The 68,029-nt window shown below is 37.9% G+C and overlaps 6 protein-coding genes across 6 annotated transcripts; 4 read left to right on the top strand and 2 right to left on the bottom strand.

Annotated features, from left to right (window-relative positions):
- Window positions 1-14,538: 14,538 nt before the first annotated feature.
- Window positions 14,539-14,958, bottom strand: LOC119560258 (keratin-associated protein 19-2). The gene has a single exon (XM_037873623.1). The coding sequence runs from the start codon at window positions 14,956-14,958 to the stop codon at window positions 14,539-14,541; it is 420 nt and encodes a 139-aa protein (XP_037729551.1).
- A 4,015-nt stretch (window positions 14,959-18,973) lies between these two features.
- Window positions 18,974-19,490, top strand: LOC119560686 (glycine-rich protein 5). Its single transcript, XM_037874259.1, has one exon. The coding sequence runs from the start codon at window positions 19,011-19,013 to the stop codon at window positions 19,383-19,385; it is 375 nt and encodes a 124-aa protein (XP_037730187.1). The 5' UTR covers window positions 18,974-19,010; the 3' UTR covers window positions 19,386-19,490.
- A 3,541-nt stretch (window positions 19,491-23,031) lies between these two features.
- Window positions 23,032-23,892, top strand: LOC119560452 (glycine-rich RNA-binding protein 2). The gene has a single exon (XM_037873901.1). The coding sequence runs from the start codon at window positions 23,059-23,061 to the stop codon at window positions 23,425-23,427; it is 369 nt and encodes a 122-aa protein (XP_037729829.1). The 5' UTR covers window positions 23,032-23,058; the 3' UTR covers window positions 23,428-23,892.
- Window positions 23,893-24,229: 337 nt separating this feature from the next.
- LOC119561027 (ATP-dependent RNA helicase DED1-like) lies at window positions 24,230-24,577 on the top strand. The gene has a single exon (XM_037874852.1). It carries the CDS (start codon window positions 24,230-24,232, stop codon window positions 24,575-24,577), a length of 348 nt encoding a protein of 115 aa, XP_037730780.1.
- Window positions 24,578-41,861: 17,284 nt separating this feature from the next.
- On the top strand, window positions 41,862-42,834 carry LOC119560630. Its single transcript, XM_037874173.1, has one exon. The coding sequence runs from the start codon at window positions 41,934-41,936 to the stop codon at window positions 42,330-42,332; it is 399 nt and encodes a 132-aa protein (XP_037730101.1). The 5' UTR covers window positions 41,862-41,933; the 3' UTR covers window positions 42,333-42,834.
- A 3,879-nt stretch (window positions 42,835-46,713) lies between these two features.
- Window positions 46,714-47,484, bottom strand: LOC119560657. The gene has a single exon (XM_037874225.1). It carries the CDS (start codon window positions 47,329-47,331, stop codon window positions 46,951-46,953), a length of 381 nt encoding a protein of 126 aa, XP_037730153.1. The 5' UTR covers window positions 47,332-47,484; the 3' UTR covers window positions 46,714-46,950.
- Window positions 47,485-68,029: the final 20,545 nt, after the last annotated feature.

Raw genomic sequence — 68,029 nt, 5'->3', positions numbered from 1 at the left:
TATGCAACAATTATCTTAAGTCCGAAGTCCCATTAATTGCTTTTGGGGCGTTTTTCAAAAATATTTTAAATCTCTACTGGTTTTTATTGCTGAAATATCCCCTGCAAGATTTAGAAATATACTTGTATATATAATTTAAATTTAATTTGGGTAGACCTTTGAGAGGTTTACTTAAGGTCTCAATTTATTTTTACCCAAAGAAAGGCCTATTTCTGTGGTACATTTTAATTGTGTAGGCTTTAATTGTTATGGAAATTCCTACGGTCTTGATTATTTTATTATATAACTTTTTTCGAAAGTTAATATCCATTTTGGTAAAAAGTTTATCAGTGAAAAGTGTTTTTGCAGCACGCTATTAATTAACCAAATTATCACATTTAAAGGAATTTAGCCATGAAACAAGGCACTGAATTTGTGCCCCAAAGCAATCTTTCTAATGAAATCGGAATGCAAAAATAAACTCGAAATGCATCTGGCAAAATGCATTTGATTTCATTTCGATAAAAGTTCGGGCCGTTCCGACATTGCGACTCGTTGCAAATACTAATCAAGGAATTACCAGAATATTTCTGAGTGGATCAAGCTGGCAGTCATTTCATGCTTTGGAATTTCCGCAAAGACTTCGGTTCTCATTTTCGTTCTCGTTGCCGTCCTTGTCCATGACAAGCCAAAGTTATCAATTTTTTCAGCTGCTCTCGTTGGCCACGGTTCATCAAACATCTCTGCAGACACTTCTTGGCATTTGGAAATTGATTTAAAAAACTTTTTTAATTAATTATGATAATGTCGTAGTGAGAGAGTTTGGCAAGGCGTGGGGGAGGGGGGCGTTGACTGCCACGCCCCCGTCATCCCGAACACGCCCCAAATACATTTGACGCATTGCTGTTGCCCCGCTGCGTCTGTCGAGTATTTCTGACTTCTTTTATTGCTGCAAATGATGTTCGAGTTGAGTATTTCTTTTGCCCGTACCGCCTTTCATTACATTTTTTTTGTATCATCGGAATGTTTGAGTTTTCACATTTCAATTTCTGGAATTTTCCCCAGCAACTTTAGATGAATCTCTGCACGTGTGTGTGTGTGTGTTGGGCGAGTGCTCAAGTTAAAATTAACAGAAAATTGTGGGGAGAGAACTGGGCCTGCAAATAAGTTTTGTATTAATGAAATTGCAAATATGTAAAACTTTTATACATGTTTCTTTATAAACTGACAAACTAATAGACTGAGTTTTGGCATGTTGTGTCACTGGGTCGGAGTAGTTGTCCTGCCACCATGAGTCTCCCTTTGGTCCTTTTTCGAAGACCTGGTCTTCTATGGCAAGGTCTGCATGTGTGTGTGTGCAAATATCCTGGCAACTTTCTGTTGCAAAGTTTGAAAATGTATTTCAATGCATAGAAATGAATCTAATTTGTAAAATTTCATACAACAGTTGAAAAGTTATAAACGCGCAGGCACTTGCACTCGGCACACGGCTAGGATTCAGGATCCAGGATCCTAGATCCCAAACCCCCCCCCCCCCCATACCGGCTGCACTGCCTGCTCCTTTTTCCATTCCTTTTCCCTAGCCCCGCCCAGTTTTCCCCATTTTCCCGGCCTGTTTGTGTGAAAACGTCGACAACTTGGCATGCAGATTGCAAACTTTCGAATAGCATCAGCGGCTGAGGCACCAGCGCAAACCAAGAAAGGAAAAAAGTAAAATGCTGAGCAGATTTAAGTGGTGCTTTGTTATGCATAAATAAAATGCTTGGCAAGAAATAAGCAGGCCGGCTGACTGGCTGGCAGCGCGGGGGAAAAAACGAACTAAAATAAAAGCAACTAGTGCAAGCCAAAACATATTTTCAGTTTATTTAAAATAAATTTTACATTACTTAGCTCCCAACTAAAAAGCTGCAAACATGGGTCATGATGCCGAGGCACACGCCTACCGCCGCCCCCTCGCCCGCACCAATGCGAAAAGTAATTTACGCTCAGCCAACTTGCAAAAAAGTTGTGCACCGTAAGAAATATCATTAATATTCCAATATTGCTTGTTTGTATCATAAGAAATAATTGGCCAGTCAATTTGGGAGTTTAATATTGAAATTTATTGACAGCTAGAGGGTTTAATAAAAGTCATTACCCAGGAGCTATTTATAAAGCAAATTCAAATAAATGCCTGGAGGCTATTTAGAATTTTATGTCTTAAGAAAATATGCTTACAAGAAAATAGCAAATATGATTCCAATATAAGATAACTTATTTTTTTTATTTTATTGACTTTTATTAAACGAGGAGCTTTAATTCGATTTATTAAGGCCTAAGAAATTTCATTGCCGTATTGCAAGCTTTTAGGAGCATTTGAAAATGGTGTAAAGGCCTGGTGATTTCTGTATTTAATAAATAGTTTCTTTTAATTTAATTCAGTATGTAATTTTATGCAAAAATGTAATTATTTTTTTTATTATTTAAGAATATTATTTAAGGAATTTAATTATTTCAAAATAAAACCGAAATAAATTATTATCATTTATTTGTATATTATTTATTTTGAACTATTTTTTTTCAATTTTTAATATATCCAACAGTTGTCACATTTAGATTCAAATTTTGGTGGTACTTTTGGCCCACTAAGGTTTTTTTTCTGTGCCAGTAATTGTTTGCTGGCCCTCAGGCAATAACAAAAACTCTCTTTGAAGTTTATAAAATTGTCAAATAAATTGTTGGTCATTACTTATAAAATAAATGAGAAATGGTATTTTTCAAGCTTCAGCTATTGTAGTTTCTAAAATGTTTAAGGATCTATTTAAGAACCCTAAAAATACACTTCCAACTAATGAGAAATGCGAATGGCTGCCACAACTTTGGTGATATTTTTTGGCCGTGTGTGTCTGAGGCTGGCCTGTGAAACTGGCTCTGGTTCTGGTTCTGGCAACTAGGCGCAGTCTACGGCAAGCAGCCAAAGACAATTTTGTTGGCACTAATTGAATGTAAATACAATTTTGCTTTGCTGTCAAGTCTTGTGTCTAGGCGACGTCGCAACGCTGACGATGAAGACGATGACTACGTTGTCTATGGGGATGGAGACCAGGATGGGGGCGAGGTGGATGCTCTATGACGACGTTGGCAATAAAACGAAACGAGCTGATTGTATGCTACAAACAACTGGTGCAGCTGCTGCCAGGACTCCAGGACATCCAGGACTCCAGGACTCCAGCGATCCACCAGCCAGCCTCCATCTTCAGTCCGCACTCCTGCTGAAGTGTCGTTGTAACGTTTGGCACACAGATCAAGTGCAATGCAACGTGCTAAGTTGCAAAAAGCGCAAAAATCAACAGTATAAAATCTTTTATTTAGTGTCATCATCATCAACGCTGCTCAGCTCCATCCTTTCGCCCTGCGCAATTCTCAGTGCCCCCTGCCCTTTGGCCCGCATTTCCAAGTTTTTGGCGCACAAAATGTCATTTGCCGTTTTGAATTGATATTTACTTAAAATTTAATTACGAAATTTGTAAACATAAGCTGGCAGTTGTAGTGCAACATGATTTTTGGGTAAGGAGAAAGGGTAAGGGGAAAACCTGAAGGGCTTGTCACGAGTTTATGCGGCCAATCAGGGCCAAAAACTCCATTAATAACATTAAGCCCGACTCTCAATTCAATTAAAATACATTTGTTTTAAATTGCTTACAAATTGTTTGCATTCAGGCGTTATTTTTTGTTACACGGTAATTGAATTACTTTTTGCCAGGACAATGTCCAGCCGCAGTTTGGATCAAGGATCAAAGTCAGCGCAGCTGGCTGAAAAATCGATTTAGTTTGTTGACCTTTTACGTTTTATGCAGGTTTTTACAAGGTGTTTGTTTGTTGTTGTGGCAATGTTGTGTATCCTATCGGATTTATGTAAATAAGTTAAAATATAATATTTACCGTTGTAAAGGTTGTAAGGAAAATTGGAATTTATTAGTGTCAAAAGGCAATTTATTTTTAAAGCCTTTTGCAGATTATTAACGGCGGCAATTAATAAAATTAATCCTACGAATAAGCATGGCTAGCAAGAAATTTGTAATTAAAAGTTGGGTAATTTGCAGTAAAGGCATATTTATATTTAATTTTAAATTGTGCAATCTTACCATTTTAAATAAAATGAAGTTAGCTGAATTTAGGATGTAATAAATAATGAAGATACATATAATTAAAAATGCTTGTAATTGTATATTTTGACACTATGTAAATTTCTAATGTTATGTTATTTAAATTATATGTCCATCAGATTTCTAATTAAATAACAAAAATGCAATAGAATAGCATAACATGCAACTGACGTTTTAAACAAATATAGTAATTAACTTTTTCTCTTCGCTGTTATTTCGAAATTAGTAATTGATTTAAATAAACACATGTTTGTTAATTAAATATAAAGCCACCATCTGGGAGTGGGTAATGTGACTTTTATTTGTTTGAGTTACATTAATTAAAACAGTAGTTTTTATGACTTTTCGCTTGCCGTGCTGCCTGTTTTGCTCCGAGGATTTAAGCTCATCTCCGCATTTTGCCTGTTTGGCAAGTCTTCTGCATGTTGGCGACAGGTTGTTGGTTAATTAATTCATTTATGCGCATTAAGCGGTCGTGCTGGCTGTAAGTGTTCATTAGCATTTTCGCTATTTGCATCTATTCGAATGCAATTTTCGCGTTTGTGGTAATGACATTCGCAACCATAGACGCGCTCTGGTTTTTCCTATTAGCGGCGCCCAAATGTATGCTACATTTTCATCCGGAGATTCTCAAGCAAATTGTCCGGTATTCAGCACTTGCGCGGATTAGTGCACGGGGAAAAATATTATTTTTGTTTGTTAATGAAATTATGATTTATTTGTATTGTATATCGACTTAGGTAACAATTACACTTTCATTTCATTTTTACTTCATTTTTAACCAAAAGTTTGAGATAATGTTCTTTAAAATGTAACCTACTAATTTAATAGTTTGGGGTTTCCATTTGTTAAACTAGGTTTTTTTTTATTTTATTGAGAGGTGTGTTAATATTATATGGCACACAAAAAGAGTGGAAAACTTTTAAGAGGTAAATACTACTTTATAAATAAATAAAAAGTCTTATAAGTACTAAGGCTTTATTTTCTCTGTGTATATTAAATTAAGAAATATTGGATACTTTCTCATTGAGATAAAATTGTATATTTAACTCTATCCCAAATAATATTAGTATTAGTCTAATCATCCCCCAAGCAGTCATCATAATATTTTGATTAATTTAGTCTGACATCTTTTATTTTTCAAAATACCAATCAACTCTTTTCGATTTTACAAAATAGTTTTTCTCAGTGCTCGAGTGTGTGTTTGATGTTTGTGTGAGTGCTCGATTATGCGATTGTGTGGGTGCTGGTCCTCTGGCCCGTGCCGCCTGTCTCGGAACAAATCAAATCATCATCAAATCATGCCAAAATCGAGTTAATTCATCTCCACAGTTCATTGCGCTCTAACAAATGAGAGGGAGACGGCTAGCTGTGTGTGCGAAAGAGACGGGGCGACTACCAACCGAAAGAGACGGGGCTAGAGAGCTTATGCACTCGAAATACGCATTTCAATGCGGTTTTTCGGCATTTTGTCTAACGCAAAATATAAATGCATTTTGTCACTGAATGGCCCAAAAAGGGGGAGGCTTTCAGTGGTGGTGGTGGTGTTTTTGGGTGGTAGGGTGGTAGGGTGGTGTATAAAAATGCACGACTGGCAAACAACGCTGCGTATAAGCGATGCTTGATTGCGTTTCCGGTTTATGAAATTTGTGGTGCGCTATGCAATAATTTCTCGTGGCTTATGTGACGTCAGCCTCTGATGGAATGCCCAAATGCGTGTGTTTGAGTGAGTGTTAATATTTTGTCGATTGGCGATGGCAATATTTTGTCATTTTCGAAAGCCATTATGAATTTATTTATTATTTTGCCGAATGCTCTGTGAGCTGTTGATTGCGTTTATTTCCCCACCGTTTACCCCCCTTTTTTGCTCTCTGTATGTGTGGGTTTTCGTGTGATTTTCAATTCGTTTTCGGCGTACGTGTGTTTTTAGCATTTTGCGTTAGCATCTGGCAAATTAAAGTGCAGGCAAGCAGAAATTCAATCTCTCGTTTGATTCTCCCTGTCCCACTCTGGCACTCTAGAACTCGCCATCTCGCTCTTTGTGCCAACTTTAAATGCGGCAAAAGTCCCTTTTTTAGCCGTCTCTCTGTCTGATTTAAATTACGAAAAGCGCACGTTTTATTGTTTGTTTCAATTGCCTGCTGACGAGCCATGGATTCAGAGATATAGCCAAAGAACCACTTGGAAAAAATGCTCATTCAATATATTTCTTTTCAACACAAATACTTATTCCTTTGTTTTACATTTGAAAAAATTATTAAAAACAACCTTTTAAACTTTTTTAATCTGTCAAAAACACGTGTGCTATTTCTGAAAAGGAATTTACTTTCATTCTTGAATATCTGAACCCAAATTATTTCCGTTGCTTTCTATTTTTTTAAGTATCATAATAACAAGGTGTGGTATTTCTGAAAAAAATATAATATAGCCATTAAAATGCTATACAAATCAAAATCAAATATCTTTAAAATTTCCTTTTAGATATCTATAAGTATGCTGTAATGGAATAATCGTCGCTGAATTCCTTGTACTTGTGAGCTTAAAATATATTGTTGCATACTTTTACACGCCTAAGTTGAGATCTAAAAGTGATTTCAAGCCCCTGAGGATTTGTGTGGCATGCCTGAATATCCCCAGTTTATAATATTTTAGGATGATAGTACTTGGATTAAAGTTTTTTAAACATTCAGCATCGTTTACTTTGACTGGGTTTTTAAGTGTTTTACAGAGATGTTTAGAAGTATGCAACCCAACGCTCTTTGAAATTCTAAATATTTATAGCATACTTCTAGGCACTTTCGTTTCTTTGTTTAATTTCTTTTATAACTAAAACGTTGTAGATTTTCCTTCGTGTAGATTGTGCAGGACGAGCGTAATCAGCAAATGTGCCAAACGTCCTCCAGCTTCGCCGACCAAAAAAGGTAGGGAAAACCAAATTAGTTTAATTTGTACGAAATCAAGCAAACGTATGAGAAGCAAAGAAAGCCAAAAGGGAAAGAGAAAGGCAAAGCTGAAGCCTGAAATGACGGAGAGAATGGAGGAATGGCCAAAACTGTCTTCAGACCAAATTCTATTTAGCATTTGCAAGGACTCTGGCCAGCGAAATGAACTTGGGCTAATTACTCAATGCAAATTAAAATTCATGTCAAGCAGATTGGATTATCCTCACGCAACATTTAATGTCGCACTTAGCAAATGGCCAACACAGCGAAAAAGGTGAACGGATAGCAAAGTCAAGGGCGTGAAAATGCGACAGCGTGGGCGGGGAAAATGGGGTGGATGAGGAAAAGCCCAAGGAGCTGCGGAGCGCTTCACAGGGCAACAAAGAAAAATCTCTTTTGAAATGCTAATGTAAAAATTCTTTAAAGAAAATTACGCAATACATTATTTTGGTTTATTTTGCATTAAAAGTCAATTTAGTGTTAAGGTCCCGGGCAGGGAAAAAATACAGAGCACACAAAAAGGGCATCCCGAAAAAACAAATGCCGGGGAGCGAACGCAAAAAAAGAGCTGTAGACCGTGAAGCGCGCAACAGGATTGGGTCCTGCCAATTGGATGGACAACGGAGCAGCCAGCCAGGTCATTCGTCCTTCGGCGTGGGCATGACAACGCACCTTGGAGCCCTCGAACCCTCCAGTTTCTACTTTGCATTTTAAGTTGGCCCCGCGCAAAAGGACACGGGCCAAATCCTTCACACATTCCTCGCCGGTTGCTGCCTCATTCTTCATCTTCATCGGCATTTCCAGAGGAAAATATTAAAATTTTCCATTGAAAAAACCTGAGAATTTAACCTTGATGTAATGTAATATAAAAATTAATAATAGCCTTGTAGCCTTGGGAAAGTGCGAAATAAATTAAAACAAATATATTGGTATTTTAGTCAATAAAGTTTATTTCTTTAGTGTAAAAGAGTTGCAAAAGTATGCTCTATAAATATTTTAACTTCTTAGAGACAGTTATTTTCTATTTGTTAATAAATTCAATCAATTTGGGCTAACGAACATATTAGAAATTAACTCTATAAATACTACAGTTACTTACGGGTATTTATTTTCTTTTCACTAATTAATTAATTATAATGGGATAAAAAATAATAATGAACTGATATAAATGAAAAAAAATGCTGTAATTAAACTCAAAACATTTACATGGAACCAATTTATGTTTACTATATCAGTTGGGGTTGTAAAATAAATGATATACAATTGCGGATGAATAACCCGTAATCCGTTTTAATGTATTGCAATTTAAAATATTCTGTCATATTATATTTGTTGTGATATTTCTAACATATTATTACAAACCTAAATTTAATTGATTATTTATGTAATATTGATTAATGACTGTTTTCCATTTAGACTGCAGTCTTTTTAGAAGCATCCTAAATGATTCCAAAATCCTCCGGTTCCCTTTAGCAAAATGAGATTATAAGCTTTTCGCATTTAACTTAACAATATGCAACAAAAGCCATTATTATGGCTGCCTTCCACTTAGCCGCGCTTTTTTTCCAACATTTTCGCCGCGGCTTTTCCCATTGTGAGATTGTGTGCCGGGCGGTCCTTTTTCGTCTAGTGTCCTGCGTGGCAGGACACCATCGCCATTGCCATTGCCGCGGCACGCTGCCTCTGCTCCGCTCTTTATCTATTAAAACGCCTTCCAATTTGCATATTTCTGCAGCTGTAACAGCTGTCAACGCTGGACGCGACGCAGGACTTATTGTGGCAGGGAACGGAGAGGGGATCTGGGAGGATATCGGGGAACCAGGGAAGTGGTGGTGGCTGCTCTTAAGATAATGTCCGCCGGCCAGCGGACTCGCCACACCGCCCGCCGTCTGGCTCAATGGAGTGGGCAAATTAAAGCCCCGGTCTGGAAACGCAAATCAGAAGGGGGTCTCAATTCGGGGGATACAGTCTGAAAAGGGGACATAGCAGTGTGTTGATGGTCCCTATAATCACGTACTGTACTTTCAGCATCTACGTTCGCCGAGAAACTTGGTAAAGAAGTAGGACTACGAAAGAAAAGGTCCAACTTAATATAACGAATTTCAAATGAAAATCCCTTAAAATAATGTTGGTTCCAGAGTCAGCTTTACAAGTTCATATAACATCTAGATTATAAACTTGGAATACACTATAAATGGGACTCTGGAAAAATGTTCAACGAAATCGAAAGAAAAGAAAGACACGTCAAAATATGGTTTGAAATATTACAAGTTCATATAACGTTTACAATATAGTCTTAAAATAGAACTTGGAATACAAGAAAATAAGTCTAATTAAATATTTAAAATACTTATACTTAATATAAAGAAAATAATCAAATGAAATTCTTTAAAAATAATTTAAATTTAAATTATTGTTTTATATATTTCAAGTTCGTAGGAGTATAATACTTGAAATGTATTAGAAATCCTAGCTAATAGCATATTTATAAAAACCTTTGTGGTTTGAATATACTTTGAAGAATATTTAGAAAGCAATGTCATATCTTAACCACTATGAAATTTAACGAGCTTAAATTTGTGAAATATCAAATACGAAAAATAATTTCGTATTCTATTTTCAACACATTTAATAAATTTAATCAATTGTTCTTATCAGAAATGTACACAAAGCAAATAAAAAACGAAATTGGAAAATTTGAATTCCTCCCTTTTTAAAAATAGCAAATAAATCAAGGGGCATTACAAAGTCCACGCCCTCAGAACTTTTTGTCCAGCGTTATTTGTATCGTTTTATTCGGTTTTATGCCATTTTATTTCGTTTCTTTCGTTGGCTTGTACGCTGTCACATTACCTACATCAAGTGTCACTTTAAAACGCATTTTTCTTTCACTTTCACCCCGCTCGGGTCTCATTTTGAAGTGTTGCTCAAAGCTGTCGCCACTTTGCTTTATCTAAAGACCGTACCGCCCCCGATGTCCTTTCAGATCCGTCCTGCTGCCCCAAAACCAGCCGATTTTGTCCCTCTGGTGGTCCCTCTTCGTGTTTGTAAACAATTCGAGGCACATTAAGTTCCAATTAAGTAACATTCCAGGCAAATCAGAGACCCGGCCTCTGGCATTTGTTATGCTGTTGTTGCAGAGCAGGGATGGAGCATCAGCAGATTGCTTTGTTAATATTAATTTGTCATTAGTTTCGGGCTTACGAAGCCGTCTCGTTTAAAATGCATTGATAGGCCAAGTGGCTCTTATCACAGCAAGAGCTGCGAGCTGTATACATAGCCAATGGTCGGTGGGCCGCTCGGTTTGTCGTCCTGCCTTCAAATATCAGATAAGTTTAATGCGCTTTAAACTGTTTGGCTAGGGGCTTGCGGCCAGTGTCGAGATGGGGTTGAAATCCCCCCTTTAGGCCAGGCTTCCTTTGAAAACTAGGCACAACTGTTGCTCGGCCACTTTGCTGATGAAAGGGTGCGAAGGTATTTCGGTTTCGACCCCAACCGCAGCCTCACCTGCCGACTCAGGATCTCATCCCTATCCAATGGGTTCAGCACTCAGAAAAAAAGCATTTGGTTTAGATTTCAGTCCATAACTTGCAATAGCTTAAATCTGAAAACGTATTAAAAACTATCTAAATAAGATACATTTATTGAAATGTTAATATGTTAACCCATGCGAGAAGCAACATATTGGTGAGTTTATAGACTTCTATAATTTAACTACAGCTTAGAAATAATTATTTATACTAAATATACATATATCTATACATATATCTAGAAAATTAAACATTTATTTTTACTATTTTTAAAAGATCCCTTAATAAAGATTTTTTAATTGTCTTTATATAGTAATCTTTATATAGTTTCTTCTGGACATGTAATTTTCTCAGTGCAGTCTTTGCCTTATCTGGTCATCGGTGGAGGACCTTAGTGTGCTTTTCTTAGGGTGCCACTTTGATGGACAGATCTTCGAGCACAGCCATAGAGATTTCATTTTCCGCACCAAGTCCTTTTCGCTGGACTAGCTATCCTTCTGTGGCTGTGGCTGTTCTTTTTGCCGGCCATCATCTTGTTTTATTTTTATTTTCATCTGGTTTTTTATACGCTTCAACACGTTCGGACTATATGCCACATATATATACATATATATTTATATAAACACTGCCAGCACTCAAAGGCTTCGGCCTCAAGTGTCGACGTTTTTTTATTTCACGCTACTTTGAGCTGATACACATGCAAATACACACACACATTGCGGGGGCCACAAAGCGTAAAAATGTATAAAGCTTATGCCAACTGGCAACCCATTCGGCAGACTGCCTTTAGTCAGTCAGTTTAGCATAGCAAACTCATACCCCTTTTCCCAACCCACCAAACTACGCATAAAAACCAAATATATATAGGTATATATGGATGTTTTCAATTCAAACAGCCACGGCAACCGCAGCATGTGGCTGTTGAATAGAGGTATAGAGTGGAATATGGCTAAAAAGGAAGGTGTTATCTGATTGCCATTTTAAACACAGCGCCCGCTGCAGCAATTTCGAGTGCAATTGGTAAAGCACTGGCCAAATCAAAAGCGATGCCCGCTGAAAGGCGAGGCGAGCGCATAAAAGCTGAAGGATCCAATGAATGGCTCGGCGGGTCCAGTGTTTTCAGGCGTGCCCCCAGACCCCCCATTGAAAAAGAGCCCCCGGCGAGTGCCCACAGAGACATTAAAAGATAATCGGCACCAAGTAGAAGCGCAATCAGAGTCCCCCGAAGAGGATGAAAGACCGTATCCGTATTTGCCAACGGATTGTCAAAGCCAAGTTGTCAAACGATGAGATTTTTAAAGGCCGGGGTACGTAAGCTAGATCAGCCGATTTAGTTAGGAACATGCTTAGATATTTATTGGCTTATAAATGTTTTTTTGGAGATTTTAAAAAATATTTGGTGTATTAAAAAACTAATACTTAGCCCCATTTTACGAAAGCTCGAAGAGCAAACTTATATTTATTATGAACTTAAAGACCTTATTTTGGAGTCGTATATTAAAGGTCTTTTCGATTTTTGTACAATTTATGTAACGCACATTTACTTGAACTTAAAATTAAACTAGAAATATAATTGGCATGCGAATTTGTTTTAACTTACGATTTATCAAATTTTATTCTTTTTCAATGTTTTAAACACACTAAATATTTTTTGTATCTTATTACTGCAATATTATACGAAAATCATTTTTGTTTTTTAGGTTTTTTGATTTTATACACATTATTTTAGTGTCATGCGTATATTGTTAGGATGTTGTCTCGTCAAAATCATTTAAGCTTACTATTTTTTAAAGATTTATTAATTTTCTGTATACATCGCTATATCTTTGCTTCTGTCAAATGTACAAATTTTGTTATTTCTTTAAAATGGTCTTGAGACCATAAAGAAAATCTCGATACATTTCACAAAGAATCACTCGTATATAATAAATGAATTTAAATAACGAAAGAAAATAAAATTTTGTATAGTTCTGTAATATTATACGATAATCATTTTTGTTTTTTAGGTTTTTTCTTTTATACACCTTTTTTTTTATTTTTACTATTTGTTAAAGATTTATTATTTTCTATATATAATAAATGAATTTCAATAACGAGAGAAAATAAGATATTGTAAAAAACAATCATTTTACTAATGAAATATCAACACCACAAAATCTAGAAATTTTTAATTCCCGAACACAAGTTACTTTATTGCCATTAGCAGCACATTAATATTTGCAAGTCATTGAGTCATTAGCAGAAAATGATTATTAATTAACGTGCAATTACAACAATTAGAAAGTCAACCAAGAAGCCTAAATAGGACAATTAGTTGACGGCTTGCCATTCTGAATTATTAAGGATGCCCACCGCACGACACATGCAAATACTGATGACTTTATTGGGCCACTGCAGTCGGTGTCGTTTTTCGTAGCCGTTTAACTGAAATAATAATTCATGCACACGTATCTCGTTAGGGCATTCGGACATTTCGCCCTTTTTCTTGGTCTGTGTCTGTCTTCGATGTCCTGTTGCCTGTTTTTCTGTTTGCGTACGCTTTTCCAACCAACTCTCTGTGTGTTTGCCTACACTGAGCGAAAGGGAGTGGGTTGGGGGAATGTAAGTGCAACGGGGCGTATGTGCAACGCAAGTCGTTTAAAAGTCACACACTAATTAAACGGCACTCGGACACTTTGCTCCACTGACTTGCGAGTGTATGGGTATGGCATCGCATGGCATCCCATGGCATAGTGCTTACACTATCGGCAATTAAAATCTAAAAGAAGCCCTGTCTCTTCCTGTCTACGAAAACCCCCTGCTATTTGCTTAAGCTTCGCCTCTTTATAAACGTAAATGATTGAGGTCCGGTTAGCGCTGAGCAGACCTGGGCAAATAATGCGGTGCACCACGCTAGATTTTAATGAATGAAAGCGATAATCGCTTTCAATTGCAGAGCAGTTGGGTCGCCTCAAAGAAGCGCTGGACAGTGGGCAAATAAACACCGATATCGTGGGGCCATCAAAGCGAAACATTTGTTTTGGTACACCATTTAACAGAGCATTTTTACTTATAACCGATCTTTAGGATTCAATTGTTAGGGCAAACCTTAGAAATTAAGGCTTTACAATTTTATTTTAAAGGACTTGGAGCAGCGGTCGACAGTATCCCATTAAGCGAGCATAGGGAAAAGCTCTGTCCGTTCTCTGCCGCCACACGGACAGTAGAACTGAGGTCCGCGCACAATCATTGATGAGCTGGTCTGTTTAAATCTTTAAAAAATACATCGTCATTGTCTTGTGTGACAAAACCTGATATTTCAATGTCATATTAACTTTTGTTAATGGGTTAAGGATCTATTTCTGTACTTTTTAGTTTCTCAATATCATGTTAGGTTAAATCCGACTGAAAACTAAATTTTCCACTGAATCGTGTGGTAACCAAGTTTGTTCGGATTTGTCGTTTGGAAAATAAATATCACATTGTGAAAAAATACGCTATTTTCCAAATAACTTAAATTCATGTTTTTTTTAAAGATAACAAATGAGAAACTCAACATGACATTGGAAAATCGGCCATAAAAACATACTTTTAAAAATGTTTAACACATTTTTTCGTGTCACAAGTCACAAATTTTTGAATTAAAAACACTTTACAGTCATATAAACATTAAAATTATTATCAAATTAGCTCACACCCGAAATATTATGTCTGCCAATCTGTAAAGCAAATTTGAGCGTATGAAACTTGTATTTTTTATTCACATTTATTTTTTACACATTTCTGCCCACTTGACCACAATCACATTACTATGTCAAATAGCCAGCTGAGGGATCATTAGGTAATCCCAGCTTACTTAACCGCTGCAAAAACCTCCCCACAAATTTGAATAAATTTTTTAAGTCAAGCATTTGTGTCCAGGGCTTTCGATTTTCGTATTGGTTTTTTATTTCGTATAGCCACTTAAGCGAATGGGGAAAACGGACTAGCGCCATAGATGCCGCTGGCGGTGGCACCAAAGCCGCCAATGGCCGGATATCCAATATTATAGCCAACGCCATAACCATAAGGACGACCATAATATCCGCCCACCAGTCCCAAGCCGCTGGAGCCGTACAGATTGCCGTAAGGATAAGCTGAGGAGCGTATGCCGGCGTAGCTTCCATAGCCCCCGTAGCCCCCATATCCTCCATAGCCTCCTCCGTAGACTCCTCCAAAGCCACCTCCATATCCCCCGCCCAAATAGGGATAGGGAATTTGGCGACTCACTCGCTCGCCCCTTTCGGTATCCTCGTTTTTTCCAGACTCATTTTGCTGCAGCGGTTGGCCAACTGTTGCGGCGATTAGCAGCGCATATAATCCAAATAAAAACCAGCTACGCATTATCCTTATGGCTCCTTGAACTGTTTCGGCGCTTGACTTTATCAGTGGCTTTATGGTTGCTCCGCTTTTGGCTAACTGTGACCTGGCCAACTCGCGACCGGTGTCTTTATAGCCTAGAACTTTGGGCATAAAATGGAAACTTTTGTTTCGCGATTTCCCTCGGACTTCATCTGTTTGTTTTGCAGCCGCCGCTTGTTAGCAAAAATTAGATGCTAATGTAAATGCCATAAAACAAACTATTAACATATGCCAGTACCAAAATGCCAGTCCCCCAAAAATGGAACAAAAAGCCAATTCATATGGTTTGCGCGGGTACTTTTGGTGGCACGCTAAGTGGCGCTCATGAAATCGAATGGCAGCCAGTGGCAGTTTAAAGAGCAAAACATTTCACTTTGCGGCGGAACCAACTTCTGAGCAGTGTTGGCCATTTCAGACTACAGCAAGTAGCCAGATTAAAATGGGATTTGGATTTAACAAAACACAACTCATTAACATAACTCAGTTACCTAAGATAATATCTTGAGTAAAGAAAATGTATATAATCACAGAAATCCCTTCCGATAAACTGTTCCTCTTAATGTCAAAGAAACCGTTCTAAAATCAACTAGATGACTTAAAACCCACCAAATGAACCCACCAGATGGATGGATAATGTAAAAGATGTGTCGAAGATTTCAGTGACATTCTAGCATAAATTTTGGTAACTCTATAATAAAAATCCCATATTGTTAGTAGCACTAGCAGTCGAATCCAAACAACTTTGTTTAAACACATCATAAAATTTGAAACTGATATAAACAGATTTTCGAATCAGGATTGAAAAATTTTAAAAGGGTGCCTTAAAGAATACCAAAAATTGTGTGGCATACTTTGAGACACCTTTATAAGTGGGCTTCAAATCTCCCGGGGTTTTTGTAACTTCCGCAATTATTTCGTTTTTGAAAAAGTCAAACGCTGGCTATGAAATCGCCAAGTTGACCACACTGCTCCTGCGGTCAGGTAAGCTGTGTAAATGTGCTAATTTCATTTGAAGGTTAGTTATGCCATTGACCAGGCCCAGACCCATTCCCATGCCCCATCCCATACCATATCATTCCATTCCCGTTCCCAGACTTTCGGCAGACGCCTCCAACTTCGGGGTGCGTAAGTGTGAATTGCTGTTAGCTGTTGCTCTTGTTGTTTGCCGAGTTCGGCCAGTTTGCGAGTTTGCGAGTTTGCCAGTTTGCCGGCCAGCTTGTTTGCCTGTTTGCTGCTGTTTGGCTTCGCTGTTTGTTTTATGAACGCGGGCCGGGCCATTAACAATGCTCGATGGCTCTATAGACGGCTTGAATAGCTCTCAATTGGTTTATTGCGGTTTTGGCGCATGTGTTTATGTCGGCTAAAATCCGCAGTCTAATCCAAAGGCAAAGCTGCGGCATTTTAATTCATTTATGCAAATCGAGAAATCTCTCTACCCATCTCCATTTCGCTGCCCAAATTTGCTTATTCAAATTTAAACGCTTTTAGCCAGTCCAGAAAACTGGGTCAATTAACGATGTCAACGTCAAAATGATGCACATTTTGCGACCCACTCCTCTTACAGACATCCAAAACCCCTCCTTGCTCCCCGAAATCCACTGGATGGCATAAACTTCCGCATAAATTTTCCACCAAGAGACTGCAGCGGGGAAACTCAATGAGAGAAAAAGAATCTCAGACACGGCATAAATTAAAAATACACTTTTTACTCGACCACCGCCGACCTGGCCAAAAAGTATTTTGACTATGATTGTCATAATCAGTGGAGAAACTGGAGAAAAAAATGAACAGGAACCCTAAAAAGGGCCACGCAAACATTTACCCTACAGTATTTAAGCGCCCCAAAGAACCGAATGGCGATTAGTAAAATTACTAATTTACATTGGCCAGGTGTTCGTGCTTTTTGGGTAGCGTTGTTTTGACCAGGTTCGTGGTTATTTATGTTCCAGCATATTTTGTTGGAAATGGAAATTCATATTTGATTGGACTCTACCACCTTTAAACTGGAATTATAATTTTATTCCTTACGTAACCAAATTCCTACAGGTTCTTCTAGAACAAAATGATCTTGAAAAAAACTCGTAGTAGTAAATTAATTAACAAATTTTACGTGAAGTCATTTTAAACATGTTGAAATAAGACATTATAACTAGTTTACATTGCACTTTTGCGACTACTGAAAAGTCTTAATAAAAATGAAATCACATGCAATGATAGAACGTTTTTACCTGTTTAAGCCAAGAAAATCTTTTCTCTTTTTTAATGCTAGTCCCCCTTAAAAAGTTTTAATATTTTCTTGCTTGCATTTTGTTTGTTACTTCTTTAAAAGTTCAACACAAAGTTTCGCTTCTTCTCAGAAAGATGACTATAATGTTGTGAGAAACGTAGGCTGTCGTGTCATTTTCCTTACCCCTGTTGAACTCAGCTGCCGGTGAAGATGGTCGGCAATTGACGGATGACAGGTCAGACGGCCAATCAGTTTAATATACAAGTTTGAGCCGTAGCAGATTTATTTTAACGGTCACTTTGAGTGCATAATTGAATTAAAAGTTTTGTTGTCCTGGCTTGTATCTCTGTTTTGTAATCGTGTGAAAATGAGGCGATCTCATGGATTAACCTTGATTACATTTATTGTATAATTGTTTACAATTACCTACAATTATCCACTTATAAATAAATATTTAAAAATAAAATGTTACCTTTTGTTTTCGGTAACACCCTTAAAAGGCATTGTCAACTGTTATATAAAGTCAACACAACATGACAACTTTGAAATGATAACTTAATTCATATAATTTGTTACTTTTCCCAGGTTATATAAGATGAATAATAATTTAGAGATCGGCAGAAAACTTGTTTTTAATATGATATAAACATCTGCTTATTTACCAAAGACAGGGTATTTTTAAATTTTATTGAATTTCATTTTGATTGTAATGCCAAAAATAAAATGGAAATAGTTAAATCAAGTTAAACCAGAAAATAGTTAAATCAAAATGGCTAACTCAATTATAGCTTTAAAGCACTACGATTTTTAGGTATAATAACTAAAGAAATAAATATAAATACCTGTCCATTGATTTAGACACTAGTCTATTCTTAAAATAATCTTTATATTAGAAAATAAATTATTTGGTTTTCATGCATTCTTAAATAATAATAACAGTAGTTACCATGCCCAAAATCAAAGTAGTCTCAGTAAATATATCAGTTTTTCGAGACAAAATGACTAACATTTATAGCCCAATATTTAGAATCAGTGTAACCGAAACGAAAAACAAGAAATTATATGAAAATGTGCTAGCCACTGAGCAAGCTAATAGCCGAGAGGAGTCAGTGCGTCACTCAAAATGAAAACGACCACATTGATGACATTTAAATAACAACCAGTTGCGTCGACTGTTTACCCTTAGATTTTAATTAAGTCAAACAAACAAAACAAAACACCCAATCCCCGCTGGAGAGCCTTACGAAATCTGAAAGATGAATGGAGTGGCAGAGGCCCACTTGAGATGGTGCTTCCCATGAATACTTGGCCACTTGTCTATCGATCTGTTGTGTTGTGCTGGCCTGGCCAAGAAACTTGAATGTTTTGCGCATTTGAATAGTAGTCTCAACTTGAGGCGAGACTGAGACTCTGGAGAAAGCCCATCATCAACCGGCTGGCCACTTCAGACCCCCCCTTCCATTTTCTGGGGTGTTTGCCAAAAAACTTTTGGCTCTTCTGCCTGTGCTCCGTTTTTGTTGCCTAATAGGTTTTGGTTATTATTATTGGGGAGCATTATGGTTGTTGTTTAGCCAGACGGTTAATACGAATCGCTCTGCCAGCAGTATTCATTTCAGTATTCGGCTTTTGGCGTAACATTCGCAACTTTGATGTTCCGCCCCGTCGAACCACTTCTACTACTTTTCTTCGCTTCCTCTGCCGCGAGTCGATAAATTCCAAATCATATAAATTGCCAGGCCGCAGAGCAGAGGCTTCATAGAATCCATCGAAACTTTGGCGGTGATTAGTGGCAGAAGTTTTACTCGAAATGCGCACATTTGTTTGCCTCGCCGTGGCGGCCATCCTTTTGGTCGCCGGCTCCTCAGCAGCCACATATGATCCTGCGGCCCAGCTCCTGGCCGTGGATGCAGGTGTCCAGGCCCCGGCGGCCGCTCGGCAAGTTCGTCAGTTTGGAGGACCTGGAGGCGGTTTTGGAGGAGGACAAGGAGGTGGCTTTGGAGGAGGACAAGGAGGTGGCTTTGGAGGTCCAGGAGGCTTCGGAGGTGGTTTCGGAGGTCAAGGAGGTGGTTTCGGAGGTCAAGGAGGCGGTGGCTTCGGAGGCGGTGGCTTCGGAGGACCAGGAGGCGGCGGTGGCTTCGGAGGACCAGGAGGCGGCGGTGGCTTCGGAGGCTTTGGACGCTAAGGCCCAACCAGCAATTATCTGTGACTGACTAAGCTTAAAACACTAGAAAAAGAATGTGTCATTAAGTGTATTCAAGCACCTTCTAATTAAGTTTGAAATAAATTAACTCCTTTTCTATGATTCACTTAATTTTCTTGTCATTTGCAAGGCCCACAGTGATTGGCACAACTATTCAGAGTTAAATGTTGTTTGCAAAAGCACTTAAAGAATTCTGATTTGGCTTGAGCACAAAAAAAATGTAGGTGTATTTATAAGATCTTGTAAAAAAATCAAAGAACACTATAATAATAATGTTGATAAACTTTTAGGCAAAGTTTTAAAATTAACAGCAGCAATCTCTACAGACTAAAAATAATTTAAAAAAGGTGCTTAAGAGTATACTAGAAAATATTATAAAGTCAAAGTGTCTTTATCTTTTTTGCAGCCTACCCTTAGGCACATTTTCAAAGTGAAATCGAACCTCCAGATTTGTATCTAGTTTACCATGAGTACTCTATGAATGGCAAATAGAGAAGATAAATTCTATCGCTTTTTTTCCCCTGTAAATCAGCCTTTAATTCTTTCTCTCGCCGTTTGGTTGCGTTTTCCAATTTATAACAAAGCAATCCATTGAAACTTCGCCTCGGCTGCTGCCACTGGCGTCTGCTATCTAACTTGCCAATCGCGCTGGCTCGCAAAAGTCGTTTAAGATTAAACGTTTGCTGTAAAATTTCTCTTTTGACAAGCGCCCTTTTATTGTTAAAAAATTAACTTGGCTTTAAATTTACGCCTTTTGTTATCCCTTGACCTTAGCGCAGAGGACAGCTCCGCCCAGTCACCCACCCACTCATACAAGGGTCATACGCCAACATTGATAAAAGTTTTCGTTTTTTTCCCGTTGCCCCATCGCCCCTTTTCATTTTTTCCGGCTCGTGAAAAATTTCTTGTTACTAGAACGCAGTCTTGTAAAAGGCTTTGTTAGTCTACACTTTCACGGTATACTTTCGGAACTTTGTTAAAAGAGGACTTTTCATTCTTTTTTCGCGCGCTTTAATGACTTTGCATAGTTGGGGCTTAAAGAATTTAACAGTTTTAGATTAAGGACTGTAGTAAAAAAGTTAAAAATAATCCCAGCTAAAGTTGGCAATGTATTTGGATAACTCATTAGTTAAACAGTTAATTGGTATTAAAGTACATAATTTTAATGCAAATGTAGACATATATCTAATTGGTAATTAAGTTGTCGTAAATTGTTTATAATTTCGAATTTACCAGAAACCCTTACGTTTATATTAATCAAAGTCATAAATATAATTATTAAATTTATTTTAGAGCGTATGTTTTAAAAATACATTAATATATTTTCCCAATTTGTATAATAAGTTGTTAAGATAATATTTATTTAATAAATATTTATTTAGTTATGTTTAGATATGTTAAATAATTTCCTTGAAAATTCCCACTTAGAGTATTACCGGTTCGATGACCTTATGGATCATCCAGCTTTTTCTGCTTTTTGGCCATTTTGGCGGAGCTGTTCTTATCGAAATCGTGTCTCAATAAATCTACGGCACCTTCGAATACCCACCCGCCCACTTTTCGATAACCGCCCTCAAAAGGGAACCGCCCCAGCAGCTGGTGGGAAAATCGGGGAAAATTCGAGGCAGGGAAAAGCCGTTCGAACTGATTATCCATGTTGACCGTCGCGGCAGCAGCCGCAGCTGATTGATTTGTTATTGAAAATATTAGGCCTGGCCCAGAGGGGAAACTGGGGATCCCGAAAGATGGGGATCTGTGGGAAATGTGAGTAGGGGAGTGACGTGGAACGTGCTGTGCGTTTGGATACGCTTGAAACTTTTATAACTTTATGAGGGCGTTGTAATTTGATATCGCAAAGTTTTTTTTATTGCCTTTTATAGCCTTATAATTTGGCCGCGATGCTGTTACCATTGTTGTTAAAGTTGTTGTTGTTCTTGCTGGTGTCGCCACAAGAGAGATTCTGAGCCCGGTTTGTTGGCCCATCGGGCGTTTACTTGTTGTTTGTGGCGGCTTTTTGTTTACACGTTATTTATGGCTTATAAATACGTATCGCTTTTTTGGGGGAAGGCGCCCGGGGCGGCTTTTCTGAGATGCGAACAACTCACATGTGGCCCGTACTTAAGAAATCTCTTAATGAGCATTAGATGTCGGCAAATTAAATTACCCATACGTACAGGTTTGCGTTTGTGTCTGTAATTGGATTTGAGATGCCTTACCTTTTCTAGTCCCGTCATTCAAATGACGGCACATTTTGCAATCCCAAACGTACATATGTGATTAGTTCTAATTTAATTCGCAGTTGGGATTTTCTACCCACTTCAAATAATAATAAAGAACCGAATAAAAAATCACAAGAAATAGATATTGACAGTTTCTAAGCTTTTTAGTCCGAAAAGATATTTATCTTATAACGACTTCGGTAGAATTTTAACCATTGACGTAATAGCATGATAGTTCGATTCTTTCTGTATTGTTTTTTTAGGGAGAACATTTTTGTTAAATTTAGTTTTTTTCATAACTTCATAAATACAATCTGGTTTCTTTATTTCAAATAACATTGTAAATAAATCGTGAATTTCCCTAATTTAAAAGCGTCATAGGGATGGTATAAAAACCATTAATTGTGAATACCAAATGACAAATTAAAGATTTATTCAAATTGGATTGTCCGTGCCAGCAAACAGAAACAGTTAAAAAGTTCTGCTACAAACTACTTTTTAACAAGTTACAAACAAAATCGGATGAAATCTGTCAAGGGGTATGTTCAAAAACATTTTAATGATTTAAAGGGGGGTTTTGAATAAAAGTTTTGGACATTTTAATCATTTTTGAATTGCCAATTAAAATGTTAAAATAACCCAAATACAAGTTGTACATTTCTAGATAAGCAATTTCTTTTGGTAATAAAAATCCATAATAACAGCAAATCTAAATTTTAAAGATTCATGCTTTAATAAGTTATATTTTTAAATAGTACAGTATAAAATAGTATAAAATGTTTGAAAATTTATTAAGTTGTTATGTGGATCATTATATCATCTGTTTTAGTCCCCATATCATGCGCGAAACGGGGAGACATGGGGGATAGATCCCCACTCGGGTTAAAAAGTATATTTAATATGAATTTTATTCCAAATTTTTTATATCTACTCAACCAATTTTTTCTACAACCCCCACAAACAAATTCTGGATCCTCCCCTGCCATATAGGTAAACAAAAATAATTTTCGATGGGTATTTTTGTTTATTAGTTAACCTATGACATACCACAGTCGGCTTGTAAAACTTGTAGATTGGTATGTTAAGTATATTATTCCCACTCTTGTAGAACCTAATTAGAAGCGAGTGAGGTAAACAGTGGAGTGGGTGAAACCGAGAACAGGTTGTTTTTCGCTGCGCAGAAATGATGTTGTTATTTTCTTTTTTCCCCTCCCAGTTAGTTGTTTACAATTTCAGCTCGAGGCTCTTGAGAGTCGGGGGTTTTCTTCGCCATTTGATTATGCTCAGGAAATTTAATTGTTTAAGGTCGTCGGCGCAGGCAGAACTCGTTTAGAACCCCGCAGTCATCAAGTCAGAGCGAAAGGGTATATAAAGCGACTGGGCGGGGGATCGGCTCGACCATAGTGAACTTTTGGGTGAACGAGACAAACGGAGCGATGCGCGTTTACCACTTGAATCTATTAGTGCTAAGTGCGGGCCTTTTGGTCCTACTGGCGAAATCGGGGACCACGGCCCCCCAGGCGGATGTGGATGTACAGCAACTGACTCTGGCGGATGTAAATCGGGCCGAGGAGCAGCAGGAGATGCCGGCAGTTCGCCTGGCCAGGCAATTTGGAGGCGGTCGAGGAGGATTTGGCAGAGGCGGCGGTGGATTCGGCCGGAGGGGAGGCAGAGGATTTTGCTGCGGCGGCGGCGGTGGGTTCCGGAGACCCGGTGGATTTGGAAGAGGTGGATACGGGGGTTTCGGAGGAGGATTCCCGCCACCACCTCCACCGTCCTTCTTCGGAGGCCCCTTCTACGGCTAGGTGTTATTAATTTAATGTGCATACATGTGATACGATCAGAGCAGGATTAGCTGCTAATAAATCAACACGAGCTGCTGCTCTAATTACCCGACCAAGTGCTGAACCAGTTTTTTATGTGGCCCGTACTCTCTTTAAATTTTCATCACAAGTACTTAGCCATCTTTATAGGGGCTCTTGGCGGAAGCTAATGCGAAATACAGGGCTGCAGTATTAATGTTTGTCATCAGCTTTTAGGAAAGAACTCAATTTTTAGTGAAAATAAAAATATTTCTAAGTTATGGTCATCCCTTATGAATTTTAAGTATTTTAAAAGTTAAGCAACATAAGCTTAGTTACATTTAATTGGTATGATGTATGCAACTTAAAATCAATTAAAATTTTACTTCAGTTTGTGGATTTGAGTTTTAATTTGTATATGCAGGGATTTTCTTTAAATATAAAAATATTATAAAATATAAGTTCTATTACACTACAGCAATATAATAATAATTTGTATTCTAGTTTTCCCATCTTGATTTTTATTAATAAAATAATAAATGTTTTATTTTTAAGTCTTCTGAATTTCTTTTTGAAGTTTATTTCCATTTTTATAAGTGCAAAAATAGACTTTTGTTACATTTTTAAAATGCGACATCAGATCATTAAAGATAAGTATCAACCTGGCAGAGCTTTTAATAAATCAAAAGAAGTAATTGCGTAAACAAGTACTCAACTTGTTTTCGCTGCTAAAGCTCTGTAGATAATTCCCATAAATATAACTGCTGGTGTTCCGAATAGTATGATTGTAATAAATATAATTAAGATGAGTGTGCTGCGTTGCCTGTTGTTCTTAATTTTTGGAGCCCTGCTCCTAAGAAATGCAGCGTCTGAAGATAATAAATCCCAGGACGACAAGGAGCAACAACATCATCTGCCTGATGAAGTAAAAAATTTAGACGAATCTGTAGAACGGATACGACGACAAATTGGAGCCTTTGGTTATGGCGTTGGAGTTTTCGGAGGAAGACACCTGGCACCTATTGGTAATCCCTACTATGGGGGTCAATTTGGCAATCCCTACTTTGTTCAGCCCTATGGTCATTATTTCCATGATCGGAGATTTGGAGGCAACTACGGAGGAGGCTTCGCTGGAAATTTCTACGGACGCTAGACTTTTTCTTTGCTCAATGGCAGTCAATGTCGACTTAATAAAGTTAAACATTAAAAGGTATAAACCCGTTTGGATAAAAGAGTTGATGGCGGGGAGGGGGAGTTTACCCAAGGGCAATGCTGAAATTATAAAAATTTCATTTCAAATCACGTTGAGTGACATGCAGACTGAGCACAGGACAAGAAAACTTAATCAGCGATGTTAACGATGTCAGGCTGCGGGAAACAGGATGTCATTCTGTACCATCAAATGGCTCCATTCCGGGTCGCGTACTCGTATTTTATTTCGCTCTCTACTTTCTTTTTTTCGATGTTTTTTTTGTACTTCTTTTTGTATTTTCTAATTCATATGCGTTTCAAGTTTTAATTACGTGGGAAAAAAGCGAATGAACAAACGAGCGGGTGCCATCCAGGGACCCAAAGCCAGGACCACGGGCAGGACTTCTTCTGCCGACTCCGTTTGGCTTGACTGACAGACGGAAAGACAGCAGAGCAGCAGAACATGAAAATAACAAAATACGCCCAATCAGACCAGCCAGAACGGAAACGAGACGATTCGCAGAGGGGCAAAAGACGGACGCCCCGACCTAGAGACAGACAACCGCAGCAGACCCGCAAAAAAGGGCAAAAAAATTAAGTAGCGAAATCAGCGGGTAAAAAAAATATAAAACAGAAGGAACCCGAGCTGGTGCCCCCAGAACAACACAAATACAACAGGATAAAGGCGTTGCATGCCAAGGATAATCCGTGCAGCGCTGGTACAAAGACAAAACTCGCGACTGACAGAGGCGGAAGAAAAATGGTAGCACGCAAAAATTGTGAACTCACTTGACGTGGCTCATTCTGGCTGTGCGGGTACTATACACTATAAAAAAATATTATAGGGTATTAAAAATTGACAAACTTTAGCTGGTAATGTTGTAGGCTAAAGCCAACATCTAATTTACAAATTATTAAAATGTTATCTTACGGAAGGAACATAACCACAAATATTGTATTTATCCCGATTTAAAAGTTTGGCAAATATTATGATTGCCAAAAGTTTCATATTGCTGTTTCATATTATTATTAAAAATTATTTATTAACTTAAAATTAAAATTATTTATTAAGAACTCAGGAATACAAAATAAAGCCTTGTTAAACTTTCACGAACCATATTTAGTGTTCCTAATAATAAAAAAACGATGTTTTTAATGCTTTAATACAGTTGTATAAACCTTTATATGAACAAGGTTAAAATCATTCAAGAATGCCATCTAAATTAAAGATCATTGCAATGACAGTCATTCGGAAAAAATGTTAATAATTAAAATTAAATATTTTCATATGCCATACATTATTTTTTTCTATTACAAAAACAGAAGATTATTTATATAAAAAGTATTTTTAACCATATTTTGTAGATTACACAAAAATATATTTTTAAGGTGCATGGAAAATAAATAATTTAAAATATTAATTATGGCTCTGTTATAAAGATGTCTTCCTCAGAATTTACAGACATGAATTATAAATATTTCTTCCAGTGCACTACCCCTCCACAAGCATTTTCCACCCCCTGCCAAACGGCATGACGACGTTGTTTGGTGTTGACGTGTTTGTGTGGGCGGAATGGGTGGTCAGCCCTTGTTAGCTGCGTGTGGCGGCCAAATCAGCGCTCCTTTCGTGGCTTGGCCAGAAGACGTGGCCATAAGCATAAATATGCACGAGCCCCTGGCAACAGCAGCTGGCCAAATTGCTCTGTGCGTGCGTGCGTATTAAAAGGCGGGGATTCTTCGGCACAACAGAAGACGAAAAAAACCAGAATAAATATCTGGGTAATTAACAATTACAATGATGCGAGAAAATTCTGCGCCGTTGCCCTGCTCAGCTAGACCAGGTCCTAACGCTTGGCTGCCTGGTTAACGGGCTGCTTGAGTGACTGACAGTTGCTATCAGAATGTGGAAGCCTGTCCGTCCATCTGTCCTTCCGGCTATCTGTCCGTCTGCGGTTGTGGCCCCTCTTTGCTGTTATTCCATCATGCTGACAATCCCACAGATGCTCGGGCTATTTCGACCAGTGTGAAATAACAATGCGAATAGAATAGGGTAATAACATTATCGTCAGCACTTTGCAGCGCTCTGGAAAAATCACCAAATAAATATAGATATTTATAGAAAAATAAAGAAAAAGTAATATGCTTTTACGGTTTTTAATATATTAAATGGCGATAGACAGACTCTCAAATATTTTTATTTTTTTAAGCTTTAAAGTTAGGATGGTTTCATTATTATACACAATTATTTGAAATATAAAACTTTAACATAAATAAACACCTAATAAATAAACACCTAATCCGTTAAAATGACAAAAACTTCTTTGTTTATGCTTAAATTATTTTAAACCCCCCATTTATACTTTTATTGGAGTACATTTTAGGGTTTTTCAACGCCCTGATTATAAATCAACTTTTCCGTGTTATTTTATACACGTTTTTAAGCTTACACTGCTTTGTATCATAAAAACTCAGTGCATTATACCTTCGGTTTGCAGAACTTTATCTCCTATTTTTGATACGTTTATGGTCGAATAAATCGAAAAATTGTCTTCCCTTGAGCTGTATTTTTCAGTACACTTTTGACGGTTACCCATTGATTGGCTTGCTGCCTAATTGAAGTAGTTTATTGTTTTATTGCGTTTTCTGTACGAGTACTTCTAACTCTAGGTGAAAAACAATTATATTAACTTTGGAGTGCAGTACATAAATACTTTCCAAGCGATTTTAGTTGTTACACGAAAAAGTAGTTGTAAAAAGAATAATAATTTGTTAAATCAGCATAAGCATTAACTGCATAATCGAATTAGTACGGAAGGGATTATATGTTATGGTATATAATGCGAAAAATAGATTAACTTTTTACCAAAAAGGTCCATTAAATCGAAGCGCGTTTTAATAAACTTAAATTCGCAGCCTGACAGGAATATCATATCAATTAGCCAACGTAGGGGAAAAGCACTCTGGAGCCCCCAACCTCCGACCTCAACACACGTTGGCCAGATTAAGGATGATTTTATTTTGGTTTCGTTGTGTGCACTCCCGCCTACCATGTTTAATTGTATTTGTGGCGATGGAACACAAACACAAACACACACACACACTCACTCTGAAACGCAAACACAGATACTCTCGTACACAGATGGGCATGTAGGCACATCCTGCCGCAAAGTTTCGCTGCTGAAAAATCTAAGAAAAAATCCCTAATTAAACAGTTTGTCAGTAATGCAAATAAACTTTGCTAAACTTTTAGCCCACAGTCAACGAGCGCGTTTCGTTTCGTTTCCTTCTTCCTCTGCTTGTTGCTTATTATTATTCCTGGGTTTCTTTCTTATTTCGAAAACCCCCCCTCTTGTCTTGGAATTTTTGTATTTTTTTTGGTCAAGCACACAGAAATGTAATTATTAAAAAATTATGCTAAACACGCAATAAAAAGTTGGTAAGAGAAAAAAATATAAAATTAAGGAAGAAAACCGACGACAGGACAAGAAAAAAATGTATTTTTAAAAGGCAAACGGTCAAATTTATATATTTGTAATTTCTTTTTTGTTAAACTTTGTTGTGTTCATTTTACGTTTTGTTTTGTTAGCCGCCCGCATGATGGGAAAAAGGAAAGCATAAAAGAAAGCGAGGCTGGCAACAAGAGCGAAATTAACAATTGTTAATTTGAAAATTGCACACAAATGCGTAATGCGAAAGTTTTTGCGCTCCGCCGACGGACAGCAACCCGTATTCTCCCCCGGAACCCGGACCCAGAATCCCGGGCCCGAACCCGGACCTCTATTCCGGATCCCGCCAGACTCGGCTTGGCCACTTGTTAAGTGTTAATGAAATAATTATGCCAACTTTGCCCGGTCCAGCCACTGGCCGCACATGGCCCATTTCGCCCCCACTTTGTATACAAACACTGTGAAAAAATATGATTCATAATGAAACTGATTACTGATTAATAAGATGTTAAAAGACAAGCGGGATACAAAATTGTTGTACAAATAATTGATAATGAATTTTAAAACTACATGCCCAATTTCCTTAACTCTAAGTGTATTCTAATGCGTACAAAACTAATTATCTTAAGATTTTTTTTCAGTGTAACAGGATATACTTTATAGAAACTCTTTAAAGAAAATAACTTTTAAATACTTGCCGAAGATGTTTTTATATAAAAGATATTCATAAGCTAGCTGTTCTTTAAAAAATTATTGTTTTGGTTCTTCATAATCCTATTTATACTTTATTTTTAGTTTAAGTATAACCTTTTAAACCAGCTAAAAGGTACTAATAAAATAAAATGTGATACACATATAGCATTTGTTGTTTGTTAGCAAAAGTACATTTATAAGGAGTTAAAAATGTTTCATAAAAGTATTTGAAATAAAATAGGAACCAATCGTAATATCAGGAGTGATTTTTACTCCAAAAGGAAGCTGTAGTATCATTATGGACCTAGGCTGTGCATATTAAACATGTTTTTATAAGCTCTTCATATCACCAAGCTTTATTTTGATCAGTGCTGCAAGGACATACCCCTCTGAAGAGGCCGTGGGTCACAGGCGGGCATCCCTATCCCTGCAGCCACTTCAGTTTTATTGTTCCCCTCAGCGCCAAGTTGGGAACAATGAAGTGTGAGCTGGACTGTGCCCACCGCCAGCACTCCCCGTACTGCCCCATACTGCCCCCTTGGCCCCGTGCTTATTGTTTTTTTTTATTCGATAAACTGCCCTCGGAAGACTCTGAGGAGCAATGGCAGCGACCTTGGTTTTGTGGCGCCCGAAAGCCTAAAAGCAGGCAGCCCCTTTGTGCCGCAGAGGCTTTCAAACGCCTAAGCCGCTTAATTACAACGAGTCGGGGGCACCAGAGTATGCCAGCTATTTGCTTAAGACGCGAAAATGTGATTAACAAGTGTGAAAAGCCGCCCGGTTCTCCCTTCATTTTTTCTTCTTTCCGTTTCTGCATGTCTTGTTTCCAAGTTTCTGGGCGAGTTTGGGAGGAGTTTAATTTTGCTTGAATAACTTTAATTGATTTAGTTTGGCAGAGTGTGAGTTTGCGGGGGCGAAAAGGTGGGCTTTCAATTACTTAAAAATTACGAGAATTTTGCTTTATCCGTTTTGAAGTACCCAGAAATAAATACTTTTGGGAATATATAAACCTGTATTAATATTTAAGGGCCAAAGTAATAACTTAACAAGGTGCCTAAAAGTATGCAACAATATATTTTGAATTAGATGTCATTGCATACTTTTAGAAACTTTTTTAATTGATTTCAAAATAACTTTTGCTTTACATTTTAAAAGCTAATTGAAAATGAAACCCTTATATTTTATTTCAAATCAAACTTTATTTACTTGCTGAATTGAGTACCAGCCACCTTTTTTATTTAGCCACCACTTTACCTTCCATTCCACCCATGTATGAGTACAAAATTGATTGAATTTTGCTTTTTAAATGGGTTAAACTTCTCGCTGACAAAGGACAAAGTTGGCAAAGGACTGGCGTAGTTTTTGTTGGCCGCACCAGATGCATCATTATCAAGCCGAATGACAGGTGTGCGCATGCCAATTTGGGCCAGCTCTAATTGAATTTAGTCAACTCCGGGGCTCCGTGTCTTCAGGTTTGTCTGTTTTCTGTTTCCTTGGCTTTTCACCGGGGATCCAGGGGCGGTATGTGTGCCGAAAAACTTTCCTGCCCTGTCATTGTAATACACACCTCGCCGAGCCTCGAATGTTTGGTGGCGCCTCAGCTCCTTTTCCTTTTCGCTTTCCATTGTTAAGTTGTAGTTGTAGTTGCTGCCGTGTCGAGCAAATCCCAAGCAAGTTGTCTCGACTTCTGCGCCGACTTCGCCATCGACGCCACCACCGCCGCCAAACAATTAACGTTAATGGATCATGGTAACTTTTTCGCCTCTTTGCCACTGTGAAATCCCAGCGGTGCGTGTAAACTGGCAAAAGTAGGGAAAGCAAACTACGAGCCCCGAGAACGGAGAACGGAGCACCAAGCTCACAGCGAGCCATCAAAGATGTCTGTGGCTTCCAGCCCACTCCTATCCATTTAGACCACCTACTTTCAGCTGCTTAAGGCTGCAGCTCAAGATTCTGCTTTCATATGCAGAGGAAAAAATTGCATTAAAATTTATACCGAAGCATTCAAAAATGTCCCCGAATAGATTGTTTTTGTACTATAAAAAGGTATTTTATTTCATTTTAGGTGTATAAAAGTATGCAAAAATATATTTTTAGCTCAGAAGTAAAATTAATTCATTGCGAAAGACGATTGTCCCTAATTCACTGCATACTTTTAGACACCTAAGGGTAATTTTCTTTTCTTAGTATTATTCCACTAATTAAATGTATATTTTTGGTTGACAAAAATCGATACAATATCTTAAGTATGCAATTATACTTTTCAAATTTAGTTAAATTAAATTTTATAGTGATTTAGTTAGTAATTGTTGAAAAATTATATTGGGCATCCTCACAACAACTAGTAGGTATAATATAATACAATTTTAAGAAACATATGTAACATAAGGTAACGAAATAAATTAAAGGTAAGTGTTAGGAAAATAAATGTGTAACCAATGTATATTATTCGTTGAGGAACAGTTATAACTTAATATAAATTTCAAAGTCGAACTATTCAAAATTGCCCCAACTAACATATACATATATGTTAGATATATCTGTTTTCTGATTGTGATCTGATTCTTATGTTAAGAAAGTCGAAGCATAGCTCTTGTTGAAACGTAAATGTTTCTAATATCCAATTACCAACATCCAATTGATCCCAATATCTTATTACATTTCCCCCAGTGGATCCTCCAGTGTCCTTTCAGCTGCCTCGGCAGGATGCTATCTGTGATAGACAAGGCTGGCAGGGCCCCTTTCGACACCGTCGCCAGCCGGTTTTGGCCAAGTTTTCTGCTGTCTTTCGCTGTTTTGCGTGGCTCTCGCTGCGACTCCGTTCGCCAAACTTTTCCTGCTACTTTTCACTTTTTTCCCCACCCCCGACGTTACTTTTCTTTTACTTTTCGATTTGTGTGAGCGAAAGGGAAGTTCTAAAGGATGAGCAGCGCGCGCAACTTTTTACACACTCAAGTGTCGTAATTTTGGCTGATTTTTCGCACACAAAACAATATTAATGCTGGTAGTTCCACGGGGCGGGATCGCAGGAAAACCTCCATTTTCACCGCCTTCTGTGCCACAGGAAAAAAAAGAAGTTAAATGAAAAGTTTTGCTTGCGCTGCAAACACGTCGCTTTTCCTCAGCCTCAGCCTCAGTCGCTTTTCGCGATGCGTCTGACTTTCGGGCTGCGAGTCAAGTTTTCCGTGTGTATACACATGTAGGCTTGGCTGGGCAAATACGACAGTGTGTGTGTGGGGCAGTGCAAGTGTGTGGGTGCACGTCGCACCCAACTATCGAGCAAGTTTTCAACAAGCCTCCCCACCGGGAATAGGCAGACTTTTACTCTGGCCCAATCTAGCACCTTTGCACCTTGGTTTTATTCCCTTTAACTATTTTACTATTTCAAGATCCCAAAGTATTTGACACAAACTAGAGACTAAAAAAATGGGAACCATTTGAAGTCACCACTGAACAATATAAAAAATAATTATGGCGGCTTAGGATATAATTAAACAGAGACTATTAAATATGTATATTATAAATATGTATATTAAATAAATTTATTTAAGTAATCGAAAGGGTGCCCCATTTTATGGTATCACTTTTGTTCTGTACAGATTATAACAAGTAACATTAAAAGAACTTATAATTTTTAATCTTCAAAAATATTACATATAAGCGTTGTCGTCGCGTGGATGTATCTAAAATTTTTTTTTTTGTAAATTTATTAAAATCTATTGTGTAATGACTTCTTTTTTAGATTATGTATAATTACAAATATAATTGAAATAACTTGTATACGAATAGCTCCCTCAAAAATATTACGTACACGCATAGTTGTCGCGCACGAGAACTTACAATTTGGTGTAGTGTCATAAATATGTTACAAAAAGAAAGTCTGTCAAAAGGGCTTGTATTTTCGAGCTTAATATTTTTTCCTAAACTATGACATTTTGACTTTCAATAGCTCTCTTTGGTTTGGCTATCCTCTAAAGCTTCTTAAATAATAAAATATAATTAAAGGCCATTATTACTCCTCATCGTTATTATATTTTGCAATTTGGTGGCTGTTGAACAAAGCAGAGTTTATTAGAATTTAGAAAACCACAATCTAGACCACTGTGCTAAGCAGCTAAAGTGAATGGGGTAACGGCGGAAGTCGCATCGTCAGGCACGAGAGAACCGCTCAAGAGGGGCAGGAAATATGCGAGTGGGGGAATGGTGGGTGGTGCGTTGAGGTGACTGGGCGGATGTTGGCTGAAAAAAGTTTGGGCGCAGCTTAAAAGTTATTAGCGTTTTTGGGGCGGGCCAGGAGCAGAAGAAGAGCTGAATGAGAATCAGAAGCCGGCGCATCTACGCAGGCAACCAGAAAGCACTTTCGGTTTGGTATGTGGTGCGTGTGCACGGCGGGAAAAGTAATTATAGACCAGAATATTATAATATTATGTTTTGGGATAAATTCATTTTTCAAATATAAAACATTTTTTTAAATATTTAAGTATTTATATTAAATATTTTCAGCTTATTTTAGATGGTTCAAACGCAAAGATGAGATGGTTAAAAAAAGAGTGCTTTATTCTTTAAATTTAAATAATCAGATTTAAGATCTTGTCGGTGAACATAACAACCATTTAAATTGGACCATCTTAGGGTACATATAATCACTTTATATTATTATATTATTTTAAAACCTTCTTTATATATACATTCATTTAATCGTAGAATCGATTTTGTGAAATTGGTCTTGACTTCATTCTTAGTTTCAAGAGGATTGCTTTACATATATATTTATTTCTGATATATAAAATTGTATTATTTAAAATATTATTTCTCTGTGTGGGGGGTTAACGTGTATTCCCCAATTTTTGTAAGTGGTAGTTGAGGTGAGCAGTCGAAAAATGCCACCAGGCTATACGGATTTCGGGGCGGCTGGGGGCGTAACAGCTCTGCCAGCTTGGCCCTGGTATTCATATTTGTGTTTGAGGCTTAGTACGTTATTAAGTTGTTACGTTTGGCCTGCTACAAGCAAGAACAGCAACATTAGCACCACCAACAGAACTCAGCGGGTGGCGGATGGGTTGGGTCGGGTGGTTTTTGGGTGGTGCGGGTAGTCGCGTGGGTCTCGCGCTCAACTCTCACAGGTATTGCGTGATATTTCAATTTGTTTTTAGTTGTAAGTGGCTTAAAATGATTTAATAACTCATCAAGGGATTTGCTTGTTGTTAGGTATTTACTTTAGTTTTCGTTGCCGCTGCCATTTCCCATTTTCCTGCTGCTTTTCCTGCTACTACTATTTGCGCGGGCTTACCTCAGTCTAGAGTCTTGAGTTTTGGGTCTGGGATTGGGATTTGGTTTCGGTTTTTTGGGTTCTGTGCCTGCGTCGGATCGACTTATGGCATGTGAAAGTTTTTAAGTAGTTTTGTCGTTTCATATTAACGAAGTTTCGTATTAGTTCTTGCGCTTTTTCGCTTCTTTGCCATCATTAATACAAATAACAAACTAAACTCTGAATATTTGTGTATGGTTTGGGTATGGGTTTTTGGGGCTTCTCAATTTTGGCTGCGAGCAACTATGTGTTTTCAACGCCCCCGAAAAACCCCAAATGCGAATGTTTGCCGTTATAATGAGCAAAATGTATTATGCATGTTAGTATTTGTGCGTACGCGTGTGTGTGTGTGTGTGCACATAGTTTTGCGGCAACTGTGTAAATATTTTAAATGCCGCTTTAGACCTAAATGCACCCCAGGGAAGCCGCCAGCTTTTCCACCTCATTTTTCCCAACCCGCTTTCATCATGACTTCAAATTATGTGAATACACATATTTACGTGGCTGCATTTGTATCTGTGTTCTGTTTGTATTGTTTTGTTTTGTATCGGGTATATTTAATTTATAACCGATAAATGTTGAAACACTATTTGAGGTAATATTTACTTGGAATTATTCAGCTTACAGGTCTATAAAATTGAAGTTTAATGGTACCTGCATGGAAGATAACTTATTTGAACTATGGTGCCCGAAGAAAAATCTTCTCTACTCAACCTATATTTATATAATATGGTTTTTGTACAATGTATTTTATAGAATCTTTGCGAAATAATACTTAAGTTAACAAAGTTAGTAAGTTAGTGATACAAAGAAATACTTCAGTAATCTTTCTTCTTGTGGCTATCAATTCTGTACAATGGTTTGTAAATAACATGATTATTACTGAAATATTTTTTATTGAGTGCCAACTTATAATTTGTCCACTTATGTTTGTTGCTTAAATTGTTTTTTATTACGAGTCATGTCAATAAAGTTCTAAACAACAATAATACATTCCAAAAATTCAATTCAATTTAAAAATTTCAGAAACAGTTAGGAGGTTTGTAAGTTCTAACAAACTTAACAAATATATTTTACCCAATTAAATTGGTCATAATCTGTAGGAAGTCCATTAGGCTTCATTAATAGAGAATGGGTTATTTAACTTTTAACCACTGTCATTAAGTAGTTCAGACCCGCATACAAATTAAATTAAAAACTTTTCCTTCACTAATAAAACTGTTTAAGAAGCAACAAAGTTGAACGGAAGGTATTTCGTAGTCGAAAAAGTGTTAGATCCAGCATTTTTCGCTTGAACACAATATTCGTTTTCGGAGTGAGAGGGCTTGGGTCCGTTTGGCAAATTTAAAATGTGCACGAATTAAGCCAAATCAATTTCAGACCAACAAATTGTATAGGTTGTTTTGCGGGTAGGGGCACTCGAATCCCTGGCCCTCAGCCGTAGTTTTCTACCCTTTCCCCTAACGCATTGTAACCAGTCACGTAGCACAAATGTATCGAGGGGGCTGGACACGGACAGTAAACTACTGACCAAGAGGCTGGGCCAACAGCAAAAGCAACAGAAATGGACCGAATGGTCAGACGGACGGACAAATGGACATACGGACAAACGGACAGAGTTACGGACGGACACAAGGACCAACGGACAGTTGGGCACTTGGGAAAGCATTCCGTCCGACTTGCGAGAACCCCAGGAAAACCCAAAAGTAGTTTGTGTGTGTTCGTCTGGGGGAGCAACGTAAAATTTGACAAGTTGTGAAATTCTCTGGCAGCCACAGAGCGCACAAAACAAAGTTTTGGTATTCTTTGTATATTTCTATGCCAAAAATTCAATACGGCTAATTACCCATCCAGCATCTCAAACGGCCATTGCACAGTGGGCAGTTAAGTCGATGAATGTCGGTAGGAATCATTCATATAACTTTAATTGGCGATTGGGAATTCGACGGGGGATATTTTGTCGCTGCTTTGTAGGTATGTGAAATATTCAATTAGGCTGATAACTTTTATCGATCGATATTGCCATTGTTTTCAAGTTAGTAGGGCCACCCAAAACTCAAACCGTTATCGATTCCAATTCAAATATCAATTACAAGCAGCTTTTTGAAATGCCAATTTCAATGCCGGTTGGTGACCCAATTTTCATACAAACTGCTCCACTTATTGACCATTGTGCGATCCCTTAACTTTAGGGACCGTATTCTATATGACTGCGTGGATATGTTTGTGCACTAAGAGGAAAAACGGAAAAAAACTATCTGCTGAAAAAGAAAATATGAACAACGGAAACTAAATTACAAAATTAAAATGGAAATGGTCTAGAAGAAGTCTTTTAATAAATTATAACCAAAAAAAATCTACCTATCTCCTTAGAGTAAATGATTATAATGAGTTTATACTTTTGAGTGAAATAAGGCTTATACAAAAATATTTAGAGGGTTTTGGTTGTGGTTATTGTAAATAATATTTGATTTTTTTATTTAAGCTAACCAATAAAGTTATGAATAATATATTTTCTGCCACCTATCATGCAATTAATAATTCATAAAAAAAAGCCAGAGGTATAATAGTTCACACTTTAAAATATTTTATTGTAACGATGAACAACATTGATTTAATCCAACTATAAGTGCCACCCTCACCAAAATAGGTTTCTGAACCTTACTTTACTTAACTTACTTCTCTTCGTTACCTTATTTTCGAATAACCCACCACCCTGGGTGACTTCCGAATCTTCTCAATCTTGATTTTGTGGTAAAGTCTGTCCTTGGAAAGGTATTTTCTTTCCGTGCACGTGTGTGTGTGGGCTGCGAGTGCAAGTTTTGGTCGTCGTCTTCATTGTTGGCTGTCCTCGTCCTCGGCGTCCTCGTCACAAAAGTTTCTCCTCCATGTGCCTGCTGGCGGCATGTGTTCAAGAGTTAAGTTGTGTCGAGTGTGACTGAAGGGGGCGAAGGGGGCTCTGAAGGGTCTAAGGGGTTCTATGGGGATCTGAGGTGCTCTGAGGGGTCTGAGGGTCTGCGGTGTTCTTTGTGTGCTGACTGCACGAATTTAAAGCTGCCACACACTCTGCCAAACTGCTTTTTGACTTCTTGCAGGGGGGCAGCAGGAAAGGCAGCAGTCAGCTAACCAGCTGATTACTTTGGCATTTGTTTGGGCCCACCACAGCGGTGAGAGCGTGGGGAAAACTCCCCGAAGGGTGAAAGGGAAAATCCGTACGGGTATCCTTCGAGTCCTTGGAGTAAGGAGACGACGGCTGCTGGGCGTCATGCTTTATTTATTGGCCGGCTACGATGTCATAAAAGTCATACCAAAACAAAGTAAAAAACCAAAAAAGAAACAAAGTAACCTTTTCGGGGGAAGCCCCAATAACGGGCGACACATTAGCCGACACTCTGGCTGTGAGACAGCGACAATGACATCGCAAAGTGCCCTGTCATAATAATAATAGCAACAACAAACACGGCGCAGGGCAACAACCATAACAATTAAGCTATATCAAATTGAAAAAGTTACTTTTTGTCTCGCAACCTGTCATTACCACGGGGATATAAAAAAGATTGTCGTCGGGGGAGGGGTCGCCAAATGATGATTAAGCAAAATGCGCCTCGATGTGAACATTATAGATCAAAGATATAAGCACGCGGAAAAATTATGCATATACTTTGAAAACTACTTTTTATTGCTTATAAAAAAGGTCAATTTTGGGAAAAGTTTTAGAAAAATATGTCTTAAGTCCATACAATAGGTGTCTAAAAGTAGGCTAAATAAATTTGTGTTATATTTCCAACAGATTAGGTTTTTAAAATTTATTTTCTATAACTTGTATTGTTTCTTAAGACATTTTGGAATAAAATTAATAAATATTTTCTAAAATTTGCCTTAGTTGCTGGTTTGAAAAATCTAGTTTTAGTAATTACAAATCACTTTATTAGATGTCTAAAAGTATGCTACATATTTTAATTTTTTTTCTTACATGTGCCATTTCTGAAGTTCCTTTTAAAGAATTAATAATTTAGTATATAGTAAAAAGAATTCAAATATTAGGTGTTTTAAAATCCCTTTCTTAGACATAATTTTTCCCTCTGCACAATCGTTTACACATAAACATATTCACGTTTATGCCTTCACAATGGCTTTGCCCTTAGCCCTGTTTTATGGCCTAACAAAGCGTAAATCAACGCTAATTAAATAAAAAATTGCTGAGCTATGGGTGAGAAATGGGGTAATTGACTCGCCCATTTAGTTCGTTTACCAATATTAATACAAAACTTTCTCATTAAGTGTCATAATACGGTCGAGCAAATGTCAAAACCAACTTTTTGTCGAGCCAGAATGACTTTCAGAGTCGGGGTCCTTTTCCCCGGGTCCCTTCGCACTCGAGAAGTCTCGCCAGAAGTCCCGAAACAAATACGTTTTTAATAAAGCGCATGAGTTGCATACAACGATTGCGATTGCCGCACTAATGAAAGAGTTAATTGAATTTTGTGCGCGTGTGTCCACAAAGTATTGGTTGCAAGGCAGCGACTGCAAATATGATTATAATTATTAATTAAATCGGTATTGTGTTGCACTCCGTGGTGGTATTTTCTTTAAGCCCGCTCTCTCCTTCTCACAACTTTTCGCCAATTCCGGAAAAGTATGAAAAATACGAAGGAATGCGGGTGGTTGAGGATTAACTGCAGTTCAACTGTTTCAATCGAGAGGTTTTTAATATCGTTTTGCGGTGAAACAAATTCGAAATTCCATCAAAATTATACAGTCTTGAAAAACAAATAAAAAAAGCACATATTCTTTTATTAAGCTTCAAACGTTATGTGTGCTTAAATATATTGTATCTCTTTAGAATATAAGCTTTAGAATATACAAAAATATTTTCAAAGTATATTATACTAACTGAATTTCTTAAAAGAGTTTAGATAAAAATGAAATTCCTATTTTTTTATTGGTTAAATTCACAGCTTTTCCTGAAAATACCTAAGCTTTCATCCTTTCGATTGTATAAGTTCAGATAGAGCTGGGAACTTCTCAGAATTCAATGAACACAATAGGTTCACTGCTTCAGGGTTTGACTGGCTAACATTTGCACTTGTTCCGGCCAAGTTGAAGCATGCCACATAGCCTTTTCAAAGCGTATTCAGGGATTTGGGCTTATTATTCACAAGATGGAAGCTTGACCATTTCCTGGTCCGGTCGATTGGCCAGTCGCCGTTATCTCCGGGCTTCGGCTTCTAAGAATCTATCCAACTGCCAAGCTCCTTTCTTGACCGTTGCCTTTTATCATTAGTTTCTATTTGAGTTAAGCTCTACTCCAGTGGCCGGGCATTTAATTAACTCAACTCAAAGTTTGAATTTGACTTGCGTAAATTAATACATTGGCCATGTTATTGGCCTCCTGTTGAACTTGGGAGACTAAAAGACTGGGTACCACAACTATGCCTCATTCTCATCCCCATTTTCGACCCAGTTCGTATTACTTGGCATCTTGGGATGAGCTGGCTCCCTGGCTTTTTGGGGAAAAACTTCATTTACCACCGAACCCTTATCAACTTTCGCCACTGCCACTGCGTTCAGCTAACTTTGCTTATAAATTTCATTCGAGTCATTTGTTGACACACAGATACACCCGCACACAGACACAGGCACTGAGACAAGGACTCATCGAACACAGATACGCACGCAGACAAATGCACACAATACAAAAGTCGCTAGTCGCGGAAATCGCGAAAAGTTGTTGAAGTTATCTGGGCAACGCAATTTCTTGTTCTCGTTCCGCTGCCATTGTTTATAGTTCGCCTTTGTATTTGTAAGTTTCGCCCGAATGTGCAAATAGAATTAAAATGCGACGGAGACGGAACTAACCCAATTCTGATTTCTCATTGCAGGGGTCCTTTGTTCGACGTGATTGTTGAGGGTTTTCGATTGGGGATATTGGCCTTGGGAAAAGGTTATATTAAACGAATCAAATTAAAACCAAATGTTACAGAAATATTTTCGATATTAATGAAGGTAACCATTAATTTTCTGTTTTATATTATAACTAGGAGACCCCAAAATGTACCTTAGAAAGTAAATATACAGTACTATAAATGCAATGTTAACACAATTTAAAAGTGTCATCAAAGTAGATTTTGCTGAGGGTTGATTCTTAATTTTAAGTGGGAAGTTTTATATACATATATATTTTTTTGAGGATTACTTGTAAGACATACCAACAAAAAAAACTGTACAAAAATGACAATTTTTCGTAGAATATCCGTGCAATAAAATAAAACCCACAACCTAAAATTATTGCTTTAAAATAGTAATAGGTAGGGTTAACAGTAAAAAACAAAATCCCTCTGCCTGGGGAATTTAGTTTCCCGTAAACCAACCAGACATAAGCAGCTTACTGGGTAGCAATTAGTTGTGCAACCCCCATTCAGCCCTTCACCCTTTAGCCTCTGCACTTGTTAATCGGGCAAAAAGAACTCGACGACACCCACAAACAGCGGGCCATGACTTTCCTTTATGACAAATATATTCATTTCATACTCGTTCAAAGGCAACAAATCGCGTGACACGCTGACAGCGGTACTTGGCTTTGTTTTACTTGTTTTTATTGTTTTTCTTGTTGCGGTTGTCGAGTGGAGAGTGTAAAACTCAACTATTGTCTTCATTTTTCTTGCAAATCATGCAAGGCAATCTAAAATGTTGACACATTGGCAAGCACATACCCGCCGACAGGGGCACATCGACACATCCTGTAGAACATAGTATATATACCAAACATATATGAATAGGGAGTGAGTACTATACATATAGAACAAGAAAATAAAGGCATCCGGTGCCTTTTTTGCCCTCTGTCACTCAAGTTCAAGGTTCACACGCTGTCGGTTAAGGTTACGCTTTTATGTATTATCGCTGAATTGTCACAAGTCTACGCTTTGTCTCGCAACGAGCGCTTTGAAAAATTACAATAATTGTTATTTACGCATATCTGAACATAAAATGTGTCAATTGGCAACCAACGAGCTAGCAAAGCGAACAGAACGCAACAACGTGGCGTATGCGTAATGTGTGAAAAGGGACACAAGGTCTGGCAAATGAATGGCGGAATGGGTGTGTTTAAGGGTGTTTGCGGGTGTTTGCGACGAATGTCAGACAAGTGCTGTCAAGCCTTCATAATTCGGTTCATAAAGCGATTTAGGTTTAGGCATCAAGAGAGTGTTTGGGGTTCCTGGTCAAGCCACAAAGCCAGATTAGACGATTTTTTCCGAACTTGTACTCGACTTGAGTAGCTTTAACAGGTTGAATGTGCTGCCTTTCCACATTGATTTTCATATTCAATTTTTATGTTCTTGTTTTTGTATGATATTTCATTATCCATTTTTTTAAAGAGTTTTATTGGCTCGCTTTAAATTAAACGCTGCTGATAGTGAACAGAAATTAAAGAATTTTTTGTGTGATAAAGATATTAAAAAATGTGCCGGTTTAATGGGATTATTTTATCAGCATGCTGGTTAATCAGCTTGATTTATATACATAAAAAATATAATAGAAAAAAGAGTATACCATATTCATTATACTTGTATTTCTGCCTCCAAACCACATTGATTGCTTCATCTAAATCGTCTAAATTGTTAGAGCCTTTTTTGTCTTGACATATTTTTTATTGTTGTTTTTCAATAAATCAATTTACGCTGCCCTCAATAAGCGCGCTTTAAAACAAACGAAAATGGTGTTGCCATTAAATTCAATCCACATTGACCCCACATATAAATAGGAAACATCGACGACTCTTTGACTGGCAGTTGTGTGTGAGGCACTGACGCGGTTTGTCGATTGAATTAAATATAAATATCATATTTTCAGCGTTGAATTTTAAATATTTAAATATGCTGTTGTTGCTGGCGGTGCTGCAGACGATTCTGCTGCTGGGCACGCACTTGAGTGGCGCGTCGGCTGTTGACAAGGATGTGGCACCAGTTGGCGATGTAAAAACGGATTTGCTGTCATTGGAGCAGGAAATTGGCGGCTCTGCGGTGCGGGACGGATCTGCTTCCGTGTGGAATCTGCATCCGGTGGGGCGGGGGCGTCGAAGAAGGCGTGGCATCTTCTTTAGCGGCGGCATCACCGGTTTTCCCTTCCTCAACTGGGCCAATGGTTACCCATGGTCTGGCTATCCTGGCTATCCCTACAACGGCTACTATGGCCAACAATCGCCTGGATATTACGGCTATGCCAGTGGCTACTATCCCGGTTACCTGGGCTTACAGAAAATTATTATCGGCTAATGTGGATTTTTTGATTAGAAAACCTTTTCAATTTGTGAGATTATAAATAATGCCCAGGAAGCACCACCGACGACCCTTTCGCAGTTTGTTATTTCACTTATTGTTGCTGCTTTTAAATTAATTTGCCGGACACAAAAAGTTGAGGCAAGTTGAAGAGGAAGCAGGACAGAGCAGCAACATGAAATTGCACAATTTATATTCATTTTTAAGGGGCACACAGATTTTGCATAAATCATTTTCGCAGCGACCAAAATGAAACGCGTAACATAATTTTTAACCCTTGATAATTTTTTATGACAAGCGTTTTCGTTATTTTCCCTCCACGGTGGGCCGCCGCGAAATGCAAATAAAGCGGATCAAAAGTTTGCTGTTAAAAGAAGATTAATTGCAATTTGGTGGCAAGACCTGAAACATTTCGACCCAACTCCACAATTTGACCCCTTCATCCAACCCACGAAATCCCCAGCCCATTCGCGGGGTGGTTGGTAATTAAATATTTTTAAGCTGTAAATGGTTTCCATTTGCGTGATGCTGTTCTTATTTTGTATTTGCAATCAATAAAATTCATTAAACGCCCAACAATAACAGCCAATAACAACAGCAACGAGGGCAGACAAAAAAGGGAGCAAGTAAAATGTAAAATCAAATAAAATACATTCCTCGATGGTCTTAGTTTCAATTGCCACTCGGCAGTTGTAAATTGTTCTTCTATAAGTGCTGTCCTGCAGTTGTTGCAGTTTTGCAAGTGGCCATTGTTTATTCATTCTGTTCTATAATCATTTTATTGCCGAGGTATGCTGATTTTTTAATCAATTTACATAATTTATGTATTTTTTATGAACTTCACTCCCAACGGTTGCTGAATGGCAAAACGTATTCGGTTTGTGAATTGTTAAAGCGAAGGGAGTGTTTCAGTTTTGATAGTTGATCTGCTATATTATTGAATTATCCCCGAACAAGCAGTTGTCACGTTGTAAATCATTAAAAATTAATTATTGATTCAACAGGGCTTTATTTACAGCGATGGCGATTTTATCTCGAAAGTTACAAATATTTCCATAAATTAACGTAAATGGTGTTTAATTTTCGCTCTCCGAATTGCTGAAATTATAGGCTTAATTATTTGGTTATCTGATTTAAATATTTGAAGCATTTGCTTTAAATAATATTTCTTAAAATCATAAATAGGTAATACTAAAATTTATTAACTCGTTTTTTATGTATAGGGTTACATTTTATAATGACATATTTAAGCCGACTTAAAGATAATATTTTTAAAATATATTTAAGTAGGATTCTCATTTTAAATTAATTTAGTGTTAGAAACATTTTAAAGTTGCTCTCTAATTGTAAATAAAACATCAGCTTAAAATTACTCAATTCCAGGTAATATAGTTTTTGAAGTTTTCCGGAAAAGGAATCCCAATTTCAGTTAATGAGTATTTTGGGACATTCCAAAGCTATAATTAAGTAGTTCAGCAATTAGTAGATCACACGTGTTTCAGTGTTCCGGCCTACACCAGGAAATTCCATTCTTAACTTAACCTTTTTTGTTAACCACCTGTAATTAATAGTTTCGAACTGACCATTTTTTTGGGCAGAGAAAGTTACCGGTGAAACTGAGAGGGCGGTCAAAATTGAGGGTATTCGAAATTTTAATAGAGCTGTCAGTGCTGTGCCACCGCCACTTTTCCAATTTTCCGCTTTTCCGAACGGGCGGAACGACCTCCAGCTGGCCTTCCTGCCGTCCAGTCGTCCATCCGTCCAATCAGTCATCCGGGAGCTGAGCTGCCTACTCCGGGCACTTGTGCCCATTGTGCTTGCTTTTCATAATTGAAACGAGGTCAAAACCAGCGAACCTCATTAAAAATTGAATTGTTTAATTTTCATTTGATTTAATTAAGTTATTTGTTGGTCAATTAACCTTTTTTCCGCTGGTCGCTGTTCCGTTTGCCATTGTTGTTGTCTGACATATCAATACAATGTACTATGGAGTATATATGTAGTACATGTATGTACATATACATATATATTTATCGGATGCAGTTGTTTGTGCTGACATTATATTGTTATTGTTGTGATGATTGCCCTTTGGCCGGAGGAGTGGGCACTTTTTAATGCCTACTTGCAATTATGTGTGCTGGGCTGGCGCCAACGTGTTGAAATTTATTAATTAAAAATACTTTTCAATTAAAGTTAATGCGCTCAGCATTTATGTAATTCTATGTGTAAATACGCTGTAAACTCTTGAAACAACATATTATGAAAATACCGTGGCCAGCCAATTAAAGGGGTTTTCCTCTTCTTTTTTTTTAACACTACGCGGGGCTTAAAGACCATATCCGTTCGCCATCCGTTGCGATGTCAAGTGTCTAAAGGTCACTTTTCTTTTTTAAGCCTTTTTTGTTATGGCCACGGTTATTTTTCACTTAGCACTTAGCGAGCGGCTTAAACTGCAACTCAACTCCGGCTCAGCCCAACTCAACTCCGCCGGAGTCTGGAGTCTGGAGACCGGAGTCCATAGTCTATCTCATTATGCTCAAATGCACTTGCAAAGGCTGGGGGTTCTGAGCTGCTCACAGGGCGATAAACAATATTCATGATTATGAAAACTTGTGCGGCGTTCGCTTTCGCACTTGAAATCTGTGAAAAGCGAGGGCGGATTGCACAGATCAAGGGCTAGAGTAAAGTACTTTTAATTTAAATCCTTCGTCCTTTGTTCTGGGCCAAGGGGCGATGGCAGGCTTCTATTGTGGCATACTTTTTATGAAGAGTCTTGGCCTCGTCAGAAGGTTAATTGTTCATATTTTAGACTAAAATAACAAAGCTGCCTGGTCATGAATAATACTTGAACAAAAGTCGTTACTTAAAGGATTTATAAGGAATAACGTGTTGAAATCTGAGGATCCTATAAGTGTAAACTTTATACTGTAAAGATACATAACATTGGTATAAAGAAAAAGAGTTGTAAAATATGAAAAAACCCTATATTTCATTTAAGGTACTTCTTATAGCAGCAGCACATGCATTTGTACAATACCAGCAATAATAAAAAATCTTTATAAATCTTTTAAGTCATATAAAAATTGGGCACCTTTGGTCAATCATAAAGAAAAGTCATAATAATCTTTCAAGTACCCAATTTTCGAATAAGTGTACTTATGCGCCCACTTAAAGCTTATATTAAAGCTCCGCTTTCTATGGCTACTCCCACTCCTTGAAACCTTTGACCTTTGATCCTGGATGCCATGGCCGTTTGAATTGTACTTGATTGCCGAAATCTAAGAATCCAGGATTCCAACAAACCGAGAATCCGAGAATCGGTTTACGTTGCCAATACGCTTCGAGCTGCCCTCCTCCGGGGCGGCTGACTGGCTTTTGGAGCCTTTGGAGGAGCTCCATTAAGCGAACGCACTGGGTCGGCTTCAAGTAATCCAGAGCTATTTTCTCATCCAAAGGCTCCCGGCAATGACCACATTTACAGAAACAGATACAGAAACAGCCACAGATACAGATACAAATGCAGGAGCGGATACAGATACAGCTACAGATGCGGATGTGGATGCGGAGATACGAGGGCATGTAGATGTGCACATATATTTTTGGGCAAAGCATCGAGGACTACTGACTCCTTGCCGCAGAGGCCAACTGAAATGAAGTGTCATTGTGATAGAGCAACGGCACTGCAGCTGCATCTGTGCAGCTGTGCAGCTTGCGGAGGATGCAAAGGATCCATGGGACAGGACGGGACAGGTCCGGAGAGCATGGGACGGCACGGGACGGGACGGGCCAAAGGACGACCCGAAGGACTCGCGCTCTGCCCGGACGACACATTTACACGCACTGCTGCAGCTGCTGCGCTGCCTCACGTACTCGGCATTGTGACAAATGGATTTTCGCATGAAATCCCCAGGATTTCTTCAAGTGTAATTGCGCACGCTAAAAGCGAATGCGAATGCGGATGCATTTGGCGGCATTCCGCTCCCAAAAATGTAGAAACGATAGATTCGACTAAAGAATACTCGCTACTAAAAAAAGATTAAAATAAGGATTCTTGCTAAAAGAAATGATTACATGGCATACTTTATTGTACAATTAACATTTTGATTTGATAAACATAAGGTGCATCAGATTGTAAAAAATTAATGTCTGTTATTATTGTCAATTTGTCAAAAATTGTTTTAAGATCAAGCCTAATAAACCAATTTTCAAAACGTCAAAATAATAAACAGATACCATCTTCACAAAATACACCGACAATTTTAAGTACTATATCTTTATTGGTTTTGGCTAAATATTGATTCTCAACTCATAAACGATAGTTTTATATGTATAGATAAATATATATTTCATATTCTACTGCCAATTTTCCAGTAGAATATATTTGATTTTAAAAGGTGCACAAAGCTAGTTTAAATATAAATTTTTTTTTCATTTTCTGACAATGTTGCCATGTACCCAAATACCCTCCTGTTCATCAAGTACCTCGCTAAAGAATGCGGATTTGAGTCCACAAAATGAGCATTAAATTTCATTCACTTGGGAACGTTTATTGCTCTCGCAGGATAATTTTTCAGCGTTGGGGGTTTTCCAGGGTTTCCAGGGTTTCCAAAGTTCTTCAGTTGGTCTGCAGCATGGTCGCCCAGGTGCGACTACGGGCGCAGATGCGGAAAACCCGGCTGAGTCGTCCCAGAACGGCGCACGGGACGCTCAAGGATTGGGCGAGCAAGTGCAGCAGCAAGCTCCATCCGCTCATGAGGAACTGCATGGTGTCCAGAAGGCTCTCTCGAAATGGTGTACCCACAAAGGGCCGGGGATGGTACATGTATCTGATCGCCACCAGTTGCAGTTGCAGCATTAGGATCAAAAGTTCCTGGATCAATTGCAACAGGGCCGCCACATTGGCCAGGTAAATGAAGACCGCATACATCAACATTCTCACAGGAAGGCTCAGAAATAGTCCATAGGTCACAAGTCCATTGCCCAGATAGTTGACCATTCTCTAAACTCAAACTTATGGCACCACACACAGAAAAAATCCACTCAGCAGCAGGGAACTTGCTATTCGAAATGCAAACTTCGCCTTCTGTGCGTGCTATTGCCTGCGATTGGAGTTTGTACTTGGCTTCACGTTTTTGTTTTCGATTTGCTGCCCGGCTTTGACAAATTTGTAGTAAGCTACTTTGGCAAAGGTGTCGTTCTCGTTTTATATTTTATTTTTTTTTGTTATAGCGAGAGAGAGTGAGACCATAGCTCCTATATCGTAAAAGTACAAAAAGTTTTTATATTGCCAAACATTACCAACCAGGGGCGACATTACGGGCCACCGAGCCACCCCAACAAATCACGCCCAGGCTATTTGCAGTGAATTGAAATTGATCAATTTGGGTAGTTAGGGGAATTGTTTGGCTTTATGTACGCTGCTGGCAGCTTTAATGGATGAATTCGCTTATGCCATCGGGACTGTCGAAATGGGTAAATTGAGGTTGCCACTCGGGGAACAGGATCTGCTGGAACACATATATGTGTACAAATATATATAGCGAGTTGAGATATGCCCTCAAATCGAATTAACGTTTGCCCTGCGGGACACGTATGATTTTGGTGGGGGGGTAAACAGCCAAATAATTTAGACAAGTTGATAGGAATTTGACAGCTGATTTTTGGAAAAATCAATTGCAGGCGTTGCATATTCAACCGAGTCAAGTAAATTATTAAATGTATCCTACGTTAGGATACATAGCACATTTTGCATTAATTTCATTCAATTTTGTAGAGTTATTACGATCGATAGCACTATCAATACTATCGATGGCTTACAAATGAGTTGTTTTGGCCCATTATCGATAGTATTGCTCAGAAAAAATTTTAAGTTTTATGTGATTTTCGGTATTTTTGAGGAATAAAGCAGTCTGGTTCTCTATATTATATGGAACACTTGGTATCTTAAACATTAATGCTCGACATTGAATGTTTTACGTTTACGTTTTTTAATTTTCTTTCGTTTTCAAAATTTTTTGTTTATTCTTTCTGATTTTCGATAGTTTCGATAATATTGATTGTGGCCACTATCGATAGCTAAAACTATCGATGGTGCCCCCTAGAGATGTTTTCCCAACCCTACCATGAGTATACATATGCTATCCTATTAACCGTTAGTTAACTTATAAGCCTCTATATAGATTTAATATTCCCGATATCTATGCAATTTTAACACGTTATGAAAAACAATAGCTTCAATACTCGTTGTACTCACCCATGATAAATAGTGTGCCATAAAAATATTTGCATAGCTGTGTATTCATGAAACAATACCTTCTCGTTTTGTTTTATGTATATAGATTATTATTTTATTAATAAAATACTACGCTTAAAAATGCTTTTAGTTCAATATTTTTTAAGAGCGTTGGAATAAATTTGCTATTCCAAACTATCGGAAGGTGAGAACTGAGTGCTAATGCATTTTTCGGATCATAATTTTAACTGTTGATGCACATTGTTTTGTGCTTGCTTTGTCACCGAAATAAAACCCTTCGATATCGCAGGTTAACATACCTGATACTCGTTCTCAACCCGACAGCTGATGGCATTTGAGTTTGCAGTTGGCTGCATTTAAGCCCCGAACTGCAGTCTCTGCCGGCAAGCAGCTTAAGGCTCAGTCCAAACTTTCGGCCCCTTTTCCCTTTTGCTCGGGTCTTGGCCAGTTTTAAGTCCCTGCATCTCAATTTCCCACTGCCCCAGTGCCTTGTCTTTGTGCTCATCTGTCCTCACTGCATTATTTCCAATTGCTCCTCTTTGCTGGCCGAAAACGAGGGAAATAAAGATAGATATGGTGTTGAAAAAAAAATGGCAGAAAAAAAACAAATGGGAAATACGAAAGGAGAAAATCTGCCTAATTCACAGTGAAGAGCGGATTGGGGGCGGGATCAAAGGGGGCGGGGCAGTGCTTACAACGCAAATCTGCGAGCGAACGGAAATAAAGTGGAAAGTGTAATGACAAAAACCCGGATTAAGAATGTGCCGCATACAAGTTGCACACTTGTGCCTTTCTTGATGTCCGGTTCCTTTTCCACAGAAATAAGAGTTTTCACTAGAGTGGACGTTAATTTAATTTTAGTTTATGCTAATATTATAATTTATTTTACTACCCAATTAATGTAAAGATATTAATATAATGAGCAATTTTTATTTAGATAAATATTATACAGTTATGATTACATAAATAAATAAGGAAAGGTATAGTATGGTAATTTAGTAAGAACTCTAAAAATTAGTAGAGGAACTCTTAAAAAAATTATTGCAAATGAATATGTTCATCATATTAGAAGTTACCAAAATAAAAACTTTAAGTATTGTAAATTAATAATTTATTAATAATTTATAGGAACTCTTATAATATTTAAAAAAAATTAAAGTACAACTTAAATAAATTCTTAGGGCAAATCTTTAAAAGAGTGTATTAATTGAGAATTTACCCAATTAAAAATAATTATTATTATTAAATAATAATAATTTAAATATGTGAAATAATAATGTAAGTACAGAAATATATTTATTTAATTTATTCTGTCAACTTTTAAATTTTTTTATATTTAAAAGAATTTATTTGTGGGTATATTTTGTATTTAGAACATTGTATAGCTTATTTCCAGACAGGAGAGTGCTGAAAATGTAATACCTCGGTCCACCCAGTTAAAAACAGTATCCTTTTTCAATCGCATCTTACTCCATCTCCATGCCCACTCTACAGTGGTCGGCATAAGTATTTTGACAAAATAAAAGTTAAGTATACTCATAACTTGAATTTACTTCTTGTAAACTATAGGCATCAATGGAAAGGTAATTTCAATGCCGTTTGAATGATACAATACATTTCTTTACCCATTCAGTACTTATTGAAAAGGACGAATTTGTGTAAATCAACTTTGAAATTTAAAAAAAAAACTTTTTTCCTCGTCTTGAAAACTTAAATTTTTTGATGCAAAAAGTTTCTTCAAACAAAAATAATAGTAACTGCAAAAAGAATTTTTCAAATATCATTTTGCTTATATTTTTTATGATTTTTTGAAAATGCTTAAAAACAGGCATTTGAGCCATATTTTTGTCTTTTTCATACAAATTTTTTCCGACATTGTCACCTTCAAAAAATCATAAAAAATATAAGCAAAATGATATTTGAAAAATTCTTTTTGCAGTTACTATTATTTTTGTTTGAAGAAACTTTTTGCATCAAAAAATTTAAGTTTTCAAGACGAGGAAAAAAGTTTTTTTTTTAAATTTCAAAGTTGATTTACACAAATTCGTCCTTTTCAATAAGTACTGAATGGGTAAAGAAATGTATTGTATCATTCAAACGGCATTGAAATTACCTTTCCATTGATGCCTATAGTTTACAAGAAGTAAATTCAAGTTATGAGTATACTTAACTTTTATTTTGTCAAAATACTTATGCCGACCACTGTATGTACATTGTACATATAAATACATAGCGACGAATATATATTTTAAGCGAGGCTTATCTTATCAAGCGACATAAAAGACGCCTTTCAGCGAGCGTCTGGCGACAATTGTAGTGACACCGATTCGGTCCGGTTTCAGATTCAGATTCAGATGCCGGATTCCGATTCAGCTTCAGTTTCAGTTTTAGCGAGAGCTTCGTACCCGGGCTCGTTTGCTTTGGCCTTAGCTTTGCGTTGGCCAGATCTAGAGCCTGATTCGGATTTGGATTCGGAGCCAGAGGAGGAGAAAGGAGAAAGTAGTAAGGAGAAAGGAGAAAGGGGAGGTGGCTCCTTGTCCGCAGGGCAATGCACACAGCTGGACATTCATTACAAAAACGGAAACACTCGCACAATGACAGAAGATAAATGGACCTGCACTTGTACGTGTGTCTCCTGCTCTCAATCCATCCACAGGACCCCCTTTTCACCGCCCCCTCCCTCGAGAATTTCGGTGTGTGCGATTGTGTGTGTGCGGTTTTTATTTAGTCGCTTGTTTTATATCAACATCTAACAAACGAAAAAAGAAGAGTCTAAAAAAAAGAATGGGAAGCGAAATCTTTGATGGTGGAAAATGGAAACAGCTTATACATTTCCTTTTTTTTTCCATACACACTGCTTTTAGTTTAGATTTTTAATCTGTGCAGTGCTTTTTGTTGCCTTTTGTTTTATCAGCTTGGAAAATCGGCAAATGGCAAACAGCGCTTCATATTCATTTTGTTGTGTTCCATTTGCTGCCATATTTGTATTCCGATGCTGATGCTACTTTTTGCCCGCTTGTCTTTTTTGATTGAGATATTTATTATGGACATTTTTTAGCTCCTGCTATCCCAGCTATCGTGTGTTGTACCTAGTCTCGAACCCAGCGCTTGCCTTTTGGCCCAATTTCAATTTAAAACTTTAACCATTTGTTTTGCGGAGAGCGCAAATTTATCAGCTATTTTTGCGCAATTTTTTTCATCCAAGCTCGTTGCCGAGCGTTGCATTCATCAAAAAATTTTATTCCGGCGCGTTTCTAACTTGGCGGTTTTTTATAAGCGCACTTTATGTCAAAACCACAGCGACACCAACACCAACACCAACCACCGAGCGAGAAATGCTGGCTGCACCACTAAAAGGAATGCGAAAAAATATTTATTTCCTCCCTGGAAAACCATCCCTTTCTATAAAGTTTCGGTCCCTCTGTCCAGCGACAAAAGACAAAAGCAATCCAAACCGTACCATACCATACCAAAACCAAACCAGAACTCAAACTAACCGAGCGCAAAAAATGAAAACGAAAATAAAAAATTGAAAACAAACTGTCAAGCAAGTGAAATAAATTAACAAAATGGCGCCATAAAGCTAACATATGAGCGAATACTTGATTTTTGCAGCAGCTCCTCCATATAAATTTTGGAGATGAGCTCAGTGCTCAGTGCATCGTGGAGCTTTCTGCTTTCTTCGCCACTAACTTTTCTATTATTTAGACATATATGCCACTGACAGCGTTAGAAGACAAAGCCGAAGATGGCGGAAGTTTGTTAAGAAGTAAAGTCTCGACACGAATGATACCGTGCCTTGAAAAGATCTTCACAACAAACTTTGCGTCCCAAAGAGGATTGCTCCAATTGAAAGATAATCTCCGGTTAATCGAGTTCAAGGAAAAGTGTCACATCAGAGACAGATGCAAATTTAACTTTGCCTCACCGTCTGAATGGCACTCGAAAGTTTTCGACTAAGTGGATTAATTAATTAAAGGAGCTCATCAAATGAAAAAGCAAGCAATAAAAGTAGACGGAAATTTATTGCTCTGTTTTGTAAAAGATCGAGTAAGTGTTCATATTAATTTTAAGCTTAATGCGGTTAAAAGTAAAGGTTATTTAAGGTTAACATTTAAGAAGTTTTATTAACTTTGCATTGCCATTGCTTTTAAAAAATTGGAATAAATACAAATAAGATTTTTCTCCTTTATATCGGCACTTATTTATCAAGAAAATAACCAGATATATTTATGATTCAAAAAATCATTGGGTGCCCAGAAATCACGGTTATTTTTAAAATCACTTTGTAACTCCATCACTCACCTTAATAATTTTTATTAGAAAAACTTGATTTTCAACACTTGTGCATAACATCCATGACGTTTAATTTATTTTAGTTTGCCATTGCTTTTGAAATATTGTGTCGGCAATAAATTATTGTTTTTTAGATTCACCAAATCATTCACGGTTCTTTTTAAATCAATTTATAATGGCGTCTAAAAGAAGGCATTAAAATAAAGAATGTCGCCTTTTGTAATAAATTTATCTGGTTTGTTGATTAAAAAATATGTTGTTGCATTCTTTTAGACAGCTTTATAAATACTTTTAGTATAAAAAGTGAGTCTTCCTATTTAATAGACCTTAATGTATCCCTTCTTTATTCGTCCTTTTAAAATTAAAAGATGTAATTCAGATTTCTATCTCGAGAGACCCTTCGTCCTTTAAAAATTAAAATATTTCATTCAGATTGCTATCTACAGAGACCCAAATAACTTCCCTTTTCTCCATCGATTTGGCATACCCTCAAGCCCGCTGAATGCCCAAGTGCAAGCCGGGCAATAGTGATTTTTTGCTTAACTTTATCGCTCGCGCAAAACAAAAGTAACTACTTCACTTTCGACTTTTTGCTTTCGGGCGCTACATGCGACATATGAGCCGCAACTGGCAGGATGTCACCGCCCCACTGCCACTGCCACTACCAAGAACAATAACCAATGGCTTCAATTTTGTTGATTGGAGTCGCACGAGGTTGTCTGGGCTGGGCCCCAAAAACACCCAAAAAGGCTCGGATGGTGGGCTTTTCGGGACTGGGAACCAGGCTTATGGCATGTGAATGCAATTGCCAATGTGCCGGCGTGCAAAGTATGCCCAAATGCATTTTAAAACATTGTTTTGGCTACGCTTTTTGCCACATGGCATCAGCTGGCGACCATGTTGGCCTGGCCAACACACAAAAGCCAATGCCAAACAGATAAGAGCGCGTATTTTATTTGCATACTTTTAGGCTGACTTTGCGAGCTCGTTGCGGCACTGGCGTTTGGAAAGCCATTTGCCAGCAAAAATGCGAGTTGGTTGACAAAAAAAAAAACATAAGGGAAAATAGGGAAAAAGCAGGCTAAAAAAATCGTCAAAAAAAGTAGCCCCACACACACACATACACAAAGAGAAAGCAAAGGGGGCCGAGAAAATATGTGAAATGCGAACTTTTACAAAGATTGACAAGTGGCGACTGGCCCGTTTAAAATGTCAAATACGTATACAGTTGCCGAGACTTTTCATGAAAAACTGGAAGGGGTGGGGAGGTATGGGGAAAGTGCTGCGGGGGGTTACGTGCCGCGGGTTTTCGCCAGCGATTTTTGTTTTGTTGATGTTTTGATTTGTGCGTGCGTGCAAATGTTTGCACTCCCGCGTTTTGTTTTTGTTTGCTTTTGTTTTCTTTTTCGGTTTTGCACTTTGGACAAGCCACCAACTAGCCATGTCCCATTCCCCGATTTTCCCTGGTATTTTCACATTTTTCCACCCATCGAGGCACTCGAAAAGCCCTCGGGCTATGTCGCGTTTTTTTCTGGCTGGGCATAAACCATAGTTTCCATACATATATTCCCTCGTATATATTTATTTTTTGCCTGTTAAAATTTCCTTGCGCGTTGCCCGTTACATTGCGTTGATGCACTGGAAAATATTGGATGATATATAAGTACATTCCTGTAAATGTGGTCTTTTAAAACACATGTTCACATATTTAATTTGAAACTGTCAAACAAATACAAAATGTTTTTAGTACTAGCTGAAATTACAAAGTTTTAATCAATAGCAATTACTTTGATTTTTGCTAATACGTATAATGTTCTTTTGATTAGTCAAATATATTACATATGGGAGACCACACAAATCACTGGGTCTTAAATTCGATTTTAAATGTAATTTTAGGTGTCCAAAAGTATGCAGTAAATATAAGGTAGACGTCTTTCTGAATGAATTTATTGTACTTGGGAATTAAACAAATATTGTTGCATACTTGTAGACACCTAAAATGACTTTAAAAGTGATTTTAGAACTGTAGTGATTTGTGAGACACCGCTGTAGATAGAGAGATTACATATTGTTATTGAAATATATGATATATATATTAAATTATAAAAGTAATGAGGTATGTGAAAATATTGCAATGATATAAACTGAACATTTTTTGGAAATCTTCCCCAATTTTTGTTCTGTGCACTTTTGTAGTTGTTGCTTTGTTTCGTTTCCGTTCGCCAAGTTGTGTGTGTGTGTGCTCATCAAAATGGAAACTGTGCAACGTGCACTAAGTGTGACTGATAGTGTGGTGAGTTAGTTGATTCTTTTTTATGCCTCGCAGCCCAAAAATTTCCCCGGGCCGCGACTGACAGTTGCAAATCATCAGAAATTTAAATTGACTTAAATTGTTTATTTTTTTTCGGCTTGTGTTTTTTTTTCTGTGCTCTGCGCCATGGTTTTTGCCGTGATTCGCAGCAGGAAGCGAGCTTCGCTGTTATTTATGAAAATAATAGATATGCAAATTAATCTGCTGGCTCTTTCCGATAGCAAAAACCATTGATAAAACTAGCAATTACAGGGAGGGTGGCTGGATATATACATATATGTACGGACTGCGAACCTTTAAAGATAACTCACGTACACGGGAGTAATTTAAGGTGCCCAATTAGCTGCCCCGAAATGTATGCTGCACATATAACATAAAAGCGACTTCATTAGTCCATTGTATACGGCTTTATCTATAGATATGGCTAAGGCCTGCGGACCGTTCCACGCTCGATTGAGTAGTAAAGCCGCAGATATATCTATATATATATATATATATATCTATCTTTATGCCGTGTGTAAGGCTGCTCCTTTTACTTGGTCCTTTTTCTATTCGGTTTGGCTTTGATTTCGGGCAAATAATAAAATATACAATTGTAGTAGAAATATGTCAGTAAAATTCACAAAATTCACGTTTCACATCTCCTGCTGTGGTCGTTTTTCCCTCCATTTTCCCAATTTTCCTCACTTCTGCCGTCTGTCTTTTCCATTGTCTCTGGGCCCTCTGTGTGTGTGATTTTTATTTTTGTGGCTTTTGCGCGCATTGCTCTTTGTTTTTATGTATAAATCATTTATTGTTTTTATGTACGACGTTGCGAGCTGCCTCGATGGCTGGCTGAATGCCAAATATGAGTGCCTGTGTCTGACATTAATTGGCAGTGATTGAGGGATTTTTGTATGCTGCCTGCTCCCTTTCCCTGGCTCCCTTTCATATATATATATATATATATATATATATGCTGGTGTGTATGTATTGTCTTGGCTACGTGCGCCTTTATGAAATATTAATTGGCCTTTCATAGGGCCTTTCCTCTCTGCTCCCAAACGTGCTATGGGCCATAACCTGCTCAATGTCAGCAAAACGGAAGGCCAATACCAATACGAATTCGAATACCATTGCCATTTGCTCCGGAGGTTGGCATCACGATTCGCACAATAAGGTGAAACAATAAAAAGACAGATAGACCCCCATGAACACGATTTGGTGCTGCAAATTGAATCTGCTTTCTGTGGAAGGCGAGGAATAACTGAAAAAGTCGAGTAATAATGCAGGAAATTATTATTCAGGTTTATTTAAATTCGCCATTTCGAACTCATACTCAATTAGGGAATTTTCATCGCATTATAATTCATGGCTTTTCGATTGTAAACAAATTAAGTTACTTTAAGAAGGAATATTTCAACCTGCTTTTCGATATAGGACATACTACTGGGACTTTAAAATGTAACAAATTATTATATAGAGTTGTGTTAGCAAGCGGAATCGAAACCTAGTCTAGTCAGTAATCTATACTTATCAAAATAAACTAAAATTTAACTCTTCTCTTCTCACCATATTGTTCTGATATTGAGAACATTGATTACATAATCAACTTGCACTGATTTTAAGAACGAATGTTCTCAATTCAAGAACAATGTATATTTCTTTCTGTGAGAGTTAGGGTATTATTAATATTTTACTTAATGCCTGTTATTACCATGTTAATACTTGTTAAACTTTTAATACAAACTAAGGTACAATTTAATTCTTGACAATTAAGGACTTCTTCAAGTACCAAATCTGAATTCAGTCATGTTTCCTTCAATATTTTTCAATCCCCATCTCGACCTTAAACTAATAAGATATGTGAGTGAACCACTTCATTAGCAATTCAATTTGCAAGATGTCACATCTTTCGCCGGCTTGAAATAGTTTCTAAGCTAAATTAAAACAACATTTTAATACACTTAACGGCATCAGCCTTGCATTTCCACTTAGTTTACAGCAAGTCAGTAACCTCGATGGGGAAAATCCTTCTTGGCCCCCACACTCCTCCTTTCCCAGTTTCGTGGCAAACAAAGCTGACGACTTAACCTTGAAGTTGTCGTCGCGATTGCTCTGCACTCGCTCGAGAACATTTTCCCCCACTGCCAGTACCATCATCCTAACCCATTTTCCTCTCGCATTTTCCTTAGCTGCTGGAAAAGCATGGGCGCTGGGGTTTCTGCTTCAGCAGCTGCGCTTTGCGTGTTGCCGAAAGGGCTTTTTGCGTTTAATTAAAAATATAGAAATGCACGAGTGCGAGTATGTTTTGCGGCTGGCGTCTTTGGCCCTGGCCATGCAATAGAAATGTTGCTTGCTTATTGCTTTTGCTCGCTTGTACTGTGAAAAAATCGCCGATTTAGAGGATAAATGACAATGGTAGATCTATATCTGCGAATATTGGCGGGTTAAATAAGAATAATAGAAATCCCAAGGGTTTGGAAATCATTTTCAAATGTCATTTCAGTAGCCTAAAAGTATGCACTGAATAAATTATAGTCTTTTTGGGAGGAATGTATTTTATTTCTGAGTTTGAAATGTATGTACTTCTTTTGGACACCTAGTGAAAAGCAAGCCCTAGGGTTTTGAAACCACTTTTACCTGTCATTTTAGGATTGTCTTCTTTGTGACCTAATTGTACTTCTGAGTTTAAAATAAATTGTTGCATACTTTTAGACACCTCCGTTTATTCCTCTTTACTTTATTTGTCTGCGGCTCTGACCCATATTACTTAGTTGTTTTGACAAACATTAAAACAAGAAATAACATAATTTTGAAGTTATGTGTACAATAACTATTGCGTTTTCGTACAAAAACTAATAATTTCCTTATTCCTGATTAAAAAATTATATAAGTGTAATTAAAAATGGCGAATATTTTAAAGGAAGAGATTATTTTCTATATGCCTTTAAATGTAACTAGACCTTTTAAAATCGTTTTTTAAACATGCGTTTTCAAATCCGACTGTTTAATCAAATTCTTTACTTAGAAACATTAATATTATAGATTAAAGTTTGTAATTTTTCAGAAATTAATTTTAACTACAGTTTGATTTGAATCGAGGTCTCAAATCTAGTAATGACTTTATAAAGCTAAGAAATTTTTAAGACATGTTTATTGTCCAGTGCTCATCACATTTTTCTTCCAGTGCAATGGCAGTTCTTGTTGAGTGCGCTACAGTGCGTATTCGTGATTTTCCACGCCTCTCGAGTGTGGTGCACACGAACGCGAAATTTAGCTGTTCCTGTTCCCATTCCGGCACCCGTTCCCTCCGATCCGCTCCTGTTCCCGATCCTTTTGTGCTGAATTGAATCTTATATTAAAGATGGTGCAAGGCGGCACCCAGGATCCGTGAGCGTGTGTTTGGGTGTTTTTGGGTGTGTGTGCTGGAGTCGAAATAATAACAGCGATGCCAACAAAAGCGCGCACAATAACCAAGGCAACAGCTGCTGCAGCTCGGCCAACAACAATATCAGGCTCTGGGAACTCCAGTGCCGTTGTTGTTGCCGCTTGAAGCGGAAACTCAAAGCGCGTAAACCGGAAACGGCTGTTTAATGGCGTCGCTGCGCATGCAAAGCCAAAAGCCCATGGCCCAAACCATTCCAAGCCATTCCTAACCATTCCCAACCAAACTAGAGCAGTCCTAAAACTGGCCCAATAGAAATGGCGAGCAATAGAAGCCAGGCGCAGGCAGCTGGGGAAATGAAATTTAATTCATCGCAAACAAACAGAAACGAGCCTGCAATGTAGGCATTGCAGAAAATGTAATTAAAATTTTCTATTCCATTTCGGTGTGTAACCTTTTCAGCGACCTTTGGCCAGGTTACATGGCCGGGGCTATTAAATTATTTCCCCTTTTGTTGCTCTAATTAAAGTGATAGATAAGCCTGGACAGAGTGATGGATTTCAGGGATTTGCATTTCATTCAATTGGCTAATACCCCCAGCTGAAAGTCATTCTTCATTCTTCAGTTTTGCTTTAAAGCCAAACAAAATGAAAGGGCTCAGCAAGCTGCTCATCTGTGCTTTTCGAAGGCAATGCCATAATTTGTTTGTCGTTTTTGTTATTCCCGGCTTAAGTTTTCCGGGAAAAACACCCATCACCACCCACGCAGCTGGCCTTGTCAATCAGCAACGGACTTAGACTAGTCGAAAGTGCACGCGTTGGCATATTAGATTGCCATTACTGCTTGTCAAGGATTATATGTCTTAATTTCGTGTTAAAGGATTTGGCTGCCCTTCGCCATTCGCCATTGCGAATTCTCTATGGGGAAAACAGACTCTGTCCTATTTTTGCTCGTTACACTTTTTGTCAGCTTAATGCTCGCCCGCTTATCAAGGCAGCCAATCATCAGCGTTGTATCGCATTGCCATTTCAGTAGCTACTTGCCAAACGTAGCTAATAAACTTGACAGCAGTCTCTGTCTTCCTGTTTCCCTGCACTGAAAAAAATTTGGTGATTCAGGGGCTTAAAAAATAATATTTTACATATCAGAAAACTAGAAAGGCTTTGATTTCCCTAAAAAAGGTGTCTAAAAGTATGCTACGACTTATGGTAAAACAGTAAAAAAAATGTGCAGGATACTTTTGGGCATTTGGTAAAGTGGTTTCAAACCTAGTAGATTTCCATATTGGACACATTTAAGTTTTTAAATTTGTGCAAGAAATTGTTTAGATGAAAGCATTTTTAAAAATTAATATTTTTAAGAAATCTATAGAGGTTTTGATTTTTCTTAAAAGGTTTCTAATACCATAATAATAATTGACCATTTAGTGAAGTGGTTTAAAACTTGGCGGTTTTATTTGTAGGTTCTATTCATATATATAAATATTATAACTATATCATAATTTTTCCGCCGTGTGTTTCCTAGCAGCTCGTTTGTCGCTGGGATTTGGTCTATTGGGAGAGAGCGGGTCAATAAACATTCGGATTCGGCTCTTGGCCATGTTCCGTTTAATGCACATTTAAGGATGGAAAACTTTCTGCTTTGCCGACATCCTGTCCGTGCCGATTCGCACATTAATATTTCAAATTGTGGCATCGCCGGAGCAGTTGCATAGCCACGGCTATCCATTTGATTCCCATTCTAGGACTCATCAGGCCCCGGAAAAATGTATTTCTGCTGTTGTCATGTCCGAAAGCTGATGAGCAAACTGTGTTTTGGCCAACTCTCGAAACGCACCACCACCCACTTGGCCATATACCACTCTACCCCTACCAAGAAAAGCACCGCAAACTGAACACCGATTCGGGAGCGGAACTTCAAAAATCTTGTTTCAAGTTAAAAGCAAAGTAATAAAAACAGCAAATGGCTAACAGCAAGCTGCAAAAGTTTTGACAATTTCGAGTGTTTTACTTGTTTTTTTTCTCGTTTTCGTTTTCGTTTTCGACTTTTTGTTGTTTTGTTTCTCCTAATTTTGGGTTTGGTTTCGGTTTTTCCAAATCCGACTTGTGTGTGAGTTTTTACGGTTTTGTTGGCTGACACTTTAATTGAGGCGGTGGAAAATATTGTGAACAGCACAGTTGACAGTAATATTTGCATTGGTTGTTATTTTAAATAAAAGTTGTAAAGTGCAAAAGCGTTGCGAACTGGCGGTGGGGGGTTCTACAAAATCGAAATGGAAACCAATAATTTGCTACACTGTGTGTAGCTGTCTCTCTCGCTCTTTTTTGGGGGCGGGGCTGGCGGATGGGCGTGGACTGATGAAACTAATTTCACATGCTGTGTTGTCTTTTGTGGCTTCAGTTCATCGCTCATTGTCACATTGTCACCGGCGGAATGAGAGGACAGGACAGAACAGGACATTGCTGACTGTGGTTTCATTTCCATTCATTTGCCAACTGACATTTTGTGTATTTGAGCAGAAATTTTGATTTGTCTGCAACCGGAAATCCGCAAAATAAACTGCAAATATATTTGCATTGTGTGTGTGTGTGTGTGTGCGGCTGGCTTAGCCCAAATGATTTCCATATGGCTCAGCAAAAGTCCTGCCCAGATGAGCTTAAAGTTCACTGCAGCCGCAGCAAATTATCAAAGGCATTCCATAATCTTTCAATCTGTCAATAAATGAACACACACTCGAATACATACATGTGTGTGCAGGAGAAGACAATGCATCGACTGCCGAATCAGCAAATCTTCTCCTGCCTGAAAGCCACCCACTAACCCATCAGCCCACCCACTTAACCCCTTTTTCCTAATGCGCCCGCATCTGTATTTGACTTTGGTCTTAGAAGCAACGCCTAATTTAAATTGTAATATGCATGAATTATTTGCACTGCACAGCAAATTTGATTTAAAATCTTGCACCATTTTGCCTCCCAGACAAATATGACTTTTCAAGAGTACTTACTCAACGTAAATTTTAGTCTCGGGTCCTAGATTTTGTTTGCCGGAATTTGAGAAATTTTGCGGTAAATATTTGCCTTGGCAAAACTTTGCGTTTTCTGTGTAATTGTCGAAAATGTGCGCATTTTCACATCGGAATTCACATGGCTAACGGTGAAATGAGCAGTGAAAATGCTTTTCCAGCTGCAAGTACCGTATGTGTGTAAGATTAACTCGAGGGGCTCGTCGAACAAAGGCTCCACAGTCTATCAAAATTTTCCGGTGAGGGAAAAGGAGGATTAAAGATAAGAGAGAGTACTTAATGGTGAATGAATAGTTTGGCATCGAGAGCTCTTACTTAAAGCGAAAGCAATTGCCTAACTGCCAGGCATTGTGTTTAAATTCCTGACATACTTCATCATAACTGGGATTCATTTTCACCCTCTCTCGCTTTGTCCAAAGGTCCTTGTCCATTTCCCCAAGCACTCTCGACAGGACATTGGCGAAAGGACAAAGCACAAAAAAGAAGATTGGACGAGAGAGGGAAAATATGTTGCATACTTTTATGCTAATGCAAAATATGTCAATGTCAAATGTAACGTATACGCACCGTCGGCCGAGCAATTCATCATTAAAATCCCCACCCCACCCACGTGACCGACCTGACCCATTTCGTACCCCCAGGGTCGAGTCCCAGGATCTTCAAGGGCGACCACATCCAAACAGCCAACGAAGATGGCCCAGTTGGCCATCGAAAATTGTCTTAAAGTCAAGGTGCGGTCCATCCATGCCCAAAGTCACGCCACGCAAAAGCCTCCCTGCATTTCTGCTCGTAGCTCCCACTCGACAAAATCGCCTGTAAAACTAGTTAAACATGCCCCTACGGCAATTTTCGAGACGTTCGCCTGGGCTCCTCGGACTTCAAAGGTGACCCACACACTCGTCCTGGGCTGGGCCACCTAAAAATTGAGTGAAAGCCACTCGGCGCATTAGGGAAATGTGGAAACTTTGCTTTTTTCGCCCTCAACTTTCCTTCCTTTCCCTGGAGTGTGTGGGAGTGTGCGTGCTCGCACGTGTGTATTAGAGCACGGAAAATAAAATTGTGGAGTCTGGAGAGATCTGAATTTTTTTCAATAATATAAATACGAATATTGGATCTATTTATATTTTCAAATAAATCTAAAAATATATTATTAATACCTAAAATATAACAAAAATCGTTTGTAAATTGTATTTGCAGCTAAAAATTTTAAAAATCAATGGACTGTAATAAAATTTTCTTAGACTTTTTTAGAGTTAGAAATTACATTAAAATTATAAAACAAGATATTTTTTAAATACTTGTTACCATGTAAAATCATTTTATATGAAACTAGGTATCCATGTTAACAAAATATTTTAACAAACAAATAATTTGCAAATTTAATGTGTTTAACTGTCAAAATGTTTTATGTGCATTTCCGGTGTGACCAACGCGACATTTTTTAGCTTTAATATTACATGTAACTGTAAATTAAAAGACATTTTTATTTATTTTCGTGTGACCAACGCGACATTTTTTAGCTTTAATATTACAAAGAGCTGTGAATTTTTATGTATTTTCGTTTTAAGGATATATTAGAAGCCATTTTAAGAAAAAATTTGTTAGTTCTCAGAAATGAAAAAATATGTAAATTGCAAATTATTTTATTTTTAAGAAGTGTTTTTTTAACCATTTTTTTTGTGTGCATGTATTGTAATGGCTTTTGTATTAGTGTCAAAACACGTAAATTGTTGCGTGGCGCTTTGTTGCTTTTCCCCCTCGTTTTCCCCCCAAATTGAGTGCGTGTGCGATTATGAAAGCGGTCGAAAGAGGGGGGTGTTTGGGCGGTGGGCAGTGGGGGTGTGGCAGTGGGTGCGGCCGTGCGAATATGTTGTTCATTATAATCTGCTCATGTTGCTATTTTAGCTGTTTGTTGTTATTGCTTATGTCCTTGTTGGCAGGCGGCAGTCCCTTCAGTCCTTCGGCCCCTCAATCCGGAACTTTCTCTGTCCGTTCTCGATGTTGTTCACATTGCCGCTGGTATTGTTGTTGTTCTATCTGCCATTGTGGTTATTTTCATTGCTTTGCATTATTGTTGTTTTGTCGTGCTTCGGTTGTTGCTATTGTTGTTGTCGCTTGTGTGTTTTCAACAAATACATAATTTTGTGGACATAAAATTGTCACATGTCGTTGAATTTTGATTTGATTTTATGCGTGCAAATTTATGCATGCGTTTACGGCTGCTTCGATCGCTTCGGGGGATTTGGCAAGGGGTTCAAGGGGTCCAGGGGGAATATCCTGGGTCCTCAGTGTGTGTTTAGCTGCACGCACACACCGCAAACACACAAGGACACGTGGACACACGGACACTCGGTCAAACAGACAAACAGACAAACAGCCTGTTTGCCTGTTGGTATTTGCACACGCTTTTTATGACTTTTCATCGCAAAAAATAGCCAGGCAAACAAATAAATGTATACGCAAATTGCCACGTATCTATAGTGTATAGCATTGTATTGGGGCCCAGTAATAACTCCTGTTGTGCATTTGCATGCAGTTTTGTTCTGGCATTTTGGTATTTGGCTTTCATGGGGCAATTGTGCTGTAAATTTACACAATGATTTATATTTGATATTTTAATTGCTATTGTTTATTGTGTCATTATTCTAACACTTCCGATTGCGGTTGATTAAATTTATTTGGGCTTAGATAAAACTCCAACGGACTGCGAGGTCTGGGGCAAACCGCATTGGTTTTGCGGACAGAGCTGTCGGGCTTTGCGCATAATTTATGCAGCTCAACAAAGAGCATAATAGATATGGCTTATAATTGTCGGCCAGATTAACAGTGCCGCCAAAAAGTTGGCGGACGCAAATATTATTCAATGCACCAGCCGCAACAATTGGACAATCAGTTGCGTTGTAATTGGCATTCGATCGGGATTTCTATTGGCAATTGTTTATGGGTGGTTTTCCATAAAATAGGAAGATAAATTTACAAACATCCGGCAACTAATTTCAAATACAAAAGAAAAATTATTTCAATTTTTTTTTAAAATAAAATGATAACATTTGTATACCTTAACTTGAATTCTTGTTCAAATATGTGATAAGAAATATTTAAATTTGTATCATAACTTTTAAGTTATCGCTTTTATAAGGCTGCAATCCATTCTCGGCTACTTTTGTATTTTTCAGTTCCGATTTTCATAAATTTCCGTCCATTATTTATCAAGATTTAAAGCCGGAAACAAAGGAAAAGCTTATGCACCAGCTTAGCCATACAATTCATTTAATTTTCCAAGTGTCCGTTTCACAGTTATACTTTATTAATTTAGGTTCTTTGCTTAATCCTTGGAAAATCTCATAGTGAGCCCAAGTAAAACGAAGTAGTGGGTAAACAAATAGCTTAGGTTTTGCATACAATTATTAAAATTGAATAAGCCTGGTTGAGGCAGCAGGCTTTTATTGGGCAGTGTAGTGTCCTGGGCGGCAACGCATTTAATTCCATATTTGACTCTGGCAATCAGAAAAGCGTCGATTGGCTTAAGCTGTCGTCGTGGCTGGAAATGGATGTCTGCTTTGATTTTGGCTTATAAGTATATGGGGTGTAGGCCATGAGTAATGTTGCGTATACGCCAGCGAGGACCAGTGTAAAAAGAAGAGGGTCGATTGACTGCGTAACCGACTTCGCATTCGATGAAAATCGTTTTATTGGCTCGTTTCGGGGAACGCGCAAAAATTAAATCATACAAATTATTCAAAACGCCCGGTCCAGACTAACAAATTGAATTCACATTTCGGTCTCTCCACTTGGCAAAAAGGGTTGCCGACGCAACAAGACAATTTTACAGTTGCCTGGCAAAAAGGTAAGTCCGAGTCCACTGACTGCCGACTTATATAAGCCTTTTTACGAGCCAAACTCGTGCCACTGGCCATATGGTGGAGCATTGGAGTTCTGGCCAGAACAGCTCCGGTGCCCAGTTCCCTGTGGGATATACATTCGATTGTTGGATGAACAGGGGACTCCGGCCACCGGCTGTTTTTAGTTTTTTTTCCGTTTTCTCGTCCATAATAAATTCAGCCCATATAAAGGTGGCACCAGCTGGCCAGCGGGCCAACAAATAAAAGGGCTACAAAGAAAACTCAACTAGAACAATATGGGTAAGTAAATGTTGAGAACAAAAATATACCCAATACAATTTAAAAAGTTATGTAAAAATAGTTAACTTCCCTTAAAATTGGAAAAGTAATTTTATATACTTATTTTTAATACGGCTAGGAATTAAAAAACAAAAATAAAAATTGATGCTTACCAATATTTTCTGTTAATTGGATTATTATTAATAAAACGTCATATTTGCGAAAAACAAAACAATTGGAGGATTAACATTAAAAACTTAAGGATTGAAAAAACAAGCCTTTATAAATGTAATATTGAATTTCTATAGTTAACACAATAAAATTCACAACACAAAAAAATTGCAAAGAAAAAATTAAAAACAATAGAAAACGTGAACATGACAAATTAAATTAAGCCCCTCGATTTCGTCATAATTTAATATAAAATATAGCATAACGAAGCAGAAACACATAAATTTCTGAATAAGAGTTAAATTGACTAAATGAAGGCAAATAGTAACCAGAAAAACAATTTCCTCGTTATCCCAGAAGTTTAGCCAGAAACCGAGACACATGTTTTTTATTTTGGCTTACAGCAATCGGCAAGTCAATATGCCCTTGTGCCCAATGAGTAAGATGGTGTATAAAAACCCATAGAAACTGAATTGGCAAAGGCAAGAAAAGCAAAATTCACAAAATTCAATTAAAGTTAAACTAAACAAGCTTCGAACAAATGCGTTTAGTCCTGTCCATTTCGAGGAGCAGCAACAGGAAGGCAGAAAAACAGGGAAACAGGAAGCTTTGCCGCTTGTCAAAGGAGCGGTAACTGGACGTTTGCTCCATCGGTTCAATGTGGATGCCTCCATGAGGATGTGGATGTGGATGTGGATGGGATACTATGGATGGTTGGATGGATGGATGGATGGTTCGACGGCTCGATGGCTCGATGGGCGGACAGACGGAGACGATATAGATGGATGGCCGTGCGTATGGGCTAGTCTTTTGGTTAGTTGACCCAATAGATGGATGGACGGATGGATGGATGACTGCGTAGCCGATGCTCCTCTGCATCCTCTGCCGCTAACAGGAAACGGAAGCTGCTAAAACAAACGCTGTGTTTAGTTTGTCCCTTCATCCGTCGCGTCGTGCTTTCCTATTTGTATTTGTATTTATTTGCCGCTCTTCTTCCTTTTTTGTTTTGTTTTTTTTTTTTTTCAAGCTGGCCGCTCTGCCAGAAGTCCCCGTTGTTGTTTCTGTTGTTTTAGGCAAGAAATTCGATTTACTAGCTGATTGCTGTTAGCGCGCACAAAACAAAAAGGGAAATGGCATCCTGCAGGAGTCGACTGCTGAATGACTCATCAATAAAGTAATACCCTTTTTAAAAAAAAGTAATTTTCATAAAAAATATGATTACCATCCCGAAGGATAAAATGGTAATATTAATATATCAAATGAAACGCTTCAATATCTCAAACTATTTAATAGTGCCTCTAAACATGATCTCTGACTTGTTGCCCTAGTAAGTTTTATGTTTTTTATTACCAAAGCTGAAAGGTAATATAATACTAGCCATCATTAAATCACTAAAAGTACCCACAAAGTCCGGCAAACTTCTACTTTTTTCAAGGATGCCTTGGCTTCCTCACAAAGTTGTGCGTAAATTTAAGCGACAAGGCTAGGCGTATGGTTCATTGATTTAAAGGGCGCATCGTAAATAAATAAAACGCCATAAAAGGTTCTTTACCCCTCATCTCCCCGCCCGGAAAACCGGACACTGGACATTCTGGCATTGGCAGGCGTTAGCCGAAAAAATGAACGAGGAAAAAATCGAAGGAGGCTGCACAAATAAATAAATAGAAGCAAGACGACAAGGGCGGCAGACAATTAAATTTGTACAAATTGAGTGTAGAAATGTGGCAGGGAAGAGCACAAAACAGCCCAGTAATAACAACAGTCGGCCAAAAGATGCCAGTCGATAGCGCATTTTTATGGCAATTTAAAGCACTTCAACCGGGAAATGGGGCACAGAGAATCCAGTTCGAAGGACGAAGGACGAAGGACTCCGGGCGAGGACGATGTGCAGACAGCACAGGCAGACAGCCCATGGCAAATGATGCGCCCATTACGTGCACGTTGGCAAAATAGTTAATTTTATCGGCCGTCCGAGTTGGAATATACGAGCAAATGTACTCACCACCGCCCCTCAATTGCCGACCGCTTGACTTCATAACCAACCACATCAAATAATATGGCCTGGCCGAAAAACTTACGCTCAATAAAGTAGCCGACTTGGAGAAACTAACTTCCATTGTACTTTGTGGAAAACGGTGAGTGGAGTGTGG

Source organism: Drosophila subpulchrella, unplaced genomic scaffold (assembly GCF_014743375.2).
Source record: "Drosophila subpulchrella strain 33 F10 #4 breed RU33 unplaced genomic scaffold, RU_Dsub_v1.1 Primary Assembly Seq354, whole genome shotgun sequence".
Lineage (NCBI taxonomy): Eukaryota > Metazoa > Arthropoda > Insecta > Diptera > Drosophilidae > Drosophila > Drosophila subpulchrella.
The sequence above is the reverse complement of the archived record's forward strand: the minus strand, read 5'-3'. Positions and strand labels throughout refer to the sequence as shown.

Bases quoted from the DNA above. Each gene is read 5' to 3' on its own strand.
- LOC119560258 (XM_037873623.1), bottom strand. From the start codon at position 14,958: ATGCGTAGCTGGTTTTTATTTGGATTATATGCGCTGCTAATCGCCGCA.
- LOC119560686 (XM_037874259.1), top strand. From the start codon at position 19,011: ATGCGCACATTTGTTTGCCTCGCCGTGGCGGCCATCCTTTTGGTCGCC.
- LOC119560452 (XM_037873901.1), top strand. From the start codon at position 23,059: ATGCGCGTTTACCACTTGAATCTATTAGTGCTAAGTGCGGGCCTTTTG.
- LOC119561027 (XM_037874852.1), top strand. From the start codon at position 24,230: ATGAGTGTGCTGCGTTGCCTGTTGTTCTTAATTTTTGGAGCCCTGCTC.
- LOC119560630 (XM_037874173.1), top strand. From the start codon at position 41,934: ATGCTGTTGTTGCTGGCGGTGCTGCAGACGATTCTGCTGCTGGGCACG.
- LOC119560657 (XM_037874225.1), bottom strand. From the start codon at position 47,331: ATGGTCAACTATCTGGGCAATGGACTTGTGACCTATGGACTATTTCTG.